The 72,089-nt window shown below is 40.1% G+C and overlaps 1 protein-coding gene across 1 annotated transcript; it reads right to left on the bottom strand.

The window, feature by feature from the left end:
- Window positions 1-26,859: 26,859 nt before the first annotated feature.
- Window positions 26,860-50,951, bottom strand: LOC108501797 (hormonally up-regulated neu tumor-associated kinase-like). Its single transcript, XM_017824036.1, has 9 exons — window positions 50,823-50,951; window positions 49,582-49,874; window positions 45,126-45,181; window positions 43,848-43,986; window positions 39,013-39,140; window positions 36,726-36,861; window positions 35,492-35,669; window positions 28,604-28,823; window positions 26,860-27,605 (listed from the first exon to the last, which is right to left on the bottom strand). The coding sequence occupies exons 1-9, from the start codon at window positions 50,949-50,951 to the stop codon at window positions 26,860-26,862; spliced, it is 2,025 nt and encodes a 674-aa protein (XP_017679525.1).
- Window positions 50,952-72,089: the final 21,138 nt, after the last annotated feature.

The following is a 72,089-nucleotide window of genomic DNA, read 5'->3' as shown; positions in this document are numbered from 1 at the left end:
TATAGGATTAAGCACTGCAGATGACAATGGCTCAAGGAGTGAGATGAAGGGTGACTCTTGTCCAGAACTGCCCTGAAGTACTCGACTGGCCAAAAAGAAAATTTTTTGTACTTTTGGTAACAAATAGCATTGCCAGTCTCAGGCATTCCAAAATCATGAATCAGGCCTGACAAATCACAAGACTAAGAAGAAAAGGAGCATTTTTAGGAACAGTACACATTTTAAGATATTTGTACCCTGTTTATTTAGTTTTTACTGTACATTGCAACATATTTTCAAAGTATTCTTCCACATCCTTGAGGATTAACAGATACTCTTAAAAACTGAGATTTTCACCAGGTAACATGACTTGAAGAGCTTGAGTTTTGTGAAAACCACTGGCTATCAGAAACTTGGATAATGCATTCAAAAGGGTTAGTAACAAAGAGTAACAGAATGGGGAAATGAAGCAGAAAGGCTTCAAAAAGATTAAACTGCCTATCTGAGTGAGTTGACTAGCACTGTTACTGAAATTAAAGTGAGGCTGACCAGATGAGAAGAGACTGTAAAGATTTTATTGATTAACCTTGTGCAGGGAACACACATCTCATTTTTCCTGGTAAAACAGAACAGACTCCAAAGAGTAAAATGTGGTGATTTAGAGAACGCTCAAAGGAGAAGCAATGACAGGATTTATGGCATTCCTAAAAACACATAAAATAACTAAAATGTGGGAATGTTGTCCATGTCACTTACACAATCCTTGCATTCTGATGGTATTATATAAAGATCTTATAGGGCAGAAGCACAAAGCCCCCGGATCCCACTAAGATATGTTGTTTTCTGTTTCCAGAATTATCAAACTCAGCAATAATTTTTTACAGGCAGCTGGGAAGAACAATGAAGAGCTGTATAAGAACAAAATTATCTATTTTGATGACAATTACTACCCTGAAGTTCAGAAAATTTGGAGACACGTTGGAACTAAACAAAACCAGCTTAGGAAAAGGAATAAGGTCCTTCATTTCATAATCATCACAGCTAAGATGGATATTATTATATAAGAACAAAAGGTCCCAGGGAAGCATTGCCAATGCTTGACAGTTCAGGCATTGTGATCCTTCAAAGAGAAGCAGCAGAAGGATAAAACAACCAGTCTGCAGTAATTAGAGAAAGACCTAAATGGCAAATTCACCTAGATTTTGTTAATAGGCAGGAGGGCTGACATACATCGGCACCCCAGAAAGGGCAGCAGAGAGAAAGAAGTGAAATACAAAGTCCGGATGCTCTACTGTGTCCAAGGAGCAAAAGGGACGCCCAGGGGAGGAAGTGTAAAGCTGCCTTTTTCTGAATTGCAGTGATCCTGCATCCAGACCCTTGGAGTAACTTCCAGCAAACTTAAGGCTGTTTGGAGTAATGTATTATCTGGCGATGGACTCAAGGGGCCAATAAAACAGCTGGGAATCAGCTTAGAGAAATACTATCTCCTGTGGATGCAGAAAGAAGAAGGAGGGGAAATTCTGAACCTAAATCTCTCATGTTCTAGTAAGCATAAGAACACCTCTTCAGCTCTGTGAATCTCTTGCAGACTGGATATGTCAGGCTTAAGAGCAAAATCTTTGGGCTGTGAAGCCATACCATCAAAATTGGCAACAAGCTTTATAAACACCACGTTCCACAATGTGCTACCATGGTAGGTTTAATAATCAAATGTCAAAGATGGATAATATGGATACTAGGAAGGGAAATAAATTATGAGTGAGAGGTATTAAAAAAACAAGTCTGTACACTTGGTAGAATTTGCGAGGAAATACTCATAGAAGATGGGGTAAGTAGGCAGAGGAAAATACAGACTGCCTAAGTCAACTCTATCCATTTCAGAGTTACTTTGTTCCTTGTTTTCTAGTTCTTATTCTGAAAAGTAAAGAAGCAAAAATTAGCAAAAAAAAAAGGTAAAATATATTGCGGCTTTCTGAGCTGTTTCTTTTTCCTTCATATTCTTTTAATGGGAAGCAAAAGTTGTCTGGGGAATCTTCTGGAAGGCAATTCTTTGTCTACTTAAGTTGTTAAAAATAGTAGTTGTAGCTCTCAACCTACTGATCCTTGAAGCCACATAACTTTTCTGCTTAAATCAATTTGAATTCATGGATTACTGGTTTAAGTGATTTTTTTTATCCTAGTCTAATGTTTTCACCAGGTCAGAATGACTTTATACCCAGCAAAAATGTAATTATAGCTGTATTCTTTATTACACTGTGCAATATTACTATTATTATTGGATATTATTCACACAGAAACAACTTAAAGGACTGAACATCACAGAGCATCTACAGTATTAGTTGCCACTATCTTCTCTGAGAGTGGACTCCTAAAACTCAGATGCCAGAAAGGGGAGAAACACACGAAATTTAGTCAACAGGTTGTGGTCTCAAACTTCTGAACCTCCTCGACTGTGCTGTAAATAGTTACTGTGGTATGAACACCAAATTAGCTATGCACTAAGTTCAAGACACAGCTAAGCAGCCATAGGGACTTAAGGGCTGAATAGATTCTGCTTTTTTCAAATATAGCTAATGCAAGCATCACATCTGCTGGTGGTTAAAGAGTCCTCAGTGTGGCTGGGAGACAATGTATTGTAAATTGTATGAGCAAATTATTGTTGGCTCTGTCTGTTACTATGACAGTAATGGTGTGTAAAATATGAAGCTACAGCCAAGGTCAGGATGGACAGTATCTCAGTGACTAAGATACTAAGGTATGACTTTCAGTGTTATTCTGGCCAAGTACAAATTTATTCTATGTTGTTTAATGTGGCACAGCTTAAGTCTGTGAAAGGAGAATATAGAACTATGCTGGCTTTAATTCTCAGTTGACTTATTTGAAGATAATAATAGATACAAGAAATGCTGTATAGATAGCTATTTCATGTGGAATATTTATCCCTGCTCTGTATAGCCATGTCATAACAGTGCAAAAAGTACAGAGGCATTCTGCTAATGTGAATTTAACAGATGACATAACTTATTGGTGCAAAGATTTGTTTGTATCTGAATTGTCAGAAATATGAGATCATCCTCCTTTCTTGTTTAGCCTGACCTTTTCCTCTAGAAAATATTTTAACCATAATTTCCATTACAGTCCTCCTTTAGGCATGTACAAAAAGGAATATTTTAAGAAAACGACACTTTCATCCCCCTCTCCAAATTTTATACACTACCTATCCTGATATTCCACATCAAATGGAAAAAGTAAATAAAGAAAAGAGAACTAGGTAAGCTGGCAACTAGTTGTGAACGGTGTAATAAATAATAGTATTAGCACTCCAGCTGAAAATCATCAGGCATACTTGACCTAACTTGCTCCATATATTATTTACCTTATTTTGGAAGACATGCTCATTTGCTTTTAATTTCACTGCCACAGCCTAGCAGTTGTTTTGGTTTATTTTCAGCTGTAATATGTTTAGAAACACATCCAAAGGTGACAGAGCAGAAGGGTGAAAGCTCAAACAACTTGATCACAAGTTGCTGAATCTTGTCTTTGAATTATAGAATGATGATGTAAAACAGTCTATCACTGACCTTTTCTTGGGCTAACCTGAATAACCAAGCTAGGCCACAAAACTGCAAACTTTGCAGTATGATAGTGGGAATCACTACCTGGTTCTTGCAAGTAGTTTTACAGTAATTCATTTTGCAGGTAGAGTAGCACAGTGACACTGTTGAGAAGCTGCACTCTTAGTTTAGCAATGCATATTTTTAGAAACACAGAAGTGCCAACTGAGATTGTTCTCTACACATATTTTCTGGCACCAGATACAAAAGGATAAGAAGTGCTGGAACACTGGAGAGCTGGCTGGCCCAACAAAATGTGATGTTACTGTTTTCTTTATGTGTGGGTGAGGTTGAGCTCTTTCCTCATATCATTGTCCACCTTGCTGACTTTTCTCGGTCTAGAGTTCTGCTTAGTAACTGGTCTTCCAGTGGTCTTGCTCTCTTGTGCATGTCTTTGAAGTGTTTGAATCTCTAGATGTGTGCTGCCAGGCTCAGATCTCTGAAAGGAGGGCTAGTAATGCTAGAGGACTCTGTGGTATATGTTGTCCTCCATTGGCTTTTTTAGCCTCTGAGCTCCTTCTCAGATAGAGTCAGCCTGCTCCATTCCTAATTAAATGCTGAAGGCCTACACAAGTCCAGCCTTGCCTCTCATACGTTGGACTGCTTGTCCAGACTCCTTCTTCCTTAATGGTCTCAATTTCTTCTTTTCTCATTTGTGACTTCAGGCTTGCATGGAAATTCATCACGATCCCTTTGTTTGTGCACTTCCTGCCCATCTTCCTACTTTGTGCTACCTTCTTCTGATTGCTCCTTCTCTTTAGCCCCTTGCCCCCACAATTCTATTGATCTCCAGTGGATGAACACCTGTTCTTCTGAGATGCCAAGACAGGATGTTGTAAAAAGCTTTTAGTTCCTTCCTATTCCTCTCATGCACTGCCACCTGTAGTTCCTCTGGGCTAAAGTTGTGAGGAGCAGGCAATGCTGTGGAAAACATCTTGGCAGACAACTACAATATATCTAAAAGGGGTTAATTAGACAGCTCATCAGCACAGTTCATACAGTGCAGTGGTCAAAATTTGCAAGCGAAACCCTTAGTTTCTCTGTTCTTCCTACCTATTTTATCAGGGTACGTGACCTGCGTTACTTGGGGATCCTCAGATTTGGTGGTGCTCCTCTGATGGATGCATTGGAGTCAGTCAACCCAGGAAGTGTGTCCAAGACACATCCAGCACAAAACAGTACTAGAGTGATCAGGACTAAAAAACCCAGAAATCAGCACAACTTTACAAATATGCTGTTATTCTCTGTTAGGGAAAGGAAAACCTAGGTAATTTCTTCCCTCCTAAGAGTACTGAAGGAGAAGGATCACCAACTTGAGGTAATAAGAGGCAGTTTCCAATCTTCCTTTTGAAGCTGGACTGCTCTGTAAAAATAAATGCAAATTTTACAGACCTTGATGGGTGACTTTCTATCCAAATAAGTGAGTGTTACTTGGGGGAGAGCAGAGCTGAGCTCTAATCAATTCTATTAGGGCTCTACACTATTTTAACCAAAATTAAAATCCCAAATGGATAGAGTATAAGACAGTTCTCTGTAGTATTCAACGTTGGCTTCCCAGTATGGTCCCAGTTCTCAATCTAATCTTCACCTGCATGATAGCCCTGTGCAAAGTGTAGAGAGCACTGGCGGCTATTCAGTGTTTTGGATTTGAGACTGATGGCCATGCAGTGTATAAGACAGTCATTGAGTGGCTTGTTATCATTTACCTGAGTCCCTCTGTGGATCAAGCTCTGGGTGTCTTATTAAAACAATAAGTAAAGACATAGAGAGGGAGGCAGTCCATCCGCAGTCCTCAGAAAGAATTTTGTTCCTAGCAGTGGTCCCAGCTTCTCTCCTGAAGTGTAAGGTGCCCTTCTCTTCACCCTTGTAGCTTTGCCCAGTCTGCAGCTTCTACTCTTTGCTTTTATTTTACTCAAATGTTCTCAGTTGCCAGCTGGTTTTCCCATCCTGGTGACTGGATCATAAGGCAGACTAGAGCTGCTTGTGACATACTGAGTAGTATCTCAAAAGGTGGTAAATAAAGGCTTGTTTATTCAAAGGAAATGAAATACATAGTAACAAATAAAATTAATTGATTTTAACTTAAGAAAATAAGTCTAGTGAGATTTATCTGAAGAGTAGATTTTTTTTAATGTTTATTTTTTTAAAAAGTGTGTGGATGCCAAAGTTCCAGGTATTTTTTTAGAATACGTTCATGAATTCTTCAGATGCGACTTTGAAGCTTTTCCCAACCTTTTGAAAGTAATAAAACTGGGTGGGTTCAGTGCCTCAGATGGAATCTCCTAGATGTAAAAGCCATCTACTAAGGTGTTTCATATTTTCTAAAAGCCAAAATCGTGCAAACTGCAGCCCAAACTACGAGGTGCTTGTTAAGCGTAGGCAGAAAACAGTGTCAAATGTTCTTTAGGCTGCCTTTCATAATCACTTGTTGGCTCCACTCCTGCCGGACCTCCTACAAGGAGGTCTTGGCCATGTTCTAAAATAATACATTTATCCATAAGCAGCAAAGGCTACAGCTGCAGCCTGGTGTTTGTGTGAGATTTAAACACCAATGGAAAGGTCTTTTAACTTCTCTGAATTCCTCATTAAAATGCTGGTGTGATTTTCTGCAGCCACCTCAGCTGAGAGTAGCAGTCCAACAAAGAAGCACTGGAAGAGACTGGTGTTGTATAATACCTTTTGAAATGTGGCAAACTGGGGAGTAAATTTGGATCTCCCATCAAGAAAAATCGGAGCAGGAAAAGCATTTTCACCACTAGCAGCTGTGGGTAGAGATTCTGTGGAGACAGCTCTCCAGCAGGGAGTTGGTGGTGAGAAGTTCAAGCAAACACTGCAGTCTTAAAATGCTGCATGTCTTTGTGGGTTCTGTTGGCTTCTTAAAAAAAAAAAAAAAAAAAAGAAGTTTCTCAATTGCAATAGCTTCCCTAGCTGCCTTTGCCCACTGTTCAGATTCCTGGGACTGCAGATAAGATAGTATAGGAGCATCAGGACTGTATATCTATGGGTATGATTATGAACAGGTTTATTTGTCCAAGGAATAATGAAAACCAATGGCCTGAAACTGAAGCCAGACAAAGTCACATTGGAAATAAGACAAAAGTTTTCAAGTTTGTAACAGGGAAAAGATTAGCCTTTGGAAAACACCACTGTGGGGAATGTTAGGATCTTCATCTCTGGACATCTTCAAAATCAAACTGCCCCCCCAGTGCTAGATCTGTGTGCTGCACTCGTAGGAGTCAGGTGTAGATACCTTAGCCAATTCCAACCTGCTGGGTCCAGCACAGGAGTAACTGCATGTGATTTAAAGACCCATGAAGTCAGACTGCGTGATCCAGTTCTAGCGCAGCCTCCTCATTTTTGGAATATGAGAAACTTTGTGAGGAAAAAAACTGAATACCCTGAAATTCATCCCAGCTTGAAATTGACAGGCTCAGCTCTATTACATCTGCTTCCTTTTACTGGATGTGCAATGACATAGTTAAGAGGTATTGTAAATAGTTTTACTTCAGGTCTTCTAAGCTGTGTGAGCTTCTGAAAGCAGTTTCTCAAGGCTAGTGTGTACCTGAATTATAGATGTTTTCTGAGACAAATATAGTCGATTTTATCATATTTTTATCACTTGTGCTAGACCTTATCTGGTCCTTGTGAAGTGAAAGTTCATCAACTAAATGAAGAATGCCTGAACCTTTCTTGGATGCATGATGTAGGACTGTGTGACACAGGGAAACTGAAATGGATGGACCATCTGCTGAGTATTAGGATGAAAATTTCTGTCAGACTGACAGTTAATATTTGTTACTCACCTATGACCAGAAACATTTTACGTTTAGAAAATACCATCTGTTTTCAAAAGCTTAAAATAAAAAAATCAGAGTTTGGCATTCTTACAATGATTATTCTGACACAAGTCCATGATGGCACTGATTGGGCCAGAATCGGATGCAGCACGAGTGACAGCTGTAAAATTAAGTCCCTCAGAGAAATTTCAAAGAAACTAGAATTAGAAATCTTTTTTTCCTAACATCCCTTGAAGAGAAATATGTGCCTGGATCTCTGTCTTGGAGGTGAAGTTCAAAAGTGTGCTTGGTTTTATTTTTTTCAGAATATCTAGGATTCTGCTGTTGCTTTAAAAATGGAAGTCACAGTCATCATTGCATGAATTTGTGATGGGTTTTTGTTTAAAAATCTATATTAAATTTTTTTTTTTGCACTTCAAAATCCCTCAAACTCTGTAGACTTTTGCACAAATTTCCTTAGCTATAGAAAGCTTTTTTTAAAGGATTAAGTAATTTGATGTTCTCCTGACTTTGAAAAGGCCACAAGATTTAAGTGTTTATTCTAAGAGCAAAAATAATAATTTTTTTTATTGAATTAGGAAAAGAAATCAATTTGTGGCTAAGATGAATGATCCTGTTAACAGGATGATCCTGAAATGATCCTGAAAACTTTGTACTGCTTGTGAAATGCTTTTTTTTTTTGTGGAGGAGAGAGTTAAAATGCATCAGTGCTTGAGAAAAAAAGCATCACACATGGCAAATTATCACTGTATGGTAAATAACCAAAAGGGAAGAGATCTGCAAGACTGCACCCAGAATTTTATTGACCTTTATGTATTTCTATCCCAGAAGAAGTTGAATCTGGATGGGAAACTGTGGTGGGACACCTATGTGAAGGAGTAACCAGTGGTGCGGATCCAGTAGATGCACCGGTCGGTAGGGAAGGACAATCCAACTGTGCAGCTGAGAACATTACCCAAGGAATATTTGAAAAACAAAGGTTGTCATCAAAGTGTAACGCTAAAAGGCACTGTAGTAGGAGTCTAAGAGCAGGTATAGAGTAGAAGGAGTGTAAGTGTGGTGTGCATCTGAATTTCTGCTCACATAATCAGGTTCCATCTTCTTGTTCAGGATCAGTATTGTAAAATATTCATCACATCCTGGCCTAAAATACTGTGAAGAGCTTCTTTGCTTTGCTGAACATTTATGACAGTTTGTCCTAGAGGCTGAGCACATTTCAGTAGTGGATGAAGATGTCCCTGTATATATTGGCCAAATATTAGCTGAAGTTTGTAAAAAACTTTAGAATCCTTTGGGGCATAAGGCCGTGTACTGTAAGGCCATTATCATGTTTGCTAAGAAAGCTAGACTTGCTGCCAAAAATGAAAAAACATCCTTTAAACTTTGAAAGACTATAACTAGACTCTTAACTAAAATAGGGCAAGAACAAAGTAAAATGGGACTAACCAGTAATTTCTGTGTTGCCTTTGCACTGCCTCTTCCCCCTGTAGGTAGTGTTGATCCTATTCCTTTTCACCTTCTTCCTCTGGGTTCTCCAAAGTCCATGGCTATAATCACGGGGTGGACTTGGCAGCAGTGTGTAGGACCTGGAATGTGTTTTTCCAGCAGCCGTGTCTGGCTTTGTGGCTGCCTTCTTTGGCTGACGCCACGGCTGGCTCTCTGCTGGCAGACACATCTTCTTGCGGGCTGTTTTGGGTTCACAGGGCTGTCAGCTCACTTTATGTTCTGCCCGGGATGCTGTTTTCCTTGAGTCACACTTCTTTTCTATTTTTTTTTTGGAGGACTGTGTTTGTGGACACACTTTCTACTATGAAAACACATGATACAGCAAAAATCTTTCCATATTTCAGTGTTCCTGTAATTGTTTCCCTGGGAACCAAGTGTAAATGTGCACATTCACTCAGTAAAGTAACTGCGACTGTAGACGTGGTCATTTCCAAATTAGGCTGCTTGGCTTGGGACCTTCTGTGGCAATTTCTGCCACTGGTATTCTGGTGAATGCTGATTTCCATAACAAAAAGTGACCTACAGTGCCCCTCACTGAAATAAGACCTCAGTCTGCAAAGGTATTTAGTTGACTAACCATTTTGTATATGCTACATTTCCACTGACTCCTATTAAACCCACTAACTGCTTTTAAGGATGTGGGCATTAAACCTTGCAGACAGCCAGAGCCAGCAGGTCATGTTGGTCATACCAGCTTGGCAGGATGAATTCTCTCTCACAGTCTTCTTGAATTTCCACTTGTTCGCTCATTTACTGACTAACTGCTCTTCTGAAGTTTTGGTAGTTTTCTGCAAGTAGTTTCACTAGGGGATGAGATAATAAATTGAAAGACACTCATTGGATTTTGATGAGAGCTCTGCATAGGTTTTTTTAGCTTTTCCTGATATTTGGAATATATTTTCAGTGCTGCTGGATGAGAAGCTGGACATGAGCTGGCAATGTGCAGTTGCAGCTCAGAAAGCCAACTGCATCCTGGCTGCATCAAAAGAAGTGTGACCAGCAGGTTGAGGGAGGTGATTCTCCACCTCTACTCTGCCCTTGTGGGACCTCATCTGGAGTACTGAATTCATCTCTGGGGCTCTCAACATAAGAAGGCTGTGGACTTGATAGAGTGGATCCAGAGGAGGGCCATGAAGATGGTCAGAGGGCTGGAGCATCACTTCTATGAAGACAGACTAAGAGAGTTGGGGTTGTCCAGCCTGAACAAACGAAGACTCTGGAGAGACCTTAAAGCACCTTCCAGTACCTGAAGGGTGCATACAAGGGAGCTGGAGAGGGATTTTTTACAAAGACCCGTGGTCATAGGACAAGGAGGAATTTCTTAAAACTGAATGAGGGTCAATTTAGACTAGATATGAGGAAGATATTTTTTGCAATGAGGGTGGTGATGCACTGGAACAGGTTGCCTAGAGAGGTGGTAGATACCCTGTCCCTGAAAACATTCAAGGCCAGGTCGGATGGGGCTCTGAGCAACCTAATCTGGTGAAAGTCATCCCTGCTTATTGCAGGAGGGTTGGACTAGATGACCTTCAGAAGTCCCTTCCAACCCAAACTGTTCTGTGATTCTATGTTTCTCATGTTCTTTATTTGGCTGAGTTTGAGTCTAATTATTTCCAAAGCAGATTTTTTTTGAGGGGAATTTTCCCTGGAATTCATCTTGAGTACATTTTTATCTTTTACACTTTCTAATCCACCTCTAAAACACAGAAGCTAGACTAAGAGGGAATTAGTAAATAATGATGTGGCTTTGTGCAAGAGCAGTGGGAATATCAAGTTCCTCTTTTGCAAAAAAATGGGAATTCCTACTTTTTGACAAGGAACAAACTTTTCTTATTATAATAGCAAGGCTGTGCAGCAAAGGGGAAGTACAAAATAACATTTTCTGAAGCTGCAGAGAAAAGTGAGAATCCTTGGATTCTGGATTACAAATGCAGAAGATAGTGGTTTTCTGTTAGCAATTCCAACTTGGCTTCCTAAACAATTGTTTAGGAGCAATTTTGTTTGGTTTTTTTGTTTCTTTTAAATGTGCAGTGCTATGGGTTTTATTGTTTTGAAAAATATCTGACAGAAAATACATTCAGGAAGTGTTTATGAGTAAAGTTTATGTGAGGGTAGTATTGTGTTTGCTCTAACATTTTAGACAAGTAAGGTTAATTGAGGTAAATGGCTATTTCAATTGCATGAGTGACCACTTGTCTTTTGATTTATTGCATGAGTGATTAATTGCATGAGTGACCACTTGTCTTTTGATTTATAAAGATCATAAAGGAAGAAATTATCAACCAATAATAGCTGTTAAGCTCTCTTGTCAGGCAGCCGCAGATAGATATATAATTTTTCTTTCAATGATTCATCCAGTTTAGTCTTGAAGTTACTAGGAACGATAAGATTCCTTCTGCTTTTCTTCCGATAATTATATCTAGGTAATAAAGCTCACTGTAAATAATCTACCGTGGTATATTTTTTTCTGTATTTTTAGTTACACCTTCTTTTTCCAGCCTGGTTATTTATTCCCTTCCTTGGTGTTTACACTCTACAGATACTTGAAGTGTATAACATATGGCTTTTGGACATTGTTCAGACAATCAAACATCATTCCTTTAATGTCTCCTCATAAATCAAACCCTCCAGCTGTTCAGTTTTTTTTCTGTATTTTTTCCACATACCCATCGTTCTGTTGTCTTTTTCTGGTATTAAAGTACTCAGAACTGTGCAGAAATTCCTGCCTATAATCCATCCCCCCGGAGGGGGGCTGAGTCATTTACTATTCAGTCACTGATACAGTATCAGTGACCACATACACACCTAGCCCTGAATTCCAGTTTGGGTTGCTTTCTCACTTCTGATGATTTGGTGCTTTGTAGAATGTCTTTAATTATGGTTAAATAAGATCAACATTTTGGACTGTTTTAAAGCTTGAATTAATAAATTTATAATATTTAAAAATTCTAGAAGAGATGCTGTAAATTAACGATCACAGATTTGCATAACGACCAACAGCAAACAAGGACTAAATGTGATACTGTGATGTCAGAGAAGGAGATGTACATGGAACAAATGTTTTGACACGGCATATAGGAAGGAGTTGTAGTATTCACATGCACTAAAGGATAATCAGTAGTATTATTGAATCAGAAAAATAAGTTAGGAAGGATATAAGACATTACCCAGTCCATTATCCTGCTTAGAGGTAGGATGCAGTACAATTCTTGCTCCTGATGAGTTTATCTTTCCTGTTATTATGTATGTCCACCAAAAAGGCTGTAATTGCTACAGAAAATCTATTCCAGTACTTACAAAGCAATCCCACTAGAAGGTTCTTTCTATTTTTCAACCTTCATAATTTTGATGTTTGATTAAAAGTTGCCTTTTTGCTACTTGAAACAATAAAATTGATGAAATAGGGGGCTGGGACCTGGGTCTACCTGTTCCTTGCAACAACAACAAAAAATTATGAAAGAAATATCATTACTGTGTTGACTGTAATTATTAATCTAGCTCTCTAGTCACAAACTATTTGAGTAGCCATAATCAGTGCTCTTGAGAATGACTGTCTGGGAGGGAGATGTTGACAAGAAGAAGTACTATTAATTCAACAAGAAAGGCTTTTTCCATGCCAGAGATCCAGCTGCTGGTAAAGCTGATTGCAGTAGTGTTGTGCTGATTTGTAGTAGCTGAAGGTCTGTGATCTGTGTAGACTGAGTTTGTTTGAAAGACACAGAACGTTGGTACAATTTTCACCCCAAGTCCTTGCATGTGTACCCAAAGTTTCCTCTGAACTAACCAAATTTCACTTCTAAAATACTATCAATTAAAAACTCTCCTAACAGATAAAAGTATCAGGGCAAGATGCAAAGCCTGCAAAACTGCCCTGAAATACTGTAAGAAGTTATTTATTTTAAAGTTATGTTTAGAACACTTAATTATTTGGGGGTCTGTGGTGCAAGTACATTGCAAGTGATTTGTGGATTTATTGATACTTCAGTCCAACATTCTAGCTATTGTCAGGAAATGCAGGGAGACATCAAGGAGAAAATGCTACCCAAGTCCACAAAGTGTTTAGTGGTCTGGGAAATGAGCCATATAAGATATTCAAAGGAAAATATAGCACATCTTTTAAAAGTCTCCAAAGTATTCCAGTTCCCATGTAAGTATTAGCATTTACTGAAAATGCAGTACAGACGTACACTTTTCTTATCTACACATTTCTTATCCAAAATCTGACTCATTCAATGAATAAGTAGACAGTTTTAAAAGTAGGTACTCAATTTCTCAATTTTGAGGCATGCTTACTGTAGAAATCAGATGTTCAGACATGACATACCTTCAGCCCTTTGCTGCTAATAAATGAACTAATCATAATATCCTCTGTGTGGATGAGCCTGGAAATTTTTTTTTCCCAGATTATGTACCCAGAAAACATGTAAGAAATGCTTCATGCCTCAGAGAAGGGTGGAATAGGTAAGAGAAGTTCTCTGGAATTTGCCCCTATCAAGTGCGAATAGGGCCATCAAATACATCAAGAGTGTGAGCCAACATCCTGCCTGATGTCCATCTTAAAAATAACAACAAAGGAAATCCAATAAAATGGCACCATCCCACAACTCCATACCACACCATCACAACACACTGCCACATAGCCTTGTAATTAAAATACACACCTTTATAGTCTACTTCAATCACACAGACCGAGTCTCTCCTACAGCTCTCTCCTAGTCAGCCTCACTGCAGGATTTTTTGGGGAAAAGGATACTGATGTATAACAGACCTAAAAAGCAGTAAAGTTAGACTCTGGGGAACAAAGTGAGGAAAGAAGACTTCAGGATCAAGATTATCTTACTTAAAATGTCCTGTATCTAATATAATCCTTTCTTACTTAAATTGGGATCCAGTCATGTTAGTGATGGAATTCCTGGTTTTTTATGATGATGCTTAAAACTGTATAGAAGATTATTTTATACTACACAAATGTTTGAAACACACAATTAAGGATGCATGTTTCTGTATATTGTGGATTGTATATGTACGTATTAAGTACATAATTATCTATGCTATTTTTCAAATATATTTCTGCTTTTGGTAAGCCCATGCCACCATTGAATTATGCTCTCTAGTGAAATACAGGAGATAGGAAAGAAACCAAGAGTTAAAGCATCTCCTTCTAATAAAGGATAACTGTAATGTTACAAGGATAACTGTATCTAGCAGTATCTACCTTACTAAACACTAATGCTCTACTAGCATTTAATGTGCTACAGTACCTCTATTTTACTGAAGTTTTCAATTCTAAAAGTGATATTTTTCTTTGTGATTGACCCCATCTAAATGTGGGTAGTCTATGTCTATGCTAGTCAGCTTCATCTCCATTTATATGCAATGGAAAGAAATGGGCATCCCCAGGGAGAAATTGCACCTGTGCCTGTCTTTTCCTAAAACAGAACCACAGAATCATGCAGTTTAGAAGCAAACTCTGGAGCTTATCTAGTTCAGTTTCTGGCTCAAAGACAGACCAGTTGCTCATGGCTGTTTTTGAAAATATTCTGGGAAACTTTTTCCAGTGTTAGATCAGCCTAGTGGTAAAAAGTTTTCTCATTTTATGCAATCAGAATTTCTGTTAAATCTGAGCTCCAAATGGCATCTCTTGCATTTTATTTTATGCCCGTGCACCTCTGAGAAGAGGCTCCGTCTTTCATATTCCCTTTCATGAGGTAATTACAGGCAACAGTAAGGTCTCCCCGAGGCTTCTGTTCCAAAGACTGAACAAACCCAGTTCATGCAGACTCTTCTTGTGCATCCTGTGAGTTGGTCTCCTGCCCATCCTGGTGGCCTTCCAGTGGGCTCACTTCAGCACGTCCATGTCTTTGTCATACTGAATGGCCTAAAACTAGGTGCACTACTCCAGATGCAGCCTCACAAGGGCTAAATAGAGGCAAAGAAACACTTTGCTCGACCTGCAGAAACAGTATTGACACAGTTCAGTTGGCCCTCTTTGCTACAAGGGCACACTACCGACTTACCTTCAGTGTGTAGTCCATCAGGATGCCCTGGTCCTTTTCTCCTAAGCTGTTTTCCAGATGCTTGAGCCCCAGCCCTCATTGCTGCATGGAGATATTCCCTCACAGATCCAGGATTTTGTATTTGCCTTAGCACTTGTAGGTTTCCTATCAGACCATTTCTTCAGCTTGTCCAGGTCCCTCTGAAGAGCAGCTTGTGCTCCTGCATATTGACTGCTCCCCCCAAGTCTGGTATCACCCGAGAAGAGGCTGAGTGTCTCCAGGGACTAGTAATATTGAACAGTATCAGCCTTGCTGAGGTCAAGATGTACAATTTTTGTTCTTCTGGTGTCCATGGAGCTGGTCAGTTCATCACAGAAATCAGTGGGATTGGTCAGGATTGATTTGCTCTTTCTAGAACCCCATCACCTTCTTGCCTTTCATGTGATCAGCAATGGCTTCCCAGGGGATTTGCTCCATAATCTGCGCAGGGGCTGAGGTGAGGCCAACTGACCTAAGTCATCCTGCCTGCCCTTTCTGAAGATGGGTGTGATGCTGACGTTTTCTCAGTCATCAGGAACATCCCCTGACTGCAGTGACCTTTCGAAGATGATGGCTCTTTTAGCAGTGATGTCAACCAGCTCCCTCAGCACACTCAGATGTAGCTGATCTGTTCCCATGGTTTGCATGTGCTCAGTTTGCTTTTGCTGTCCCTGACACTGCCTTCCTCTCCTGCAGATACCATGTCATTCCATAGACTCTGCCTTCAGGGGCTGCAATACCCGAGGACACAGCTGCCTAGTGAAAACTGAGAGGAAAAAAAAGAGATGGAGTACCTCTGCCTTTTCCATGCCTATTGTCATTCATGCACATTAATCTTCTGCCCACTGGACATATTTCTCTTCAGTAAATATAAAGACAGAGAAGGCTGATTAACTTAGTCTTCATTAATTTTCAAAAGTCTAGAAAACAATGACTTCAATCACATTTCAGCTCCAAATAAACCTTTGTTTTGTGACTGACTGTTGCCATTACCAACCTGCACTGGGCTGGTGGCATGTTTGCAGTGGTTGATAGCTGTCTTCAGCAGCCTGGCAGGCTAGGGCCACCACATTGCCCAAGAAGCAAGGGCTTTGATCAACATCAAAATCAGGGTTTCCAGGGTTTCTTTGTTGTGTTCTGACTTGTATAATGGTTTTAATTACTTGAAGAGTGATTCATGGCAGAGGAATACAGCTCCATCATCAATGTGGTCTCAAGCAGTTACTGAGCTTGTGATGATGTGGATCACCAGAAGTCTTCCAGCTCTTTGGAGGTTCCTGCTGGTGTGCAAAGGACAATGTGCTTGGCTTACTTGTCACATACAGCAGTTTTGTACAGTTGGACTTCTGACATGAAATGGTATTAAGTCAAATAAAAATGTCAAAGATTACACTTCTCTTCTGAACTAGCACTAAAAAAAGGTGGTACAGAAGATGCCTGCAAAGTATTCAGAAGTACTTGAGGTAAGAGAAGTCATTCTTCTGCTGTTGTTTTGCAATGATTTTCTTTTGGGGGCAGTTTTATTCAGAGGAGTAAAGACAGATGTTATCTTTATTGGTTCCTCCAATACTCAATGCCTCTTGAATGTTGGGCTGTGCTTTTGGATGCCTGATTTAGCTCATGTTTTAGACGTCAAGGTTATGGTAAAAATCAAAACACGTGAATCAACCTGAGAAGAGCAAACAAGGCAGTTTCAACCTTCAAACTCCTAAAGAGAATGCCCTAAATAATGTTTGAGGGGTGCAGAGGGGGGGTGTCATGATATTAGTGAGTGAAATGAGAAGTAGTATTTATAAGAATGTAAAAATAAATTGGTGAAAAAGAAGAAATAGTTTATCTCATCAGCCTCTCTGCCAGTGCAGTCCTTCCTATAATATCCGTTGTAATAACTGTCCCAGGAGCTGCTTGTCTGCCAAAAGAGCGGTGTTTCCATGGAGTACGCAACACGCTGAGGGTCTGCACGGCTTCCAGCAAGGGTGAGGAACAGATTCCAGGTGGCTTTAATGCCTTTTCAATCCAAGTCTAAAGCCTACAGTTAGCCCTAGACAACAGTTAATTAAGACCTTCCTGTGCTTAAAGGTCCTGATTCTCTATAGCAGACAGTGCCAGATTACCAAGGCAAAAATTATTTTATAGATATTTAGGCTGCTGTAAAGCTATTATAAATTAATCTTGGCTACTTGTGAGCCTGAAGAGTACATTTGGCAGCAGGAGGAACATGGTATCAATACTACACCCTCCAGCTGAAGAAGGGAAGGTGGCATGCAGCCACTATTTCTGCTTTGAATTACCCTGTATTTCCCTTGATGGAGAATCATCGGGAGAGCAAGACTGCTGGGTCTCTGGCTCTTTTGCACCGCTGAAGTGGCAAAAAGCAGCTGAGGTAAACCTGAGAATTGAAGCTGCACACCGCATTTAATTTAACATTCTAATATATTTTCTTCCTTTTTCTGAGCTCTATGGCAATTGGCAAAACTTTTGATTGGCTTTAATTGCACAGTATGTTAAATCATAACTAAGCACTCATCAATATATTAATTACCCACAGCTTTCAGAAGACACTTATCGACGTTGAATAATTACATAGACGTGCATCTTTCGTAAAATGGTTAATCTTCAATGAGCTAATTTTTTACAATCATTCTGTAATTATTTAAAACTAACTATATTTAGATTTGGTAGCATAAATCATAAAATACCAAATTGCTATTTAAAACAATATTTTAAAAGTCTAAGCTGTGAAAGTTAATCCTACAGAAATATGTCTTCAATAATCAACTAGTATTTTTTAAAAAATGCAATTAGAATCTTATTAAGTCTAAATTAAAAGCTTATATGAAAAACAATTTAAAAATAGATATTGAAACCTAAGAATTTACACTCTTCAGTGTTTGGTCCTATAACAGTGCAGACTTAAGAATTTAATAATTTTTTCCAGGTGGACAAAAACAAAAAGGGTTTAAATTTGTAGCTAGTTTCAGATTTTAAAGTAAACAGGCTATTTAAATGGAAGGGCATGGTTTGCCGTGTTGTACTCATATGGGAACATTTAATTTTAAACACATCATAAAAATAAGGAGATTAACATTTTAAAGAAACTTTGTGCCATTTGAAGAGAGATTTCATTTTTATTTCAGATACTGAACTGAACTTGCTTTTTCCAACATGTAAATTCTGAGTCCACAATAGGCACAGGGAAGCAAAAGCAAGGATATGGTGGGCAGGCATTCATTTTCACAAGATGAATTAAAGAGAAAAAATCTGTAGAGATCATATGGTACAAGGGCAACAAAGTATAGTGAAGTGTGCTCAGTCATGGGAGTGACATTGAGCTCAATGCAATTGGTTAAGCCTAAAGCCATGGTTTGCTCTCCTTGTTTTTGTAGAAGGGTAAAAATCCCAGCTCTCAGTTATTAGTAAGCAAATTTTTGCTCGGTACTTCCCAACTGGGCTATTATGAGATTCTTCTCTTACCATACTGCATAATATACTTATACATTGAAATTTGTGCTTGGCATTTCTTGTATTGTATCCACAGGACAAAAGCAGATTTAGACATAGAAGCAGAGAGACTCCTACAGAGAAAGCAGCAAGAAAGGGTAGAGTATGGATTCTTTCTGCTGTTGCATAGGGATGTGTAATACATGATCTGTAATTGCAGGCTGTGCCTTTTGAGCTCAGATGTTCAATAATTGATAGTTTCACATACTGGTATCTATCAGGATAACATAATAGCCATATGACAACCATGATTTTACTGACTTTCAGTCACTGCTAAGTATATTTCAGGCTTTCTGGGAAATTTTGCCATCTTTACTATGTATTTAATGAGCACAGAAGTCTATCAAATGTCCATTGTTCTCAAAGGATTGCCTTTGGGAACTCAAGGGATGCTTGCTTGCTTTTTTTTGTGGAAGACAGATAATTAACTTATTGGAAGAAAATCAGGCACATTGGAGCAGGGTATCCTTAGAGTGTTTCCAACAGTTTGGGGTGGTTTTTCAGAAACATAAATTATCATCTCAGCAGCAGGATTGGGTCATTCACTCCTGATGAAAATAGTGAAGGGACTGGAACATGGTTTTCTTTCTCTAGAAGTTTTGTAATAACAAGACCGTATCATCAGCTCTGTGACTTGTCTGTCTCACTGGACGTCTGAGGAAAAGGGTGGTCTTGCAGTAATAAAAGGCAGGCATTATGGACAAACACAATGTGTCATTTGATCTTTCATATCCATCATATAACAGCATATCCTCTGCAGCTCTCTACGTTACCCTAAGTGTGAAGGCCTGTAAATGTATGTGGCTGATATGTCAATCATCATGGGGAGTTATTTTTTGGTTTAGTTGCAAAACAAATCCTCAGCTATTAAAGCATATGGAAAGTAGCAAGTAGAAATGCCTAGAAAGAGGAGAATCTCCGTGACTTGGGAATTAGTGGTCTTGCAAGGAAAGGGTGTAGGCTGGCCAAGAGTGGATGTCTGGCAGATGTACTGGCTGTGTTCTGTGAAAGAGACCTCTCTGTAGTTTGAAATACTGCCATACCCACAGGGGTTTGTACACAGAACTTCACTGGAAAGACACTCCGAAGGTCTGAATTAAGGGGCTCCTTCTTTGCTAGAGAGCACTTGCTTTTCATTCTGGTCCCATTGAAGTGTACTGTAGAAACTGCTGATGTGAGTTAAGTATTTATTAGCATAGAAAAGACTTGTGTAACATAGTCCCTCATGCTTTTCATTGCCTGCTTGAGCTGTTACGGTGGATGGGATTGATACTTAAATCCTTCTTTTGTCTAAATAGAGGAACACTTTCTGCTTTACAGAGGACTTACTTTCTATTAAAGGATTTTAAAAAAGTGCCTTTCAGTCTTCTTTCTGGACACAGAAGGCTGTTACAGTTACTAAATACAGATGTCCCAAGTAAAATATCTGCCTGCTTAGCAGGAGCTTATTAGGTTTAAGGATCCTCTCTTCTGCCTTTCTGAGCCTTTGATATATGCTCCAGATAAAGACTTAAAACTCTACTATTTTGCTCCTGTAGAGGTCAAGAAAGAGTCCTGCCATCTCTAACGTTCATGAGATGAGATGAACGTTCGGTTCTTATTCCTCAGTCTTTGAGAGGAAAATCAAAGCCCAAAACATTGGATCAAGTTATCCTTTTATCAGTGCAGTTGGGCAACCTTTGAAGAGTCTGTTCGAGGACCTCCAAGTTGAATTTGCTTTCCCTCTTTTTCAGACATTCATAATCTCCAGTGACTACAAAAGAGTCAGGCCAACCAGCTTAGACAGAGATGTCTGCTTTGTTTAACATTGGGTAAGCAATCCAGCTGCAGGACCCTCTTGCTTCTCAAAATCTCAACCTGAGTATGCCTCATGGTGTTTAGTTCTATTTGTTCCCGTTGCCCCTCTACCCACTCTCCTGAGTAGTGGTAGACATGTTAAATTCCATGAGAGCACCAGTCTGTTATACACGCATAACAGACAGGAGCCCAAATACTACAGTCAGGAGAATAGTGCATGATTCTCATTCCTGAATGTTTTATGCCAGAAGTCCTAGCAGAAATCTCAAATATTTATTCTTAAGAAGACAGTGTTACTTAAGTTCACTACCTTACATTTTTTGTAGTATCTATCTATATAATCTGTAACCCAAAATAATGACCAGAACTAAAAGCGGTGAAAGAGAAAAAGGTATATATAGTTCATTATCATCATGTGTTATAGGTTATAAATTCAATAGGGGAATTTTTCTTCCCCTGCTCTACTGTAAGAAAACGGAGTGAGTGGGGGGAAGGGGGTCAATTAGCCTTACAAAAGAATCTAGCTGGCCAGACCGCATTCCTAACAGATGGCCCATCAGAGGCTGGGGGGGAGAGGAGAGGAGTTTTGGGAGGGGGGGACTGGCTCTTCTCAGAGGGGAGAGTTCAGACTGTGAAGTTCTCTCTCTGGGACGGGGACAGGGTCTGTGTCTTGGCATTTTTGGAGAAAAGGCTTGGAAGCCGGTCTTTCTGGCTTTTCATCCTGGTGAGGCCTGACCACCAGCTTCGATCGGCTCACATGCTGCCTCTTGACTCCAGCCGGGACCTACTGGGTTTTTTCATCGGAGAGTTGTGTGCTCGCTGGGAGAGAAGGGAGGAGCCTTGGAACACCGTCATCTGAGAACAACAGTGAATCCCGTGGGGGTGGACTGCCTTCCCTTCTGCCCTTCTTCCACTGGGGGAAGGGTCTCCATTTTTTTTTCAGCTTCTCCCGCGATCTGAGACACCCCAGACCCCCTCCCTGTGTGGTGACCGCCAGAGCCCGACAGCGCCCCCTGCAGGCCATGACAGAGCACTGCAGGCTCTGCACCTCCGGCGATCCAACAGCGCCCCCTGCCGACCGTGATTGGAACTGCTCTAAGGACAGAGAAGTGTTCAGACTTTTTTTTCTTTTGTTTGAAGGGGACTTCTGGGTACAGGACTATTGTCTAGTTTTTATTTTTTTGTGTGTGTTCTGTTACTGTTCTTGCCAACATACATATATCTTCTAATAGAGGGTTGTTATTTCTTCTGTTTTTCCCACACTTCCTCGATTAAAGCCCACTTAGTTTTGAATTTACAATTGCTGAGAGAGAGGAGTTTGGTTTGTCTCATGACTCATCCTCTTTAGCAAACATTCCAGTCTCTTTAAACTGAGACATCATGATAGTGAAAGATTTTAATTTCAGTTAGACGGGTAAGGCAAATGCATGTTACATATAGGAAGCATAAAAATTTTAAGTACTGCTTTATAGAAAGAAATATGTGTTTTATATATTTCTCAGACTCACTGTCAGTTTGGTAAATCTTGATTTCTTTTAAAATGGGTTTTACATGATGAATATCTTCTGACTTTCTTAAACCTTTCACATACCCTGTGATTAGAGCACAGGGAAGTCAAAGGAGTGGATTTCCTTGGGCTGCAGATAGGGTGTTGTAGCTTTAACACTGTGTTTAGCTGGAATGAGCAAAATGCTCCTGTTTGGCCTTTCTGATCGTCTTGCTGGCACAGACAACTGGTGAACATGAGATGCTTTTTCTCTTTTTGCGACCTTCTGATTTGTGGAGTTTTGCTGTTCATAAACTGTGATATGAGAGGGCTGTGAGAGAATGGGTCAGTCACTTCATTCTCTCTTCAGTGTTTTATCTAGGGTGAATGGATCTGTACGACAAAGGCTATCTAATGTCAGAACTTCTGAATTATTCAGGGATTTTCAAAGGCTAAGTGGATATTCCTTTACCGGCTGAATTATTAATCTTGCTCATTTATGTCTTCAAAGAATGATGAAATTAAAAGTGGAGTATGAAAGGAGTGACTTTTTTCATATTTTTTCCAACTGTAGGTTTGATTCTGCTTCCTGATAGCTCTTTTTAAGTGTATATTAATTCTTCATCCTCAGAATTTCCTGTAGTTTGAAATTCTTTTGCTGTCACGAAAACAGTTGTGATTTGAAAAACAGAACAGCGTTGAAACCAGTAATACATAAAGCATTTGCACTTATTAATATGACTCAGAAACAGGATAGAAATAAAAGGTGCCATTTCCTATGTGTAAATGGAAAATTTATGAAATCAAGGGCTGGAAATCTCTTGTGATTGCATTGACAGACCATGAAAATAGCAGGATCTACTTGTAGACTGACTTGAAGGATGTAAAGATCCAGTATCAGTCCCAGCAGACCCTCTATGTGAAGTTAGTTTGTGCAAGGAACTGCTGTAGATGTAACAAAATAGCTAAATGCTCCTTCGGAAACTGTGTCTTTGGGAACCTATTGTTATCTTGAAAGGGCCAGGCAGGGCAGAAAGAGGTATATTCCCTTGCTTTTTTAGTAAACCACTCTTAGAAATAAGAAACCTGTATTGAGTTTGCGTGGTAGCTTCTGTGAGAAGTTGCCAGAAACTTTCCCCTATGTCTGATAGAGCCAATGCCAGCTGGCTACAAGAGACCTGCCGCTGGTCAAGGTCAAGCCCATCAGCAGTGGTGGTAGTGCCTTCAGGATAACAGATTTAAGAAGGAGAAAAAAAATCCTGTTCTACAATCTGCATCTGGGAGAAAGGAGAGAGTATGTGAGAGAAATAGCTCTGTAGACACCCAGGTCAGTGAAGAAGAAGGGGAGGTCATTCTCCAGGTGCGGGAGCAGAGATATCCCTGCAGCCCCTGGTGCAGACCATGGTGAGGCAGCTGTGACCCTGAAGCTCAAGATGGTCCACAGTGGAGCAGAGATCCACCTGCAGCCTGTGGAGGACCCCACACCACATCAGGTGGATGCCTGAAGGAGGCTGTGACCCCATGTGAAGCCCACACTGGAGCAGGCTCCTGGCAGGATCTGTGGACCCATGGAGACAGAAGCCCATGAAGGAACAAGTTTGCCGGTAGGATTTGTGACCCCATGGGGGACCCACACTGGAAAAGCCTGTTTCTGAAGGACTGTACCCCATGGAAGGAATCCATGCTGGAACAGTTCATGAAGAACTGTAGCTCATTGGAAGGACTTATGTTGGAGAAAATTGTGGAGGACTGTCTCCTGTGGGAAGAACCCCACACTGGCGCAGTGAAAGAGCATGAGCAATCACCCCTCTGTGGAGGAAAGAACAGCAGAGAGAGCATGTGGTGAACTGACCACAACCTGTCCTCCTGCACCACTGTGGGGTAGGAGGTAGAAAAAGTCAGGAGTGAAAATGAGCCCAGGAAGAAGGGAGTAGTGGCAAGAAGGTGTTTTAAGATGTAGTTTTATTTCTCATCACCCTACTCTAATTTGATTAGGAATAAATTAAACTAAGTTCCCTAAGATGAGTCTGTTTTGCCCATGATGGTAACTGGTGAGTGATCTCTCCTTGCCCTTATCTCAACCCACAAGCCTTTCATTGTGTTTTCTCTACCCTGCCCAGTTGAGGAGGGGGAGTGGTAGGGTAGCTTTGGTGGCACCTGCCATTCAGCCAGGGTTGCCCCACCACAAAACTGTATTACCTTGGAGACGGAAAGAAAAGGCAGGTGTCAGGGACCCTGCCAAAACCTGATGTTTTCTCTGACCACTGGTAAGTATCTAAATCCTTGGAAAACCACAGTTCTTTCTGCCACAGCTAGAGAAGAAATTGGGTTGGAGATAGCTGAGGCCATGGGAGAATGAAGGCATGACAATACAGAGCTCCTCCAGTAAAAGCTGCCTCTTCTGCACTTGGGTCATGGTGCACTGCCACTTAACACTAATCTCTCTGGGTTTTGTTTTAGCGGGATATGGCTATTCTCCTGCATCTATCATCTGCTTGGAACCCACAGGCATGCCTGGACAAGGCTGGTCCAGAAGAAGCTGAAGGAGAAGCATAAGCTCCTCTTGTTCTTCTCTCTGAGGGCTTGTGGAGGAGCTGGAAGATAGTGGCAGAGCTCTTTGGAAAGTGGAGTTTCAACATAGTGAAAAAAGTGAGACCATTTTGATGTTATTGTCATTTGGAATTAGAGTATAAACGAAATATTAAAAAGTGTCAAGGAAAGACTTTTTTCTCAGAAAATAAATGATGTGGATGAAAAACCGTCTGGCAGCTGGCCACAAGTAGTGTTTCCCAGGACTTATCATCAGGGCCAGACTTGTTTAATATCTTTATCAATGATTTGGACAAGGGTTTTAGGATGGATATTATGAAAAATTTCTTCACTGAAAGGGTTGTCAAACGCTGGAACAGGCTGACCAGGGAAGTGGTGGTGTTGCTATCCCCAGAAGTATTTAAAAGGTGTGTAGATGTGGCACTTTGGGACGTGGTTTAGTGGTGGACTGGACACTGCTAAGTTAGCAGTTGGACTTGATAATCACAAAGGTCTTTTCCAACCTGAATGATTCTATCATTTTATGATTCTATAATATATGTTCAGAATGGAGCATTCCAGTATTGTGAAAGGAAACAGTGAATTGAAGTGTCAACTTACTGAATGGTCTGAAACCATTTGTTTCAAACAGTTTCAAATGGTACGTGCCAAGAAATGTTTTTTAAGGGCAATTCAAAGATTTAAATATTTTAAAGACATAAAAATGTCCTAAATTCTAAGGAAATCAGATTTTCTGAGAAAAACATTATCTGAAAATCACTCAACTACCTGCACATTCTGAATTGCATGATGCCAGCATTATAAGTACAGAAAACAGCCCCTGGGCTGCTCACTAGCTCGGGTGTGCATAAGGGATACTGCTGAGTTTGAGCTTCCTTGCCACCTGCCACTGTCCAGAGACCAGTGGTCCTCCTTTCCCTTCTGGGTAGAGGGTTACAGATGCCACACTTGTATCCACCTCTCAGCCACATGCTGCTGAATTGTTCTGGGATCACCAAGCATTTTTAGCAGTAGGTTTCTTTCCAGTCTGGATCATTCTGATTATAAAGATTTTGGAGTGACTACTTGCACTGTTATGGCTCTGACCTTAAGCTTTGGAGAAAAGCAGGGGAAGAGGCACCTAGCTCAGGTGCAATCCCAGGTGGCACATCCAATTTGCAGTCACACGCTCACAGGACTAAGTTATACAGGATTTTTTTTCAGTGGTGAAGCTGTTATAATAAATTCCTGCCTACACATCCCATCCTTCCTCTCCAGCTCTTCATCTGCAGCTGCAGACTTGCCCTGTAAGCCTGGTCAGCAAAGATGTACTGAGTTAAAAACAGCTCTGTTATTCAAAGGTTGTTTCAGGTCTGGCTGAGACCAGGGCTCCATAATAACTGTTTCAGTCCAGCTGGGAGACAGTGGCATGTCTGGATTGGTGTACACTGCCCTCACTGAGGTGCACAGAACTTTTTGCAGGACTGTGTGGACTGTGAAGAGCTCCCATGGATGTGGTCCCAGCACAGTAGGGGAAGGCGAGACAGAGTAAAACAGGACAACAGGTTTGGTCCTGCTCAGTGTGACCAAATGCTTACCATGGAGCTTGTCAGATAAAAGCCTTGAGTTTACCTCATATGATTATGCCTTCTGCTGCAAGTCTTTATTGTTGCTGGTTTTGTATATTTATCTTGTATTACTTAGAAATCCTTTGTGCATCTTTTACGGGGAGCTTATGGAACAGCAAATATGAAGATTCCCATTGTATTCTCATCTCCGTTGGTGTCAGTCAAGTTCAAATCTCTTGAACTTAAGGGATTTAAACTGATATAAAACTTGTTTGAGGATAGAAATAGGCTCAAAGCTTAGAACAACTAAAATCTAACTGAGGAGCATAATACATTGAAACTGAAAGCAAATGCATGCTTTCAATAGTCAGGGACAAACGTTGCAAAGGTAGAGAGTTGCAAATAGGCAATACTAATTAAGTTGTTAAATTTGCAAAGAAAATGTATTGATTTGTTCCTTTCAGGGAAGTTAGGTTGTATGGTCTCCATTAACTGGAATACACATAGCTAAAACTAATAAGTTCAAACCACTACACAAGTAAAGAAACAAATAATCAATGCCATGACTGTTTTGTATACCACGGTAATTTGCCCAAAATTGTTTATTCCATCATTGTTGCTGCTTGTTTACCTTCTGCATTATGTTCATAGCTTAATGAAAATTGCTTACCCAGGTTTATTTTCCTAATGAAATGGATAAGTACAAGTGACACAAGTTTGGGACAATATATGTGTTGATACCAAATATTTAATCTTCTGCCCTCAATGTCCACTTTTGTGCCTAAATATACGTGGTGTTGTTCTATTACAGTAGCATCTGTTTTTCTGTATCTTCAGTGTGCTCCATAAAATTTGTAGCCCAATGTTTGGTCAATATCAGAGATATACAGCTTTAGTTATGTCATCCTTTTGTGTTTTAAGGAGTCTCATATTAAGATTGGATTAATCTCTTCTGCCTTCCTTTTTCTTGCTCTCTGTTTTTGTGCATCTTTGTTTCTTACTGGCCACCTCACCCTATTTTCTTCTGATGCTCTGTGGGTGCTTTATTTATGCAAAATTTAATCTTAGAATCTCAGCTTTCTTCCCCAGCCTGGTTTGGTATGGTGGACATAAAACTGGAAGATTTAGATCTGTAGTTGTAGGTGTGTGTCTGAGCTGAATAAAGTTTTTCTTAGTTTTCTTGTTGAAAAAATGAGTTGGGTTGTCTTTAAGCTGCCTCATACTTCTTATGGTAAACATTTGCTGCTGGGACATAGGGAAGGCTGATGGTTTTGAACCATTGACTACAACCAGAGGGCAGATGTTTGTATGTTCCTGTGATGAGCCCAGCAAGGAAATCTTTCTAGGCAGGGTTTCTCTCAGGGCAGCTTGTCGCAGCCTGGGGAAAGGTGGCAACGGCAGAGAGTCAATCATGAGGTCAGTGACATCTTTATTAAGTTGCCTCTGTGTTGGGGTGTAAATATTTTCATCTACCGCCTTTAGGTCTTTAAATCTCATGTCCTGACAAGGTAAAGGTCTTCTGGTAATAATTCTGTTTTCCATCAGGGACCGTGGAGGCATTTTGCTTGTACTTGTCATTGCTTGAACATCTGAAAAGGAAGATTGCTTATTTGTTGGTGTAGATGGCGATTTCTCATGAAGACATCCTATTTCAGCCTCTGTCAAGTCTTCAAAATTATTATGATTCTTCTGAGAGTCCAAAAGTGGCTTATAAATGGGCTCACGTGGCATACTTTTGCTTGATGACTTAGGAGGCCCAAGATGGACCAACACTTTGCCTGCAAACTTGGAAACTGAGTAGAATATAGGACAAATCAGATCAGCTTCTGCTGGAATGATATTTTCAAGAAAATAACATAATATCAAATCAGTATCATCCTATAATAAAGTCAGTATTTGTAAAGGCTTAAATAAAAATGGATCTTGACATAGAATGAAATTTTGCACCAATGATTTAAAGCAAATGGTGATCTGGAGGTAGTCAATTGTCACTTTTAGATTAGCATCTCAGCATAAATTTGTCTGGCTTAATTTTAGTGACTACTATAGAATCAAAGAATCATATAAAATTCGAGTTGGAAGGGACCTTACAGATCATCTCATTCCAATCCCCCTGAAGGGATACCTTTCTCTAGACCAGACTGCTCAGGGCCCCATCCAGCCTGGCCTTGAATACTTGCAGGGATGGGGCATCCACAACTTTTCTGGGCAATTATCCATTTATGCTTGTGGGGATATTTATCACATTAGTTTAACCATGTGAATAGTTAAACCGTGGGGGTGCAATAACTGGAGCAGAAATAATTCAGGTCTGGAGTTTAATTATTCAGTACTCTGCATCTTCTGTATTTTTGAGACTATGGAAAACGATGCTAACCCATTATTGAATATAGTGAAATTGTGACACTTGCATGATGCTCAAGTTCATTCTGGTAATGTAAATAAATGCCTTTTTTTCCTCATAAATACCTATTCTTAGAAGTACCTTAGCAGTCCTTATGGGTGACCCATAGAGAGAATAACAATGACATGGAACATTGTCAATTATTTGTAATTAGTAATTGCTGAGTATGCATGGGATTAGGTGTCACCTGTTAATTTCTTCACCTGGTCAAAATTATATCTATCACCAGACTTAAGCCTGGGAACAATTGCTCAAAATACTTGTAATTTCAAAACAAAATGCAAAGATATTTCTAGCATTTTCAGGAATTGTGTTCCCTTTTTTTCCTTAGACAAATACCCTTTTACTATTTCGGACTAAGAGGGCGAGACTTATTTCAGAACATACCTTTTGACAAATTTTCTTGGTTTTCCAATGTAATTGCAATCTCCTCTTCTTGAATAACATCTGGCATTGCCAGGGTTAGCAAAGAAGGAAATGCCTTATTGCCGTAATTCCTGAGGTTTTCCAGAGAGTCCATTTCATCCTTCTGGAAAATCTTAATTTCTGACTCCTTATTCAACTGTTTATCAAGATTAATACTGTGTTTTTCGATTTCATTTTCCCTCTGTAAAATGATCAGACGCTGTTTGATTAGTAAGGGACAAAAAAGCTCCTTAAACTTTAAAAAAACACACAGTATAATATGTACAATGGGAAATCCTGTTTTTACACAAGCCTTAGTTACACACATTGACATTTCATCTGAGCAGACCTCATGCCAGAGGTTCTTTCTGAAACTCAGTTGTACATAGGCTGTTAGACCCTTCCTTTTACCACACAGACCACAGGGAGAAAGTTTTCATGAAAATCCACTGGAAACCAGAATGCTATCTTTGGAGAGCCCATAGCACTTCCTTATGGGTTATGGCTTATGGCTCACAGAGTCTGCTAACAGATGTGTAAAGGAGACCAAGGTACCACAGAGCTCGTGCTGCAAAACAAAAACATTACAGGATGCTGTGAGCCACTCCTGATCCAGGAGGAAGATTGTCGTGGGACTCTTGCTGTTTGCTGTGAGGGCAAGTAGTCAGCGCAAGAGTAGACCAGATCTGGGAAGGTTTTGCAGTGGAATGGCAGCAGGAAGACCTCCATGGAGCTGTGGTAAGAGGACTGTTCATCCCAGCAAGAAAATGGGCTCCAGGACCCACTCCCTGCTGCAGTGGTGTTATCCTCACTCCTACAAGCAACATCTATGCACATGAGGATATGTTCTCATATGTAAGTCACTTGCCTGTCCCATGATCCAAGTTTTCAGAGTCCTCACTGTGGCAGCCTCATACAAACCAAGTTTCAGGTATCAAAATCTTGTGAAAATGCAAGGGCTGCACAGTGAAATAAATCCCTTCCTACAGAACTAATTTCTGTGATGATTGTGCTGTGCGCTGCTTCTGTCATAGACCATATTCTCTCAGACCTGGCACTCCTGAAAATGACATTTCTGAGATATAGAATCAGAGAATATTCTGAGTTGGAAGGGACACACAAGGACAACCAAGTCCAGCGCTTAAGTGAGTGGACCATACGGGGATCAGACACACAACCTTGGTGTTATTAGCACCGTGTTCTAATGTAGTTTCTGAAACCAAGACAACTATCCACATGGATATTCCAGTTCAATATCAAGCTTTTTTATGCTGCTCTCCATATCATCTTTGACAGACTCACTTTATCATTATGCTACCACTTCAAGAACTATCAGTAGTGAATTTCAGTCTTTTCACCACCATAATACAAATCTTTTGTTTCCAGAATTAGAGAAGTAATTTGTTTTACTATAGTATGTTTATCTTCCATAGTTTTCTTCTATTCTTTGCATTGAAAAGTACTCCCCTTGTGAAAAATATGTTTTTAATCTAACATGCTGTTATAAAGAGTGGATGTAATTTGTGGAGAAAAGGTACTTTTGATAGCTTACATGTATTTTGTGAGTTAGCAAAAATACTTGGAAAAATTTGGAGGGCCCCAAACCTCAAACTTCTGGGATCACCCCATCCTTCCTACATATTTGCAGCACCCAATCACAATTAAGGAAATCATTGTAGAAGTATTTATAAAAAGAAACACAATATGTTTAAGTTGACAACATATTGTTAAAACCACACTAGATCAATTGCGAATTTGAGATGTCATAAGTATTTTAGGCTATGCAATCAAATAGTCTCCCAGGATTTTACACAGTGCTAGTTAAGAAACCAAATTTTCATCTTACATTTTGCAAGCTGTCACCTTATATACAGTATATCAGAAAACTTGCCATGACTGGTTTTACTGCCAGACCTCTTAAGAGCTAATTGGTTAAGCACCTGGGCAGGAAGTTTTTGGCAGAAATGCTATTTTCTGCAAGGACTAGCTATAAAGTTCTGGATGGCAAATTGTGATCATTAAGGCTCCCTCTTCTACAACAGAACACATAAAATGTAAATACATTGCTTGGAGAAATTACGATGCATAAAAGGACGGGCTGTGTTTTAAGTTTATCCAGTGACTTATGGCTCAAATTTGAACATGGAAAGGATCTTATGCTTTTTTCAGAGTGAAGCTTTCAGCAGACTTCTCTAATTCCACACAAAAAAATGAGACACATCTGTTTGCATCCACTAAAACTATTATTTGAATGTACAAATGTTAAGTATACAAAGAGATGTTGCAAATATAGTGACTCACACCGGTTTATCAAGCACAGGGATTTTGTACTTGAAAAGTAATTTCCACAAACTTTTTTTTCAGTTGTAGATTGGAAGTTGTGCTGAAAATTTGTCCCCAGGAAATTGTATGTTTCTTGGTATTGTGTGAAAAATCATAGCATATTCAGCTGCCTGGAATGAGTTTAATGCAGTGGTTTGTGAAAATGCGTTTGAATTCCAAACAATGTTTTGGGCTGATTTTGTTGGTGGAATTTTTTATTGCTTGTTATTCATAAGCATTGTTATGAATGCAATTACTTTTCCATTTGTGTTGATATCTGATATGTTTGGTTCTTTTTGGACAGAATATTCAGAAGAGCCAGATGCCAACTTTCTCTACAATTCACTGAGAGGAGAGGAGGTTTCTAATTTGCTCAAAAATACTGGAGTATTCTTTTACCATAAATTTGCTCCTTTATAAATATTAGCTCTCTGTAAATACATCTTTTCATACACAGACAGGAATATACAATAGTCTTTGTGGTCCTAGACAGAAATAATGTAAATTAATGACAATTTGTTTTCAGGTTACTTCATTTTACTTGTGACTGTTAGTTGTTACTTATCTATTTCCATAATTTAGATTTAAATTTGAACTCATTTAGATGCAAATGCTAATTTTTGTGCTTTAATTTTATACACACAAATTGTCTTGTTGAACTCAGTGAAACTACCCATATCCTTAAAGTTAAAGCAGATGCATAGATTTGCAAGATCTGGAGAGCTGAAAGGAAATTATGTGATTTAAAGACGGATCACACACTGCTAGTAATAAATAGCAAATAGTTGGCTTTATACAGAACAGAGAGAACATCTATCTATGCATTTTGAAATATCCTTGGCATAATTTGTAATACAAATATCAAATGCCCATGCTGTTGTAATTAAGCTCCAGTAACATCAGGCTCTCAAAAAGAAGAATAAAAAGTGGGAAATTTCCCCCTCACACTCAGTTAACAATCTTCATGCTTCTTCCTCAGTTTCAACTCTGTGACCGGGTGGTCGGGGAAGTGCATTACAGCCTGCCAAAGAGGTGGTTGAATTCGGCCTCTTTTAGACCAAAGCAGAGAATCCTTCCCTCAAGATAATCCCCTGCCAGTTGCCTCCTCCGAGAGCTGCGCCAGAGCAGTGTGGGCTAGTCTCCAAGGGAGCTAGGGGCTGCTCTTGGCTCTGCCTCTGCCCAAAAACGTCATGCCACCCGTGTGGGGATCCGTCTTGGGATCCAAGAGATGCATTCTTCTCTTTTCCCTATATACTTTGCATACGCTTAAGGCTAAGTTTTGCCATTGTGCAAGTATGTGCATAAAGTAGCTTTAGCTGAAGAACAGGCCAGAGGACACTGGAAAAATAAGAGCATTGATTAAGTAAGAATACCCAACTTGATTTCTTAGCGAGTCTTCCTCTCTTTCTCCCCTGTTTTTGCCCAAACCCCAGCCTTGCTGGGGAATATGAAAATTATTGGATGTTAGAGAAACTGGCATAATGTGGTAGCAATGATAGTCATGATTTAAAAGAGCTCCTTGGGAGGTTAATTGTGCAAAAGGCTTGAATAAGAAGTGATCAAGATGTGATCTTTATTAACTACAAATATTTGCACAGCCTAACTACTAGCAAGGGAGAAATACTGATTTTCATAACAGAGAAGAATGTAAGAGGAAGTAGAGAGACAAAAATAAGAAACAAATGATGTAGAGTGGTTATCTGGGGCAACAACTGAGTTTACAAACACTCTTTGATAACAGAATTATCTCAATTGTACTACTAGCAGGCTTTGTGTTTATGAGTTTAAAGGTAGCATTTACAAACTTTGTGCTGACAAATACGAGGAAACAAACTTTTAATGACATGGAAAAAGATGGTATGAATTGGCCTGTTCTAATTCCCTAATTCCTACGTCTTAGGAAAAGATATTGGAAGGAATTACTTGTGGTAGAAACCACTCCGGCAAATTTAGGCATCTAGGTTGTGCCTATATTTCAAGTTCTCAGCAAAGATGCCGCCATAAAAGTGAGTCATTTCCCCATGAGACCATTAAAGGGAGATTCTGTCTGCAAATTTAAGAACTCCTCACATTGAGCATGTGAAGATTTGTACATCAGCATTTTTTTGTGGCGCAGAAGAAAGAACTACACAGCTGGGAGCTATGCGGAAAGGGACACAGGGAAGCTGTAGAAATGGGAAATTGTGATATGATACAATTGAACAGACTCCCAGTTCATATACTAGACGTGTCCTGCTAGGTTTAGTTCAACAAGGGGAACTGCAAGTCCTGGTCCTGGAAGAGAACAACCCCAGGCACCAGAATATGCTGGGGCCACTTAGCTGGAAATCAGTTTGGAGGTCCTGGTGAACACTAAGTTGACCATGAGCCAGCAATGTGTCCCTGCTGCAGAGAAGGCTGGTGGTACCCTGGGCTGCATCAGGAGTGTTGCCAGCAGGTCAAGGGAAGTGATGCTGCCCCTCTGCTCAGCCTTGCTGAGGCCACGCTTGGAGTACTGCGTCCTAGATCAGGATTCCTCAGGACAAGAGAGACATGGACGTATTGGAGAGACTCCAGTAAAGGGCTACATATAAGATTAAGCAACTGGAATGTCTCTCCTATGAGGTAAGGCTGAGAAAGCTGGAGCTCTTCAGCCTGGAGACTCAGAGATATCTCATCAATATATACAAATTTCTGAAAGGAGGGTTCAAAGAGGAAGGAACCAGGCTCTTTTCAGTGGTTGCAAGTGACAGGACCAGAAGAAATGGGCAAAAACTGAAACACAAGAGGTTCCCTGTGAATATCAAGAAATACTTTTTCACTGTGAGGGTGACCAAGCACTGTCACAGGTTTCCCAGGAATGTTGTGGAGTGTTCATCCTGGGAGACAAAAGCTGTCTGGACAAGGTCCTGGGCAACTGTCTCTAGCTGGCCCTGCTTGAGCAGGAGGGTTGGGTCAGATGACCTCCAGAGATCCCTGTCAAACTCAGCCAGTCTGTGATCCCACGATTCTGTGAAAGTCACCACTGTTTTGAGCTGGGAGCTAGTCAGGTTATTTTGGGTCAGTATTGGTTTGGATTTAAAACTTCAACTGGAAAATATCAACACAGAGGAAGAAAATGTCCATCATTCCTTTGTTAAAATTCCCCTCTTTTGCACCCTACCTGGCAAGTATATTTACTAGGACTTCAAAATAATAATCAGTAGTATTAATAACTTACAATTAGAGCTATTTTTGGTGCCTGTGCTTGAATTCAGCTTGACTCTCTGCCTTAAGAGGGCATTTTGGATGCCAGGAGTGGCAAGAAGTAACACAGACTCTTAATCAGCTTGCAACTTTATCTGCAAGATCACTTCCCTTTTCCAGCTGGTTAGGATGCTGAAAGAGGTCATACAGGACATGAAACACTACCACTTGCCTGGAAGGCTAGATCTTTACTGGCTGTAAATCAGCTTGATATCCAGAGGTATAAGAAAGCTGGTCAATAGCCTTCACAATATGGGTCTTTTTGAGTCACTTATGATTTAGCAGATCCTACTTAAAATTGTAATATGAATAAACTCACATATGTGAAGAAAAGCCTCCTCTCCCTGATCATACACACACACACGCCCCAACTCATATTTTTGAGTAATGGTTCTGCCTGCAGACACTGCACAGACTGTTGCGACGTCGGGGTTGTGTGCTGGGATGGAGATCTGGATCTGCTCAAGCTCATCTGAATAATTTCTAGAGGAGTCAACTGGACCTTCTCAAAATACAGCTTCTCCAGGGCAAAGGTTTTGAATGGGAGGCTAATCGCTGATGTGTGTTGTTTTGTAGCTGAAACTTTTCCCATTGCACTTCTGTGTTAGAAGCTGGAATTTGGCTTCCTGTCTGCCCAGTTTCTGCCTGAAGCAAAATTTTTATGGCTGGGCTGTGAACCCCTTAGTGGAGATGGTTGTAAAAGAAAAGCTTACAGCCTTTTTGACTAATTGTGTCCTTATGAATGATTACCATAATTTTTTGAATTTATTTTTAAAATTTTTGTCACCTCTGATCTCACTCCATGTCCCTAAGTGAGTTGGAGCTGGGGTGTGAGCATAAGATACAGTGCTAAAAATACAAAAAAAAAAAAGATGCTGGGAAAAGATTTTACAGCTTTAACAGTTTCCCACTCCCCAGGCTTTAGATTAGGTCCTCACAGACCAGTTAGAAAGGGAAGGGATGGCGAGGTCACTAAGATGCTAATGAACCTTTTCCCAATGGAAAAGTAATCTTATATGTAAGACAAAATAATTCTCAATCCCCTTACAACTAGCAGGTCATTTTTAAAATTCATTAGTTATAAAATAGTATATATTTATCTCTGGTAATAAAAAAAAATCTCATAGATTAATCACTTCTGAGAATGCCAGAATGTAGTTTTTGTGAGACTGCACTCAAATCTGCAATTTCACAACTATTTTTGATGACTTTTCCCCCATTCCATGGACAAGTACCTTTTTTACATGTGCTATTTGGCTACTGTATTGTTCCTCATAAAAATCAAGGGAACACTTTATGCCTCTCATGACCATTATATCTTACCTGAGCGTTTTTGAGGTCTTTCTGGTACCTGAGCAGTTTCTTCAGCAATAAGCAATAAGAAGCCATGGCAGAAGAGGGTCTGTTATTTATTAAAATGTTGATAACTTCTGAAGGACTGAATTCCATAAACTCCGTCATGTAGTTTAAAATAACAGAGTTCAGGTCACTGGGGCAAAGTCTGAAAAATTAGGAAAAAGTATTTAAGTACAAATGACGCATCCAGGTACAATGTCAGAATTTACAGTAAATGGACAATACACTTCTTGTGATGTAGCTGGAGTAAGCTAAGTTGATTGTACAGGCAAACTATGACACACAGTTGTGCAATGATCCTCTTGTCTGGCTATGCTAACTTCATTTCTGGGCTGAGGCTCTGTTACTGCATCATTAAATGTTCTGTTGTTGATTTAATTGATTACTCTGAAAGAACGTCCACCAGGATTAAGCCTGAAAAATTTTCTCCTTTTAATCAAGTGTGTATATTTCAGTTCTCAGCACAGTAGCCTGAAATGGATTAACAGAGACATAGTGTGTGTGCATGGACATAAGAAGACAGGAAAAGTGCCAAAGACAGGAAAATCTTGAAGGACAAAAAAAGAATTAAGAAAGTACAGTGGGATTTTAATTTTTATATAAATCAGATTGCGAAATAAAACATGTTTTGTTACAATGATAATTGCTTTACTCACAGGCTTCTGTGAGTAGTAAAGTCTAGTAAAGGCACTGTAGAAATATGTCAGTCTTGGATTCTGAGACTCCTAATCTTAAAACCATAAAACCATAAAGTGCCTTGCTAAGAAAAATTGGAGGCTATTTAAAGCCAGTTACAAAGATGGATGAGAATAAAAATTATTAGAATAACAGGAACTTCCGTGTAATATAAAAATGTTGTTCCCTCAGGTGGGCATGTGAGACCTAGTTTTGTAGGAAAGGATTAGAAGCACACTGTCTGGAAATTAGTGGCAGCTGTGAGGTATGTTGAGAAAAAAAATTACTGATGCAATGGATATAAGCAATTCTATAAGGATGTTTCTTCTTACACAAAATTTATCCATGGTTAGAAAAGTTGATGTGACATTTTCTGAAACAAAATTCTGTCACTTTGGAACAGCCCATAGTAGATAACAAAAATATCCTAAAACAAACAAGCAAACAAACAAATCTTAAACACACTTCCCTCCCAAATCCCCAGTCCTGAAATCCCAAGCTAGAAGATAGATATCAAAATGGTTACCTGTTCTCATAGGGAGCAGTGTTTAGTATTTTCCTGGTGAAACCTTCATTCAACCATTTGTCTTTTATTGCTTCTTTGACTTCAGGCCTCTTAGCAGGGTCAGGCTCAAGTAAGGACTGCATGAAGTGTACAGCTCCTGTGCAGTATTACAATGCAATGGTCTGTTTTACTAGTAATAGTTGATTATCAGACCAGCACATATTTTTTCTGTTTCAGAAGTGTGGCACTTGCCCTGCTTCTCCACATCACAGAGCTTCAGATAAAATTCAGTCTCTAGGACTTTACTCTGAGTCTGCCGTGGTCCCATATAGTGACTCTGTCCCCTCAAGGTCACCTGAACAGGGTGGGCAGCAGGAGCCAAACCTTGCCAGGATGCATGCTAGGGACCTATGGATGCTGCTGTAGATACAGTACTGGACCTCATTTCCTAATTTTCTTGATTTACCCCAGTGAATGCAGCCTATGGCATCAGTAGTAATCTCAGTATTGTGCTCACTCAGCATTTGATGAAGGCTTTGGGAAGGGGTATTTCAGAGCTAGCTGAAGTTATTTAACCCAGGAGTTCTTTTCCTCACACAAAGAAGCCAATCGTATTGATAAAACTCTCTGTAACAAGGGAAGGAGATGGACCCCTGCGCTCAGCTGATGTGTTGTGCTTTGGCTTCCTGGAGCTGGGACAGAGAAAGCTCAAACATTCCTATATGTCAATCATTCAGTTCCAACACTGCATAAAGTCCCTCTCCTTTTTTTCTTCTTGGGAAAACTTTGCTGAATTCTTCTATATTCCTTGGGGATGTTTTGAACTGAACAAAGTGGCAAATGAGCATTAAACTGGGAACATACTGCTCCTTTCAATTGTAATCTCCATTGGAAGAACTTATATCTAAAGTAGGCAAAGCTAGTTCACTACTGCCCTCTCACTAAATTCCCAATGGGCAAGAGAACAATGGAGTTATCCACAATCTTCCACCAACTGTGTGGGCTTTGTAGAAAAGCAGAGATAATGCATTTATTAGTAGAAGCTATAACAATAACATAAATAATAAAAATTAGAAATATAATAATTGCAGCTATGGAGGGATTGTACAAGAATCAAGCTGCTATCTGGCAACTGATCTCCAGAGAAAGAAAATGAGAGACTAATGTACAAACATTCTTGACAGCTATGGTAGATATCCTAATACCACTTACTAGGGGAGAGAAAGAAATTGAATCATCACATTATCTTAATATTGTACTCCAGACTAGATCCAACTAGCTTAGTCTGGAACTGTCCGCTGCTCCCCAGTGCTTGGCTGCAGGCAGCCACTGAAGCTAATCTTGGTTCCTAGGCTCATTCTTGCCTAACTTCATAGCAATGCTGTTCAAAATGATGGGGAGATCTGAACTCTTGCCGGTAGATAGCTGTGCTAAACATATCTCGTTCTGCTCTGCTTTTTGACTTGGTCAGTGAAGCTGTATGATAACAGCTGTGAGAAGGTGCCTAAGCTTGTGGTGGTCGACAGAGGAGATGCTGCTCCAGGTGGAGAGAAAATAAGAATTAAAGCCAGAGGTGTATAGGAATCATTGTAAAGCAGCAGAATTTTGAGTTTTGAGGAAATAAATTTTGGATTGCTGACCGATAGTGCATACACACCAATGTGACTTCTAGGGTTTAGAGCCACGGATTGTAATTCAGACTAGAACTTTTGAGAACTGTCTTTCCCAGTTGTCCCAAAAGACTCCATTGACTGTACCTCATTAAAGATTGTCAGAAAAATTCATTGGAAAATGTTGTATTTCAGTTCTTTCTCATGAAAAATATGAACAGACTCTTCACAAAAATAATCCTCCCATTTCTTTAATAATCTCAATGTCATGGGATCTGTCAGTAGCCAAAAGATAAGGTCTTCAGGAAAAAAATATTTAAGGTTTTGATAACATTTCTGAGAAAAACAGGAAAGAATGCCTGACTATGACACATAGCATGGGACATACTAAACATGACAGTGTTCTCATTTACTGCACAATGGCTCCACTTATGTAAAAGCAATGTACATTTTATTCCCCCTGTAAATAAAACCCAAGAATAATGGTCTTTTGAAGATACAACAATGTTATTTTCCTACTAGCCTGAGATAAAGTGGTATTGCCTTAGGCTCAAAAAAGTTATTTCTAAATGCAAACAAAGCAACTGGAAAAAGTACCTGTTATTTTCCAGAAGATTGCATTATTGTTAAATTCACTTTATTGCATGGGTTAGAACATCTTTACATTGGTATTCTTTATAAAAATTGAAGTACTTTACCAGGGGAGATGTCTGACGGAATAGGGCTGATTTCTCCAGTTAATATCTTTTGATGTAGTTGCTTGATATTAAAAGGTTCCACAGTGAAGGGTAATGTGCCAGTTAGCATAGCAAACATGCTTACGCCTCTGTCAAAGACAAAAACAAGCATCAGAGCTCCATATAATGCTAATAAATATTTATTTAAAAATTCCACACACTTATGAGTCAGTTTTCAGAAATCTGCCTTCAGCATCAAGAATGAGGTTACAAATTACCTCTAAGCAGCAATTTGTACTGAATATACATCTAACGCCTTTTTTCTTTGTGTAAATGCCATTTTATCTTGAAAAGAATGTTGTGGGAACTGCGTATGAAATAGAGTGTACAGTGAGTGACTGGATAGCCTGCAGTGCTGAAAGTGGAAACCTGCTGTTTATTTTAAAAATAAGCTAATTGGAGTGACAGTGTAATGTACCCAGCCCATCAGAATAAAGCACTTTGGTTTGAAGGCTGAGTGACAACACAGAACTGGGACTGATGCAATAGATCTTGTTCCAAATAGTAATTCAGTTCTTCTTGCTTTGCTCAGATTGCTAAATTAGGTGTGACTTATGCCTAGAAGGCATTCGTGTGGTAACAGCTTGCTGTTGGCTAAAGACTTAAAACTTTAACTCTTGCGAAAGATTAACAGTCTGCTAGCAGCAATCAGCAAACTTTGTGAAGGTTTGCCATTCAGTTTGGGGAAGTACCAACATTTGGAAAACTTGCTTAGCTGTCCTGAGTTTGTGAAGAGGGAGGTTTCCTTGAACGCTCTTCATGGTATTTCCTTTCTCCAGCTGAACCACACCACCACAACAGCACTGTTCTTCATCGTAGAATGAACCATACAACGGCCTGGTTTGGAAGGGAGCTTAGAGATCATCTAATTCCAACCCCTCTGCTGTGGGCAGGGACACCTTTCACTAGACCAGATTGCTCAGAGCTCCTTTCAACCATCCTTTACCATTTCTCTACACAACTCAGCATAGATAGTAATTTTAGGAATTCAGGCAATTCTAATTTAATTGACCTGGTTGGTACATTAGTGGAGATGGCGACAATGTTATCTGTAAGACAAGTCTGTGGTGTGCTCAACTACAATCTGTTATTAATGTTTTCAAACAGTTGAAAAACCATGATAAGATGATGGCACCATTGAAAAACGAGAGACGATGGTGTCTTTTTCTAAAAGTTACATTGGATTACATTTAGACCACTGACCTATGGATAAACGCTTTTTATTAATCTTGACTAGGATTTATCTTGTCTCACTTTAACCATCTAAACCCTAGGTATCAATAGTTATCAGTGGAAAGAGACAGGCCTCTCCAAGAGACATTCATCATAACATTATTATACAGTTGTTTTAGGCTACAGTTAAGTGCCTCCGTGCACTGACTAATAGAACACTAACTACCTGGTATAACCCAATGCCTAGTTTTTAAATGGATAAATTTAGGAAAGATCAATCTCTTCTCGCTTTACCAAACCTTCTGATAAATCTAGTCCTTGAAAGTAAAGCTTTTTAAAACTTTTGGATGAATCCTTTGAGTAAAAAACCCCAGAGATATAAACAATGCTACAAGGAAATGACACTGAGTTGACTGAAGTAACAAGTATTTTTGTTCTATAATACATATTAGCATATGGATTAAATATAGCTGAAGTTGGAGAGAGAGAAGGCTCCCTGAATACCCTCTGATGAGAGGGAGTACCACGCAATACAAATGGCTGTATAATGTCATTACAAAGTTAAAAATGTTTTTCTTTGTAACACTACAAACATTACCATGCACTTTAAAGTGCGAATGATATACATGACTGTTGCCTTAAAATGGCAATAGTTCTTTTCATTAGCCTATTGGATGGGGAAAGCTCAAAGGTATGGGAATTTGGGGAATGGATGGAGCTGCTGTCCTAGAATCTGTTTTAAAATATTGCACACAATTGTAGCTAGTTAACAGCAACAGTAACAGGACACTTGGTGTTTAATTGTAGATGGAATCTGATGGTTAAACTTAAAAGTTTATTAGTTAAAACAAACTGCTTCTCCTCTGTCCTATGGAGCTGTCTGAACGTGGATTTGTTTGAATACAACAGCTGTTTCCTCAGTATAGCTGGTGCATGAAAGCTAATCACTTTCCAGTTCTCCAAAGAACCGTTAATATCTTCTGCATGAATGTCATGATTAGGCAAACAGGTACTGTTTAGGCAAACAGGCTGCTTACTCTTGCCTCTCCAGAGCCTGAGCTGTATTGCAGTTGAATCTGTTTGGTTTTGTGAGTGTGCTTTTGACTGACCACGGCTTTTTGGTTCCTGTTTTAATGACTCCTCGTCAGTTCTGCTGCATAAAGTCAGTATTTCTGTACTACACTATTTTGATTCTAGAGTCCAGCAAATCTGTAATCCTCTACTTATTTTGTTAAAACAGAAGTAATTTATCTTTCTAATTAATATATTAGTCCATCAGAATTCCCTTTCCCACTATGATAATGTGAACAATTCTGATTTAAATGGTAAATATATTTTATGCCTGAGGTGCAGAATCTGTCTGCGTTAAACACCAAGTGCCATACATAAGTTTTATAAAGCCCTCAAACTGTTATATGCTGTTTATTAACAGAGTGAGCTTAGTAGATGGTTCTAAGATTACTGCTTTGCCCTTACTCAGAAATCTGAAATGTGAATTCAGTATTATCCTATTCAAGTGCTGACAGCATCCTCTAGACCTGATTAATCTGTGTTATGCCTACATAAATTCAGAGTAGTACTCTTGAAAACCAGAATTACACAGAATTTATTTGGTAGCATGTATCCCTTCATCCTTAACTCTGTGTACCATTCATACCCAGTAAATTTAGAAGAAGTTGAGGTATAAGAATCATGGTTAGATCAAAACCCTAATATATAGTATGTCTACCAGAAGCAGGTCTTGAGAGGAATAATGTACGTTATATATCTATATGTATATAAATCCTTTTTCTCTTTTGAACATATAGGAAAACTAAGCTTCTGTTTCAGGCCCCTGAACCAGATGCCTATATGTAGGTACCAGCAGCCCTGCAGAGCAAACTAAAACATTTCGTCCTCTGTGAACACCCGGTTTGGTGAAAGCTTCTGAGAACTCCTCAAGGAGACTCTGTATTCTCACAGTTGGACAGGCAAGTGCAACGTTCCAGTTCAGAGCAGCTCTGTACATCCAGGCTTTCCTTTCCTTTTGGCACATGTCCTGAATGAAGTGGTTTAAATCAAATGCAGCACTGTGTGTTGAACAGAATCGCAGAATGGTTTGTGTTGGAAGGGACCGTAAAGATCATTGAGTTCCAACATTTCTGCCATAGTCAGGGTCACCTTTCACTAGACCAGGTTGCCCAAGGCCCCATCCAGCCTGGCCTTGAACACTTCCAGGGATTGGACATCCACAGCTTCTCTGGGCAACTAAAGAAGTAATGTTCCAGTAGCAGAACATTAAGATCCTTTAAAACAATATTTTTCTTGGGTAGGATGGGAGGTGGCACTTCTAAGGCAAAAAGTCATATTACGCTTAAAAGCCTTTTGAGCTATTTGAAATCCATGGGCTTTAACCATTAGCTTCAATGGCTGGATTTTTACTCTACCACTTATTAGTCAGGATACTGCAAGGAGTTATGGTTATAATTGCAAATAGGTGGGAGGAATCTGGATGAAGGTGCATTTGATCAGCCACTGATTTTTTTTAATCTTAATGCTCTAGGCAAAGATTTGGTTTAGTTTTTACATTACACATGCTCATCTTCTATGCCCTGAATCATACTTGCTAGAAATGGGCTTAAAAATGTGTCCTAGGTGGAACACTCAGACCTGGGCATACAGTTACTGTTAAAACAGCTGAAGTTGGTACCCTGGCACATATACATATATATACACACACATATAGATAAATATGAACTGCCTTTGGACAAATGATGACATGGACACAGAGAGTTGATCCGTGAAGATCAAAGGATACAAAAATCGACTTAATATACTATCATTTTGCCAGCTCCACCTAGAAAAAAAAAAAGTAAAAACCCCCATAACTTGGCTGCTAGAACTGTAAACTGCAAATACATTTGAAATGTCTGAGATCGTTTATGTGAAAGCTTACTCTTCTTATGGCACCTTCTGTATTCTTGCTTATTATAGGAGACATATTCTGTAGGTTTAATAAAAAAAGTAAATGGATTCCATTCAGGTTTATGCTACCTATGAAGGAAATAATTCTACCTTTTTATCATAATTTGGTATAAAAGGCCTAGCTAAGATATGGATGAAGGTCTCATAGCTCTGCTATAGACACATCCTTGGTTTGTGTGTCCCTGAAACTCAAATTTTCTGTATAGATTTCTTCTTTTGGCAAAAGATGCCTTAGACAGAAAATGCCCACTTGTCAGCCCAGGACTTTCAAGGTTTCTGATTTTGTCAGAAGTTACTCTGCTACCAGCTGAAACTATGTGCCAGAAGGACGGGAGGGTGGCAAGGTTCACCTGAAGGGGTTGGTACATACAAGTTCTTTCTCTGGCTTTTCAGTACAGGTTCCTATATGCAGACATCTGACCTTCTTCTGACTTCGCTTGACACAGGATTCCTCCAGAATAACGTGTATTGATCTTTCATTTTTTTCTCCAGTGTTTTGCAAATGCATGTACATTTCAAGATGCTCATGTTTATTTATATATCTTTGCTTTTGCCATTGATGCCCCAAAGCCAAGAGCCACGAACCCATTTACATCCGTCTTGCCTAAACAATTCAGTGCTGAGAGTGTTTTGATAAGTACATTTTTAGATCTACTTACATGGACCAGACATCCACTTTTGGACCGTATTTCCTATGAGCAAGGAGTTCTGGAGCAGCATAAGCTGGGCTTCCACACTGGGTATGTAACAGCTCCTGGGAGAGACCACTGAACTTTGCAGTATTGCTCAGTCCAAAATCTGACGGTCACAAAAGCAAAGGCAAAGAAGTTTTAGTCTCTTCTCAAATTACTTTCACTTTACCAATTATCTGAAGACAGGAGAAAGACAAAACCAGCAGCTAGTTGTAACATCTATTGATGTCTCAGCTGTAGATGCCAATTTGGGTTTGAATAAATGTGCTGTGAATTAGCAGAGGAATTACAGTGCAGTTACACAGCCATGGATCTGGTTTGGTTGATTTTGGTTTAACTGTTTTGGTTTGCCTCTGTTGACTGCATGCTAGTACAAAGCTACACAGTCACATTAGCACGGCTTAATGAGCCACGGCATTCAGCTCAGCTGGGTGTGCTTTAGCTCATGGTAGATGTGGGATAAAATGTGCTAACTTAAGCCTTTTTCTCTGTATATGTGCATGTGTGCAAGGGGGAGGGAAGAGAAAGGTGTGATTGTAAGGGACTGGCTGGCTATAAAACAGGGGTGAAGAGTTGGTGCCCTTTTTTCTCAGAGGTGCTAAGCTTTTAAAAGTTTGGGAAACACTGGGTTAAACATGTGACTTCTCTAAGTGTTAGCATCCCTTGTGGAGATTTTTCTGTGGGGTTTCCACAGAATAGAATTAGTTGTTTCTCTGAACTGTGTTAACTGCTTGGTGCAAATTCTCTCATTTTTATAAATGTTTGCTTCACAATCTTAGCAAGATTTCTGTTGGTGACCAAAACAGTATTTTTTTTTTTTAACATATACCAAATGATGAGGTCTCTAGCTGAAATAATGACTCAACATAAACTAATATGTTCATACCTGCATTTCAACTAGAAGATTTATTTCTTTGTCTACAAATCACTTGTGCTAGGAACAGCTTTCTACACATAAAAGCTGTAATTGTTTCTTGCTTGTCCAGAAATACACAAGGGAAAATAACAGGCAAAATTGTTTTCCTTCTTCTCTTAAAAATATATTTTGGTTAAAGCTCAGATAAACAAGTTGTTAAACTATACTTCATAACTTTTATCTATTCTAGAAGCTCAAATATGTTTACTGATTAATCACAAGCTCACTTATAAAACATGCTGTTTGAATTGTAACCAGATTGTCACTGAAAGACACACACGCACACACACAAAAGCAGAATACAAGCTTTGCTGATAGTGTGCACCTACCAATGATTTTGATGTTGTTGTTCTCATCAAGAAGAAAATTTTCAATTTTTAGGTCCCTGAGAAGACAGAAAACAAACTTTAAGATGCCTGATGTCCCAGCTAACCATTTGCAGATAGTTTTTAGCAAAGTTTAATTAAAATAATAACAATAGCTCTGCACAGCTCAGCCTACAATTGTAACAAGATCCTTATTCCTTCCTGAAGTTTTCAGTTGGGAAAATGGAAACTTTCTGTATTTCAGGGAATATTTTATGAGTATACACAAAAAGACTGTTAATTTTAGGAATTATCTGTTCTGCTAATTTATACATTTTTTAAAATGCATTTATTTCTTCTTTTGAGTAAAAAATTTGCACTTATTGGACTGGAGGTTTTTGGGCTTTGTTTGAAGTACTGAGCAATGCTGAACATTTCTGATTTCTTTGTGAGTAAATTGTGCCTGGGAAATAAGAGGGATGAGAAGGAAACTGGAAAGTGAGGTTTGCCTTGCTTGCAGAAGAGGGGAGGTGTACCAAAGCTGGTTCAGAGACAGACACCCTGAAAGTGGAGACGTCTCTGCAGTGATGTTTATGTTAACAGGGTCAACCAGTATCAGCCATCCACTCCCAGGAGGACATAATTCAGAGATGTAAGAAAAACTCTGTTAGCTGGCTCAGGTACTTAGTTGCTCGTTGTGGGAATATTTATATATTTATAAATTAAACCCCAAAGCCAGAATATTGCTCCACTCTGGGGAGTGTCTGAAATGGCAGCTGAAATCTTTTGCATCATGGATGAATCCTCAGCCAGTGTAATTTGGAGCCAGTGCAAGAGCCTGCAATGCTTTCCTGACTCCCATCAAAGCCTCCCGCATACCACTGGGGGCTTCCTTCATTTCTAGGGGAACTGGGGGGATAAAAATTTCAGAAGCATCTCCAGGGACATGGATTTCCCTCACACCTGCTCTGAAGTTGAGAAGTGCTTTTGTGAGACCAAAGACCTCAGAAAGCACAGGAGGACAAGCCAGAAAGCGAAATGGGAACAAGGAGGAAGGGCTGGGTGGACTGGTGCTGTATGAACAGCACTGCACTGCTGCAGGGTATGAAGCCTGGAGGTGTACCTGGTGATCATGATGGGTGATTTTATGGGAGCTTCCTTTTATCTCTGTGGCTCTGGATGGGACAGCATTGCACTCAAAACTGTCTGCTGCCCCAGGCTGAGCATGGGATGGGGATGGTTTTAATGATACCTTTTTAATACATTTCAATTTGAATAGCATGTTTACTGGAGTGGCAAATAAACCAGTACCTAAAAGCTGGGAGGTAGATTTAAGATAACTTTGTTCATAGTCTACAGGTGTTATAAGCCTGTGCACGCTGCAGTTTAAAACTAGCTGTGTTTCAGGCCACTGCAAATCTGACATTTCTATCAGATTTAGCACTCCACAGTGCACTCTGATGACTTTTACTACACTACAATTAAATAATGTTACATTGGATTGTTACAGTTGCCGTGGTATAGGCTGAGCTGAGTGCTCACACAGTTAATAAAAATGTGTGCTTTCTTGCCTGAAAAACCTGATAATGGCCACTATGAAAGTTTACATAGTGTCAGAAGTTATTTTTCACCAAAGATACATCTTGTTCTTTTTTTTTTTCCAAAGGAGACTTTCCGAGAAATGTTGTAAATTTAAGCAACACCATGATTTTTCATTTTCTCATTCCCATGGGGACTTCAGAGGGAGAGCCTAGAGGGCAGCTTGTGATGTTTCTCCTGGTCTTTGGTCCAATAGGGATTCAAAGGGATATATGACATATTTATACAGGAGAGTGGAAAAGAGCCAGGAAAAATTAGGAACTGTGCATACAAGCAAGTAAATGTCACCTATCAAGCACCAGATTTAGGAGTTGGTAGCTGACTGTATGCATGCACTAGCCCAACCCAGTTGCAAGGCAATGTGATTTAGCTTACACATCTTTATTCGAGGTTTTTAAGCTCAGAAGCATTACCTCACCACTTGGCCATGTCCAGAGCAGGCATAGGGATAGTGAGTAGAACTCAGTTGATGAATGTTAGCTTATGGACCTGTTGAACCAGATCTAGTGCCTGAGCCTTCTAATATCTGGCACACTAAAATGCTGTGTGCTGGGACAACTGGCAAGCACGTCAATGCTCTGTCTTCTGCACCATTTTTGCAACTGTGACATAAAATCAACTGTGATCTTGCATGGACAAGAAAAGTTACTATCTGTTCTGTGAAATGTAGACTCAAACTTAATTTAAGCTGTAAGGATTTGTTGGATCAGTGCTGATTTTAATGCTAAATTGGAAAAGTAAATCTCAAGAAACAAAATAGCTGTCTGAATACAGTGTAGAATTTATGTTGAGAGATATCAATTTGGACTAAAAATAGTCACAAATTTGGAGAGTTTTTCATCAAGTATATTATTAAGACAGTAGAAAATATTGTTTTTCTGAAGTCTATCCACAGGCTTCAAAATCAGGAATGCCCATAAGACGCTTTTGAGCAAAAGTACATTAAATAAGCATATTCCTAAGTGATGAGCTTGGGAATGTGACCAGACACCTCCACTCTAGTAAAATAAAGGGATCCCATGCATAGACCCAAATATTATCACACAATTATCCATCTCATGAACTCATACCTGGTGTGATTTTACCAGGATGCTCCCTGTGGATCAGCAGCTGTTCCCAACAGACAGCTTGGGAACCCTCCTCTACTTGTGTTAAAGGAATGTAAAGAGTTGAGCTTTGCTTCATGCTTAGATGAGAAAGTCAGATTGAATTTGTGAGGTAACTTTCCTATTTCTGTACTCATCTTTCTGGGAACACTGATGTCTTTTTTTCAGAAGAGGATACACCCACAATTATCCTTGTTGGTTTGACCTCTGCGGAGAGTTGTTATAAATCTCTGCAGCTGAACCTGAGCAGGGAAACTCTTCCAGATTTTCCCAATCTGCTTCTCATATGAGGTCAAGGCCACAGCTCTGAATCTCAAAGCCAGCAGCAGGTCATGAGTTGAGGTACTGCTGACTGAACCTACACCTATGACCAAGCAAGGTGGCTTGGCTCCTGCCAGACTATGCAACTCCATAAACCCCGTGACAAAATGCTTGAGAGCCAGGGATGAATTTTCCTTTGGTTAGGGCAGTTTGATAGTAAGTCAAGTCATCAGAGAAGCTCATGCCATTTTGTACATGGTTAATCTCAGGATGCAAAGTAAAATTTTTCTCTCTTGCAAAGCTTTTCCAGCAAAACATGACCAACAGGAAAAAAGAGAAGTAGGGCAAGAAGTCAGGCTACTCTCCAGCTCACTGTGAAGAGTTGTTTCCAAACAAAAAGAAAGGCAGAGAGCTTGAGAAATTAATGAGGAGTGTTGTCACGGGAAGGACATAAATGTTATGATCATGAGCACCGAGGAAATGCTGTAAAATAGATTAATCAGGCAACCAGCAAGGCAAGAGTGTCAGTCTGGACTAACAGGGTGAAGCCCCTTGGGTTTATTTTCTGGTGGGGTGTTTTTTTGTTTGTTTAAATTCTCCAGGTCCCATACTGTTCATTTCTTTCTTGTCTATTCCTTATTAATTAACAAATCCAATATAATGAAATGCTGGGTTACAAGCATTTCAAGTCACAATGTTGAGCCATCACATTCACAGCTTATTTGTTTCATGGTCGCTTTAATGATGCAGTCAACTGGATTACTTGTTAGGTCCTGGTGACTTTCTTGGTGAGTCCATTCACCATTTAAAGTTAAGGATCTGATTGACTGTGAATCATTAAGTAAAACAAAAAAACGTTGGGAAAACTGCTTCTAGCCTATTCTCCCACCTACAATGGAAGTATTATTCTACTGCTCTTGGCATATGTGCCACGATCTCTAGTAGGGGGGAATATCAGCTCCCCTTGTAAGGGTTGCTGAGATTCCTCTAGCAGTGGCTGAAGTCATGATCTGTCCTTGTAATGCAAAAGCCAATATGGAAGATCAGTGACCTGTCTCAGACCCAGACCTTCAGGACGTGTCCTTTCCACAAGTAGTGAGCAGTGATTCCTCAATTTTCAGTCCTGGGTGACGCATGGTTATTTCAACATGTTGTGGCTAACCAAAGGAAACCAATATTTATATGCCTAGCCACACTGAAATATTTGAATTAGATACACATTTGTCACCAGCTAATTCTTAGATAATAGTGGCAAAGTATTGATTTGTTGTGCTCATCAGCTCTTATCCCTGGACTTCGTTACTTTTCTCCCCCAGGAGTGCATAACAGCTTATAACAGTAATAACCACTACTGAGAATAAAATGCTTTATTAAAATGAGCTGAGAGAACCTATTCTTCTTAGCAATCCCTGTTTTTATAAGGGAAAAATAAAGAAATGTTCTTGTGAAGAAGAGCACCCTGTGCTCTTGCGCACTTTTTTTCCTTTCTGTTTGAAAGGGGAGAAACATCTTACCTGTGAACAATTCCCTGGCAATGCAGGTGCTCTACTGCAGATAGAATTTGCCAGATGTATCTCCTTACTTCCCATTCTGCCAGCCTCTTTTTGTCACAAATTCTGTCCAGGAGGTCACCACCAAGGCACAGTTCCATCACCATGTAATAGGAGTTGTCAGTCTCCAAGGTCTCATATAGCTGAACAACATTGGGGTGCTTAATCATCTGGTGTACCCGCGGCTCACGCTTCATGTTTTTTAAAACATAGGAATCCTGCTTGGCTTTCCTCTTGTCAATGACTTTTATGGCTACCTAAATGGCAGGATATTTGCAAATTAGCAACAAGCTTTGCAACCAAGATTAGTTTTCAAAAGGGTAGGGAGTAAGCTGACATGGGAGAAGCTGTTTTTAACATAGCGTTGATAATCAGTATCACAGAGGGAGACATTAGTGATGGAAGAATACAGTTTTTATTTCTCTTGAAGAACAAAACAGAAAGGCTGAACTCTGTCTTAACCATCCCTCTCATTACATTAATAAATATGCACATACAAAATATTCTGAAATGCAAAAGATCCCTACATGCTCAACTGCATCTGTAAAGTAGCACATCTACTTTCTAACGTGCTCCCCTGCAATTTAATCTAAAAGTCACTCAAGATGCTGGGTGTTATGGGGTGGGATTAGACTCTTTGCAGTTTGGGGAGCTAGTTGGACAGTGAAGCTATTGAAGCCACAAGAAAAGCAAAATTCAAAAAGTCACTTTATAGCAATGCACCTTTCCACACTTGTGTCTAATGGTACATTATTTTAGCCTGACTGAGCTAGAGATAACAGAGTTTATCTGTGTCCTGCCATATAAATGACTGCTATTGGAATGTCTAGCTTTTCACTAAGCGTTGTCCATAGTTTTAAAGGTCAGATCCACAACACTAATTACTCAATAAGGATTATTAGGGAAAGCAGATTTGAGATTTTATGCCATCATCCTTCTCTCTTCCTTCTCAGGAAGGTATCTTTGTTGCCTCTATTTTATAACTGTGAAAATAGTTGCACTCAATACATATTCACACATGTGACTGATTATACATGAGCAATAAACCCAGCTTATGTGGTTAATTTATGAGGATAAGGTTCACAGGATAATTCACTGAGTAGTCTGTGGTTTGCAGATTAAATAGTCTGAAATTTTCTGCCATAAATTAGTGTGAGGTTACTTGCTATTCCTAAGGGTGTGTTACGCTCTCATCATAAGCTTACCTTCTCCCCTGTGGGGATGTGCAGTCCCTCCATCACCTTGGCAAAGGAACCCTTGTTGATCATTTTGCCTACTAGGTAATTCCCAACTTGTTTGGAATGAGGGAAAGTCTTCCCAGTCTCTTGGGGCATCTTGTTAAAACAGGCAGGTATTTTTACATCCTTTTTCTCCCATTCTGGTAATATCCCATCCAAATTGCCAGTATTTGTCATTTTGTTATCCAAGCCTGCTTTTGTTGCTGTGGGCATCCCTGGAGAGACAGATTTGTATTGCTACTTTCCAAACGTAGCTTGTGATTCACAGCAGATCCAGGCATCAGGTCTCTACCATCCTGCTGATGACAGAGCAACTAATCCTTTCCCCCTGAGACTCTGGGTTTGTCACTGATCTCTAGTCTGGGCACACAGATCTGCTCAAGCAGAACCAAGTCGTAGATTATTAACCTAACCTGATATACGATGTCAGTTAATGCCCCAGACCTGCCAAGTCAGATGACACATAATCCCAGCATTAGCGTCTCTTCCTCCTCTAATAGTTCCCAAAACATATGTTCATTGTAAGTTGCACCAAACTAAACTGAGTCACAGTTTTCCTGGCATGTATATAGCTGGTGTGCAAGGACACAATTTTATTCTAAGAACACTGTGGTAACACAAATGCAAAGCTGAGGTATGTACCTGATGCTGTGCAAGAATTTATTTATTTGCTGTGTAAAACATAAAAATATATATGCACTTGTAGCACGTTTAAGTCCTGACCTGACTCCAGGTCTTACAGATGTCTTTTGCGTTTTGTGGGACACGATTCCTGTTTGTGCAGTAAGGACAGTGAGTGTGTGTGTGTGTGTGTGTGTGTGTGCACGCGTGCGCGTATGTGTGAGCTTTTTCCTCCATAAAACAAGGACTGTTAAAAAGAGGAAAATTTGAAAAAAAGAGGCCTTTTCTTTTCTACAGCTGTTATCTATCTTTATGTCTTCATTACCTGGGTTCTTTCCAAAGTCATGGAGAGAGAAAAGAGCTTTTCCAAAGAGCGCTTTCACATACCTGCAATTTGAGCTGGGAGTTGCCATCTCTCTCTAATGACTACAGTGAAAACTTTGGGACCAAAGCCCTTCCCAGAACTTAGTGCGATGACAAATCCTTTCTCCACCCTTCGTCACTTGGAGTTGAAAAATAAGTGGTACCCTGCTTGCCTGATTTGACTTCTGAGGCTCATGAAGGGCAAAAATTTCCCAGAATGAGTGAAAATTAGAAGGAATTAAAAAAAAAAAGTGGCTAAAATCCCAAATGGATTTACATTATGCTTTGCAGTTCAAACTCTCATGGGTGAATTCAGTGCATTGCCATCTGTATGCAGCTGCTTGCAGGCATAGAGCATCCACTAGCCTCTTAGTGTCTAAGTAAAAGATAAAGTCCCACAAAGCTGAGCAGGCTGTCACTTTGAGATATATCTGTTGCCCAGCTGGAATTGGAATTTGTTTGATAACTTAGGATGAAGCCTGAAACAAATGAGACATTTTTTTGAGGGAAGAACAAAGAAATTGTCCTTGATTTGTGCTTAATATTTGCTCTACTTCTTCTCTGTTTTCCTAAACCACTTTCCTCTAAAAACAGGAAAATAAAAGTGAGGCCAACCACTATATAGAACAGAAACACCATGTTTCTGGCACATTTCAGAAGAAAGGAAAAACCTCTTAAAAAATATAACAACATTTAAAACACGATAGCTAGCTAACTTAGCTATTGCTATTTTTGGGGAGAGTCCTAGCCTGACACCTTTAAGAATGTTGAAATCACAGAGCTTCCAGATACCTTCCAAAGTAACTTTTTTGGCACAGAGAAGGATTAAAAAAAGGAAGGCAGGACAAAAGGAACAAAAGAGGGTCCATCTCTGTGGAAGGGAGTCAATGACTAGTGATCACAAGCCAAGTGAAGCTGAAATGCTGGCTGAGAAGGGAGCAGCCCACTAGGTGCTAGAAGCATCTCTGCTCTATGATTAAGCTGTTACGTGATGTGCCGCATTGCAAAGTGAAAAAAGTGTAAGAAGAGACCAAATAGAATAGATCTCTGAGAGAAGAGAGGTGTCAGTGAGGAATAATCTTCAGAAGGGAAGAAGGGTTAGCGCCATAGAAGGAATGACCACCTTAATGTCTTAAAAACCAAACAGCCCTCCTTCCCAAATGAGCCTTGTGGAGTAACTACCTTGCATTCATTTGCAGGGTCATGTGGGAGGGGAGACAGTTCTGCTTCCTTGGGAAGTTAAAAAGAACCAACCAACCAAACACACAGATCTGAAAAAGGTATAGAGTTTTCCTATCAGCAAGTGAAAAAAAATAAATTTTGAATAAATTGGAGACTACTTCTATGTTTAAGAAGAAAAATTTTGCTTTATCACTCCATATTCTTACTATCCTTCTAGGGAAACTGAAGTGAAGACTGTTTCTCAAGATATCTGTGTTACTGATCCAGAAAAGAGTAGGCTGTGCGGGTGCAGGAGTTCACTTTATGCAAAGGTCAGGCTAGTTAAACAATCTCATTGGGTTCAGCAGAAATAAAACACCAGAAGCAGGAATTTGTCACTTTCACTTTCCAGCCACCATCTTAGATTTCCTTCTGCGAAGCAAAATCCTGCCTGTAGCTGTTTCCAAATCTCTTCTTGTTTTACATTAGAGATGAGGCAATGTGGTCCTAGTTTCTGGTTTTTTGCTATTGCAGGATGAAGCCTTGGTTTAATCAAAGGCTGTGGTTTACTTCTTGGAGGAATTCTTTTTGAAGTCCTAATTTATGCTCCTGTGAATACTGCCAGTTTTGTAAGATCTAGTGTGAGATTTTTCTAAAGGGCCAAAATGTCAGACTCCTAGAGCTGTGAATTCCCTCCAATTTGACTCAAGAGTTCCCCCAAAAGCTGGATTTCTGGGGTTGCAGACGATATGCTCTACCTAAAGACGTGCTTTACACAGGCACCGTGGACATGCCGACTTGGTGGAGTCTGTGTTGCTGTGTGGGAGCAACGCTGCAGTGGGCTGGGAGACAAGGCTTATTAGTCAGGGAACAGCATCCTGCTGGAGACAAGTCTGGTTAACTGGGAGGTAGAATCCTGCTCTCAGGACAAAAGTCATCATCTCCTTCTGGATCGACATTGTGAAGGTGGTGTACTGGCATGCACAAAACTAATGAGAACACCTCTTTTCCAAGAGTGGTGCTTTAATAGACACATATTCTTTGGTGCTTTGGCAATGCTCCCCACTTCCTTGACCTCTTTCCCACTAACTGCTGCTGTCTGCTGCTTGAGGTATTAGTGGTGCTGGCTTAGGTCCTGAGCTTGACCCACTGTGAGGGTCTTGAAAGTTGTGAACAGATCATATTTCCACACCACTTAGGTTACCTGGCTGTAGGATGTAGGCTCAGCAGCTCCTTCTAAGACTGAAAACTTTTCAAGTTTTGTGCTAAGAAGCAGGGATTTCCTTTTCAGAGAAGGAAATCCAAGACGGTGGCATCTAAATGTGGTGAATGGAGCAAATAAGGGGACAAAATTAGTTTGAAGACATGGTAGGAGGAATTTAATCTAAATAACAACCTCACAGTCTGTATCATAATAACTCTCAGATCCTGGAACCACTTCTGTCTGTGTTTTAAAATGTATGTAAGACATGCCCTTATTGCACTGTAACACCTGCCATATTGTAAGTTATTTCTGACTTCTTATGCACTTTTTGGCAGCCATGAAGTTTACTTTAAAAGTTACTGCATGTGCAAGTTCAGCAGCTTTTCTGCAAGATTTACTTTACTGGCACGTGTTAAGGAGTGAAGAAGGCATGCACTCAAGAGCAGGTTCAGAGTCTCCTCCCAGAATGAAGAAAATCAGGGATTGCTCTCTTTTGAGCATCCTAGTATTTCCTTAGTCAAAGAGGTGTCTGTTCTTCACCATCAAAAGATCAGTAGAATCAGAAACATATGGGCTGTTATTTTCTTTGCATCAATCTGGTCCAGCACTCATGTAAGTGAATGGGAATATTTCTTTTGTCTTCATAAGGGTTTGGATCAGGCTGTTAAAGGGTAAAAGACTTTATTCTCCATAATATAATAAATTTTAATTCATGTAAGTCTATTTCCAAGATGTCACTTGTGAACATATTTAACTCACAGAATCCATACAATCACTAAATTTACATCTGATTCTACACTGATTCCTTAGGGTAGCTATTAAATTTAAAGATGAATGGGTTTATTTTGGATAGTTTTTGTCTTCTGCCATGCAATATATGCTTACTAGATTTGCAAAAAGTTTCTCATGCATATTCACGTTTATTTTAATATAATTTTCCATTTCTAGGAAAGAAATATTGCACGCTTTTTTAATTGTCCATATGTACTCATACATTTTAGATGGAGGTTTTTTGTCAGGTCTATATTTTCTCCAAGTGAGGGTGTCTGTTTTTCAGACATATTGGCAACTTTGGTCTAATAATCCTTACTTGATTCTTTGAGATAACCTTCACAGTTTCATTCACGTTTCAGTGTAGCGTCAGGTTCTTGAACGTATACAAGAACGTCAAAATGAAGAAGCATCCTTAAGTCTTCAAGCAAGGCCAAAACTAGATACCTGGAGTCAAGCATGTCAGGTGAAGGCTTTGTGATACCTCTCAGAAACACATCCCAGCACCAACCACTTGCCACTCAAGGGCTTCATATGCCAAAGGTGGCTTCCGTTGACTATTTGCAACACTATTTACAATGGTATCTTTCAAACCCTGTGGATACCCACAGATTTTGTCTTTAAATCCCGGATATTCTTAAGTGTTATGCTATGATGAGAGGTACTAGTCCTTCATGTGTGTGTGGACCGGGAATGGCAGAAGTATCTCTGCAATCTACTATCAATTTGGCTTGAAGGAAACCATGACGGTAGAAGCAACAGTAAGTTCCCAAACCCAAATTATATTTGGTATCTACCACCAAAAATGCCCATAGGTTATGTTTATATTAATCTTTTGGAAAATGAACTGAGACATTCTGCTCTTTTCACAAAGGTATTAAGAATTTCTGGTCAGAGATGTGAGGTGAATTCAGATTGCTGATAGAAGTGAAGAGTTTCAAAGATCTTGCTGAAACCAGAGTTATTTTTTCTGTTATATCAATTTACTTTTTTTTCTCTTTAAAAATTGCTCTAAAGGACAAAATAACACTTTCAGCTTTATTCTTAAATCATAAACATCTAGTGCAGATTGTGAAGAGTTGGGTTTATTGAGGCTTTTTTGGTGACTGGGGAGAGATGCTCACCAAAGTAACTTCAAATACTACAGCATCTGGATTATTTTACTTGTTTATCTACAACCTGATGAAGGATTAAATTATTATGCTTTCAGAAATGGGGTATTGCTAGGGTTATTTAGTTACTTTTTGACCTCTGGCATTTCCAGTTGACTTTGTGGGATTGAGTTCAAGAATAAGACACCTTAACTTGATAATTTACAGTTAGATGTCCTCATGGGGGCCAGTAAAGGGGGTCAGTTGCCTAAATTTAGGCACCTAGTGGTGTTTGAATTGCCTGCAGGTATCCTGTAAGCTTTCAGATTCTGCTTAAGACAGACACAATTATCCGCAGGGTCCCATGTCATCTCTGCCAGCCCCGTGAGAGTGTCTTGGATACCATGGAGTGTCTCAAGTGACACTAGATGGCTACATTAGACAGTGAGACTAGTCTCTCAGTGATCAGATAAAGTTAAGACGAATCACTGCCTAGGCTTCTCCAGTGGTACTAGGGTCTCCATGGAGTACAGAGGGAACTCAGAGCTTCTTCTTGCTTGCAGGTATTTCCATGAAGGCATTTTGATCTCAGAGAGAAACCACTCCTCAGTGTGCTAAGCGTGTGTGTGAAGATGATTCTCTGCCCTTGATAACCTATTAATTTAAAAATTGTTTTTATCACTGCAGCATTGTGAGGTTTTACATGTAACATGATTCCCAGCAGTTTAATTGCTTCAGGAGATGAAGTTATATTGCTGGGGCTATTTACTGATTAGATAAAGTCAGATCTCATTTTTACCTTTCTTCATTAATGTCTTTTGGGAAAGGATAGTTGTGTTCTTGTTTTTGTGAGTTTGTCTTTATTGAACTCATGGGAAATCAACAGTATCAAACTGTAACTTAATGAACTGAACTTAGAATGAACTCCCATTTTTATCAGTTTTGTGTTGTTTGTTTCATATTTCCTTTGCTACTCTGAATATAAGAAAGTGATACTATTATTGTCTGGAGTTAGTTATAATCAACAATTTTTTCTCCCTTAAAACTCTCAGTAGAGGCCTAACACTGTCCTTGGTCAACTCAATGAATAACTATCATGGGCAATAAATAGTCCTGAAATCCCACTGAAGGTGGCTGGAGGTCATACCATTTCCTAATACACTTTAATGGGAACATATGTTGGACTTCCAATCAGTAATGATCACTGGAGACCAAGAGAAGGGTGGACAATTACAAAAAAATGGTTTCTTAGACATTTTACTTGTGTCCAGAGGTTTAATATACTGATGGTACCAAAGAGGCAAATTAGTTTGTATGATTGTGAGATTTCTTCTTAATTTCCTTGTCTTTCAGTCCTCACCATCCAGAGGTTTCAAACATGAACTACTATGCAAGAGTGGTGCCCTCTGCCCAGCTACCAAGATTACCAACGTATTGAACATGTAAAGGTCACAAATTGAACAAGATCAATGCATGCTTTTGTGATGTCAAGAATAGAGATAATTATATTGCAGTACCCATTTTCTTGGTTGTCCATCTGCTGCTGAAGTAATAGAGTTCTGTTTTGAACTGCATCTTCTGTTTGTTGTATTTTATTTTGCAAGAAATGTAATAAGGTGTTTAGAGGTTGCTTTTCTAAAGTGGCATTGTTTTGAGGCCACCTGGCCACCATGTGTGTGGTCATTGACCACAGGGAAAAATGATAGCTGAAGAGATCTTTGTCTTTGCAAGCTGCACAATTTCTGAGAGTGGGAATTCCCTGTTGCAATCTTGCAAATTGATAACCAGTGCTCTGGTGATAGCCAGACTTCTGAGTTGTATAATTTTTCAGCCAAGCTGGAGTCTAGTCACTTGTACCTGGTAGAAGTGAAAGAAGGTAAGAGAAAGGATGAATCCCTTGTTTTTACTGACACTCGGTTCTTGCAATGGGAAAAGAGTGTGCAACTTTTGTATTTTCTTCTTACTGAAGGGTTAATCAGTCTTGAGGAGCATAGCTCTTATTGCAACACCCATCCTTGCTCCCAGATGAGAAAAGGAGAGATGTCAATACTGTCTGGGTGATGTAAGGGAAAACATAATACCCCAAATGAGCAGCATGAGACTTTCATAGCATAAACTAAACTCTCTATGAAAGTTGTGGAGAACACAGCCTCAGTGGACATCTCCACCCTTTATCCTTGTATGTCTTTTTTACAGACTCCCTTGTACTGTGCTGTAACATTCATATGCATGGGTTTGTAATCTCTGAACAACACTAAAATAAATAAATGGGAAAATATTAACCCATTCTCTAAGTGTCTTTTCTAGGTTGTCCCCTTAACACCTTTCCATTAAATTGATTGTTTTTTGAATTTAAAAATAAGGATAAGGATTAAAGACCATGTTTCCATGCAAGTTATTTAATTTCTTTATTCACATGGACATCTACAGAGTTTGTACCAACAAACTGAGCAACAGGGATGAACTGAAGCGTACAGCCTATTAAGCAGCCCTTTTGACAAGCTGTCACATTCAAACTGACCTGGAATTTTTATACCATAACATTACACTGAGAACACGACAAGGGTGCCCATTTTCAGAAACACTTACAAGGAAAAAGAGGAGAGAAAACCTTTTTCTTCAGAAGAACCACTGCAGAATGCAGTTTGTACTGCCTTTGAATTCTTATTCCTCTGTGGATCAATAAATTAAGTATCACATCAATACCAGATAGTAAATGAATCTTTGCAAAGGAGAGCTCCCTACTGTGGGTTTCTGTCTTGCCATGAGAAGTGTTTGATCTCGATCTGCTGCCAGAAAAAAAAAGAGCTACTTCATCATCTTTGGGGATTTTTGATTTACTAGATAAAAGTTATGGGGTACCTGTTTCTCAGTCTTAACCTGAGACGGTATGTTTTTATTAATTTATTCCTTTGTTAGAAGGTCTGCTTTTTGGTGGAGAATAATAAACTGAGAAGTAAGTAGTTGGAGTGTTTGTAGTGACTGGTCTTTGAGAAGGTAGCGCTATGCTGGCAGGCAAAAGGCAAACAAGGGCAGAGGAATAGCTCCTGCAAGCCTTCCTTGTGCTAGCAGTGTTTGCCAGGGCCAGACTGGCAAATCAATACTGGACGCAGGATTTTGGAAAGGGTTAATACTCCTCATGCCTTATCGGATGGACCCTTCTGCATGGCCTCCAGGAGAGCGGGGAGCACTGATGGGTGTGCGGGGGTCTGACTGCTGGGCCATGGGCAGCAGGATCTCCTCTGTTAAACTGTAGTACAGAATGTTTTACACACAGCAAGGTAATTCCCCACCGATTTATGTTAGGAATACAGTCTGGAAAATATCTGGTGTGGATTAGGGGTGCCTAGGCTTTTGTGTATATGCATGTAGTTTTGCCTCCTGAAACACTTTTCCTCTGTGTATCTGGAGCTGTGTTGTATTCTCAGCCACTCTCTGGGAATAAATCCCATGGGTTTTCTTGGGGTCTGTGCCGCCACAAGAGGGAGTGCAGCGGCTGGGGAGGGCCCAGGGACACCACACTGCCTGACAGCTGAAGGCATCCCTTACAGGACACCCATCAGCATTGGCAGGGTTATTAAAAAGCAAAGGCCCACTTGAGAAGAGGATGAGGCAGGAATATGTTTTGCTTTTAGAGTGGAAAAGCATTTTGTCCCCTATTCACTCAGTCAAGGCCGAGGTAGTGGTGGGTTAAGCCCACAACTCCTTCTCGAAGGATAATTATGCATGCTATATTTGCTAGGCAAACATCATGTGCACGTAACACATGCAACAGTGCTGGTGAGTTGCTTGTAAATCAGATAATTAAAGATGTAGCTGACTGTAATGTCTTGAAGGAGGCTTAGCATTGGGCAATGACTTTTATTTACAATTTAACAGTTAAACATATTATACTGCATAAACCTTGAAATGGCTTGATTATAAAATGTGTTTTGGAAAGTCCATGTGCCTTCCCCACAGAGTGCTAAACCTGGTGAAAAATGGGTAGCATCAATAAACACCAAACCGTGTACCAATAAATGTGTTCCCTTCATTACTCAAAGAGCTCAGAGCTATGGAGGTATAAAAGACCCCATTCTCCCCTACAGGGGAATAACACATGTAGGGTAGAGGAAACTCAATGAATTTCAGCATGCAGTTTCCTGCTCATTTCCCCATGGGAGGGGGGTGGGTAAGGACTTAGGGCTTTCTTTCTCCATGGAAAAAAATAAATAGATGCCTCCCTAATTTACAGATGGAACATCTTCTCTAGTTCGTTGTTCTACAGACTGCTTTTGCTGTCATCATTTGGTGCCCCTCACAAATGCATTTTTTTAAATCATTGGGAAAATAATTTGTGTGTTCCAGTCCTGCCATTAGCACAAGAGGGATGGGAGCTGTGTGTCCGTGTAGCACTCCAGGCACCTTGACAGACCTTCACACCAGCACAGTGTTTGGCCCTAAACTTCAACCTTTGTGTTCTTGCAGTCCTAATAGGCAGTGTGAGATCTGCTATGTTTTTTAATAAATTAATATTGCAGTGTTGTTATAAAATTATGTGGGATGGTTTTAATGCTCCCTATATTATGTGTGCTTTATGTACACATATAAAAAATATGCAAAGACAGGGGTTATGTAATTTCTCCTAAATGTCTAAAGAAACCTGTTTGTCTGATGCAGGTGAGGTATAGTAGCATTTGTTGATTTATACCACTACAGCAGCATCTACCTTCTTTAGCCTATTAACTGAACTTGGGGACTGCCCCAGACCCAACCTTGTGCACATGAAGGTTTCTAATGGGAGGCAGATGCTGGCTCTGTGGGGGACATGGAAAAGACTGACAATCTGATCCATGATTTTCTCTCTGGTCTGAGGTATGTGTGTGCAGGGGGGCATGTTGGTTCACACTCTCTTCCTCCCTCTTGCACCCTACAAAAATGTATTCCTGACAGACCAGGGTAAAACTGGGGACATTGCAGTGACTGAGTTTCCAAATCTCATTTTTTTGCAGCAAGATTTCTTCCTTCATTTGGCCCACATCTCGGTTTGAGCCTAAGAGACATCTTTTCCCAGACTTTAAATCAGATCCAGAGATGGGTGTATACCTTGACTGTGTAAGTGTATTGACTGCTTCTAAGTATCTGCAAATTTATGACAACTTTAGTGCTTTTAGATTATTCCCTTTTTCTTAAGTGACTTTTTTAATCTGAAGCTTATCTTGAGTAAGGATTTTCCCATGCAGATTTACCTTTGATCTGGAAGAAAAGGTTGAATTTGCTTCAGAGTTTGTTTTTTTTTAAAAAAGCTTTCCCTTTTGCACCTGACTTTCTCAAACACAAATCCTAAACAAAGCATGAAGGCAGAAGTGCTCCCCACCATGCCTCTGTGCAGTCTCTCTAAAAAATCAAAGTGGGAGCTTCCCCAAACATGACAGTTGTTGCAGATGCATTGCCCCTGTGTGGCAGATGAGAGAATAAACAACATATGGAAGCAGCGAAGTGCTGCTCAATGCTGTACCAATGAGCACAGGATAAGAGCCCCTGTAAAATAAAATAGACTTTTTGCCCTAATCTCTTTTCAAGTGCCATAAAATTGCATTTATTTCAGGCATATTTCCTTAGCTCTTGTTTTCATTATGTTTTTCTTGAAGATTTAAGTTGATGTGTCCGAGCACAGACCCCATGCAATTCTTCAGACAATCAGAAAGATGCTTATCCTGAAAATTCACTTGAGCTGCTGAATTTCACGAGCTGGCTTTTCCCTTTCCACACTAAGGGTTGATTTCCCTGTAGCGTGGTGGCAGCCAGTGGCTCCTAGCTGTAGTTAATGTTTGCCCCCAAAATATAGCAGGAGATGTTTTGCAGACTCTCATGAGGCTTCTGCCCTGAGTGCCCTACCCAGGCCAGGAGGCTGCTCGGTCGAGAGCATGCTGTGGTGGCTGGTTTATCCAGGCAGGGGAGACCCTCTCCTGTAAGCACTTCAACACAAGTGTGTCATCTTTGGGAAAGGTGCTTTTGTTGCTAAGTATCTGACAAAGTTCTAAGAGCTGATAATTTTGGACTCTTAACATACTCTGTCAGTGAAAGCACAAGTTTTGTAGTGGGGATATTTAGTTGTTATTTTCCCTTGTTATAGACAGCAGTAAAAGTTATAATAACTTTGTTCTTTTGTTTTCCCCACTTGCAGAAATCCTTATTACCTAAACATCACCTCTGACCTTCTTTTATATTTTCAGTATGCATTTTATTAAATTCTTTTTCATATGGGACATTTAGGCATCTGCCACTTGGTATAAAGCGAATAAAGTTTGCACTTCTGATGCAAAGACAGTTTATAAAAAAAAGGTAAAGAAAAAGTTATGGAGATGTGTGAATTAAATCTGTGCATAAAGAGTCAGAGTTTCTTCAGGCTCACTGCTGCAACAAACTTACTGCACTTAATGGAATTCAGCTAGGGAAAGTGGAGTGCATCCTTATCCAACCCCCTGCATGCACTTTATGCAGAGACGATAAATTTCAATCAATTGCCTGAGGAATTTATTTTCACAGCACCTCTTTACTTCCCAGGCTAAGAAACAAAGCATCCGGCCCTTCCCTGCCAGTAACGCTGGAGGTTTTGCATTTATTATGCATTTGGTGAAACAGTATGCGACAGTGAAAATTTACTAGATGTTGCAGAAAGAAGCAAGGGAAATTTAAAGCACAGCCTAGAAATAAAAAATGAGCACTGTTTGCATGAACTTTTATTGATTTCTGACAGCCATGTTATTTTCAGGAACAACAGAAGGGAAAAGAATTTCAGTCATTGAATGGATGAGTGATATACTACCCTCTCCCATTTAAATTGTCTTATATATTTATTTTTTTGTGCTGGTGTATGCATGTGCAGAAGAGTGTCTACCTAATTGGCCTCAAGAGGGGATTAAACTAAATAAAATCACAGCCCACAGGGGGCCTCTAAATATGGAATTTTAATTTGAAAATTTTTGTGGGTTCTAGTGTAATTCAAGCTTTTCAAGCTTTATTAGTGCACAGTCATTTGTGCAGCTTGCAAAGCTCCCATCTCTGTGAGTTTGATATGCCTGCCCCTGCTCAAGGAGAAGACAGAGAGCTCTCTTCAGCTGTGAAACACTCTCAGTGACATAACAAAAGCCCTACTATAAATAAAACACATGTTCATAACAGCGACAGAAGGCGGCAGAAACAGGCAATGTGCATCCAGGCAGTGACACCGCTTGAAAGTGGTACTAAACAGAGGTAGTGACAGTCAGGAAGCATCTCTGCTCTGCCTGCCTCAGAGGCACTGGGAGCAGATAGGAGTAAATACCAGTGATTTTACATATTCGCTTGTAGCAAAAGTCAAAATATGCAGCTTGATGTAACTAATTGCTGTGGAAGGAAAACGAACCAATAGTGCTCGTTGCTGTGAAACTGTTAATGGAGAACTTATGGAGAGAAAGTCCGAGTTCTCTCATCCAAATTGGAATGTGAAAGAAATCTGTTGGAAGGTGATGACAGAAATGAAGTAAAACAGTTGTTTCCTGATCCATGTGCCAGATGTGTCACATACTGTGATAAATAAGATCTGCATCTTACACTCCAGAAATTGGGGAATATTACAAGCGTTTATTATAGTGAGGTACAAAAAAATGTACTTGAAATGCTTTGTTTCTCCTGGCACCAAGCAGTGAGAAGTTATTGCACAATGCCTGGAGCTGCTAATTCTTTTGTTTAAGTTCAATCCAACACAGCCTATTAAAAGCTTAAATTCAATTTTATTGTTAAGGTATTTATTAACTGATTATGAAAAGACATTAAAGGGTTCTAATTAAACTACTAAATTGTTCATTACCTTGACGAATCCCCCATTTTCTGAGACTGACTTTCATAGCATAAAACATCAGGGTTTTAATTTAAAGAATGCCACTCACAGAAGAACCCCAGCTTTTGTTTCAGCTCTTGAGTCAGTCCCAGGCTGCCTTGCTGCTGTTCATAAGCCCAGAGCATCATGGCAGACAACCTAGTTCACTGGTGGCAGTCTTCTTGGGAAGACTGCTCTGTAGGTTTGTGGCATGTTGTCACACATTTGCAGAAATAGCTGCTTGTTGATGTTGGATAACCCAGTCTTATTATTCAGGAAAGAAGTCATTGACTTTTGGCCCATAAGCTTTTGAAAATGTGTGTTGTGAACAGCTTGATAGCCCTGCCAAGACTGAGGGCACATGCTTCTGGACAAAGCAGATTCTGAGAATAAGACACAGTTCCCCAAATTCAAAGCCTGGGAAGACAGAGGAAGAAGAGTGACTGGATCTCCCGCAGCAGGTCAGCACAGGACCTCAAAGAGTCTGCAGACCCCCCAAGTCAATGATTTTATATAGGCAACTGCCTTGTGCCTTCATCCAGACGGCTGATATTTGGGTGGAGTGAGATGCATGCAGGAGGCAGTCCAGGGGGTTGAGTCTCTTTGTGTTTTCCTTTTGGAAATTGCTCTGTTCATCAGAAGGATCGTGTGTCCAGCACCTGCACCAAGGATAAAGGGGAGATTGGGTTGTCTACTCAGAAGTCTTATGGCTCTCAGATGGCTCTGGCTGCCTGCATCCTCACAGAGCTCACCTGCAGAGCTGAAATACTCAGTGGCCTTCCACACAGACTCCATCAGGAGGCTTTTATTATTAGAACAAACAGAATGTACAGGTCTGGTTACCACAGATAGAGATGAAAGCTCGAACTCCCCGATAAGCATGATTTGGGTGAATCTCTGCAGTCCCAGGAACCTGATGATGAATAGCAATTCACTGAATATGTGAGCCGTCTTTAAAAAGGAAAACCAGTCTCATGGTTGCTATGCCCACAATGACCCAGGGGAGGGATAGGTCCCTTTACTGTGGTGCTGTGCCCAGCAGTTCAAGAAGCTTTCCCAGCCTGGTTGGGGCATTAGCCCATGGTGTGTTCACTCTGCGTGTTCACTCAGAGCTGCAGTGGGTGTCCCATCTGTCACCGCACTGTGACATGGGAACATTCTGATTAGGATTCATCTCACCTGACACTGAGCACCTAACGTAGGCTGCAGTGAACTCCACTCTCGAGTGCTTCCATCTCTCCTTTGCTGATGAAGGGATGATGCCTGTAAATTAAGCCCATCCTGGTTATCACTCATATGTTCCAGGTTTAGTTCAGAGACATTGACTTGAAATGCATTTCAAAGACAGAGATTTATGAAAATCTTGGTTTGGGAAGGTGTCAGTATCCTGTCTAGGCATGTAAGACCTATAGATGAGTCACAGCTGGGAATATTTCCAAAATCACATTCTCTCCCGATGTCCAGTTTCCCCATACAGAGCTCCTCAGAATAGTTTTTGAACTTTTCCTGTAAATTAGTCTGTCCCAAACTAATAATGTGACATCACCTATGGTCTTCATCAGTATCTCACTAGCCTTTACTCACATTTCAGAGAAAAAGACTTCTGTATCAGTTTTAAAATTCCTGGAAACATCTTTGTTCTTAGTCTACATCTTTGTTTCTGGATGAGTGTTTGCTCACCCCATGGTAAAATCCCAATTCAGAGCAGCACAGGTAGGTTTTACTTTGAGAGAGGTCTTTCACTTCTCCTGGGATTTGCCTTCATTGATCATATGCTCTCTTGCCTTCCCCTTCATTGAAGTTTCCCAGTGAGATACTGAATTTAGCAACCCCATTGGAAAAACCACCCTTTAGTTTTTGGCAGAGAAGCTGCAGCTGTAAGTGTTTATGGGAAATAAAGATATCTGATTAGGTTTTTTTAATGCACTGAGCTGCATACCCTCTGGTAACCTTATTATTTGTTATACTGTTGGAGGCTGTGGAAGAATGGAAAGACTGCAGTTTTTCAGTGGCACAGCTAGTGCTGGCTCACCTTCCAAAATACAGAGGTTCTGTTGCTGTTCAAAAATACTTTATTGAAGAAAGTGATACTGCTTTTGACAAAAACAGGCACAGCCTTACAGTAAGGGCTAGTTAGGCGCCTCAGCAAAATGTTATTGCCATCTGGAGCCATGTTTCCCCTTAAGGGATGCAATAGAAAAGACAATGGACAGTAGGCCACACTGACAGCTTTTGAGAGGAAATAAATGAAAGAAATAAAAATTACTATGCTTTTGTGAAGCTGACATGAAGATAGCTGACAAAGTTCAGTACTTTACGGCTTTGTAAATAGCAAAAATATCAGTTGTCCTGGCTTATCACGGAACGTGAAAATACCTATAATGCATGACAAGCATATGAAAAGAAAATATATGATGCTGCAGTGAATCGACAATGACAAATGTGGTGAATAATGCATGATGCATATTGCATAAGCCAGGGAGTGGTTTCCCCTGAGGCAGGGAATACTTTTGTGTTACTTCTTTATATAGTGAGTGATTTGCTTCTCCTAAATGGAGACTCCAGAACCTAAGACCTAACAAAAGTCCAGCCTGGTCACTTTGCCATCCTCAGAGGAAGCTAAATTCATTAGGTTCTTCCTTGTTTAGTCCGAAGGATCCTGGAGCAATGAATGCTAGTGGTCAGGAGTACCTGTTCTGGGAAGGGGATGTTCATCTGCCACTACAGACCCTCCCAGAAGTCTGTTGTGATCCAGAGGTGATTGGAGAGGAGCCTCAGCTCCATCTGGGGTCTTGGCAGAGTCCAAGCATGGAGATGCAGTGGCAGATGAAGGTAGCTTCATCTGCTCCCTGGGACAGAGACCAAAACCTGAAACTAGAACTCACTCAAGACAGATATCCAAAGGACTGGATAGACTGGATCCCTCTCAGTGTTACCAGTGACACTGTGATTCCAGTCTGGTTCATGGAGAATCTGTGCCACAGAAGTCATGGGCAACAACTTGAGATTGTTTACAACACCGTAGTTCTCAAAGTTTATGCTGTGGTTTTCTTGGTCTAGCACAGATAAGCATTGCCAAATAAACTACATTCCTGACTTTGGTTAGATAATCCAACTTTGCTCTTTCAATACAAATTCACTGTGAAAACAGCATGATTTGGCTTTTAGACAATGTCTGTATCTCAACAGCAGGTTTATACAGGAGCCTGGAACATCTCCCTCAAGTTGCTGTGTATTTGGGGCTGTTTTCACCTATGTCAGATAAATTGGAACAGCAAACTTTAGGGTCCAGAAAACTTGTAAGATCTCTTCAGAGATCTGTCCTTCACACAGAGTTGCATGTGGCTCAGTGCCCACACCGAGCAGCGTCTACAGCTGCAAGGGGTGTCCAGTGTGACACAGGGATGGACATGAGACTCCATCCAGTGTTTGGGGGACCTAGGGTAGCTTTTCCTCAGAGACCCTACCAACGTTTTTCAGTTCATATTTCACAATTTGTACTGCTCTTTGTGTTTAGAAAATAAAAGGTGGTCCTCTGTTTGCCAATAGAGCACTGAATATGGTTCAAGTGACCCCTCTGCGAGAGGAGGGCAGCGTGTGGTGCATGAAAAGCAGAGTGTCTCTAGTGCAGACCTGGCCCTGCCATCAGTCCAGCTGAAGAAAAGTGCGCTGGCAGTTCCCATCCATAGGTGTTACTGACTGACAGATAGCGATTGAGGCAGAAAAATGTCAAAGTGTTAGAAAAGTCAATATTATTAAGACCTTGCTCCCCTCGCTTCCCTGTTCCGAGTAGTTCCTTGAGTATGACCAATTACATTCTTTTTTTATGACCAGTCAGAAATGCAGTTTTTATTAGCTGGTTTGCTCAATGATTCAAATGTATAGACTTTATTTCAGTCTTATTTCAGTTTGAGGAAAGCATACAAGGATTTTTGCTGGCTTAAATTAGTGGAACTGCCCTTTTGGCTGAATGACAGGGCCCTCGCCTTGCAGAGCACAGCTCCAGCCCCGTCTCTGACTTTTCCCTGTAAATTAGTTTGTGAAGTGGTGTTTATTGCTACATTGGGAGGTTAAGACAGCCTAATTGCATGTTTGTACAGGAGAAAACATCACGCCAGAGCCTTAAGCAATTATTCTTCCCATGTCCTTTCACTGTTTAATCTTGACACTGTTCAGAGGGAAAAGGAGACAATTTGTCTTCACCCTACAGCCAATTAGCAGTAAAAGTGCAGAATGGCTAATGCAATATCCACTGAAGTGCCATCATCCATTCATCAAGATAAGATCCTGAAATAATATGCATCTAGAACCCCTTGTTGGGAATTATTCTGAGTCTAAGCCTGATAGCAGCCAGGGATATCTCCATGATTTATAACCAGCGTGTGGTTTCAACATCTGACAGTGCTCAGCACCTCTCCTCCTCCTTTTCCTCTCCAGTGGCCATCTTCTCCTTATGGAAAAGCTATTCTCCAGAGAATCAGTCTTTTTAACAGACCATTGCTCACTAAAATGTTTTGTCTTTCCTAAACAGCTAAGGTGAATCACAGGGAATTGCCTTTCTTTCCCAAGGAGGACATGCTAAATATAAGCCAGATGAGCAGTGTCTTCTCTGAGCTGACTAAAAAGCATGACACAGCAAAAGTAGTCCTCTGATATGAAAGCCACTGTGTTAGAAAGAAGAAATCTCTCTTTTGGACCATATCTCATTTATGAAAGTGGTAAATCTCTTAAAACAATTCAGGTCTTGTGCCCCACATTTACATGCTAGAAACCTACAGAGCCACAGTAAGACGCATGGTAAATGACTGACAACAGTGGAATTCTGGTCACGTACACGTTCTGGATGTCCAGGATTCAGTTTCCTTGAAAGTGTCTGCAGACAGGTTCTCTCGTTAGTTTTCTTTTTTGTTCACAAAATGCTTCCCTTAAAAGTGCTATGCAAAACCCACCATGATCTATCTTCCCTGGGGCCAGCTCAAGAGGGCCCCAACTATTTTTCACTGGATGTTTAAACATATGCAGTAAGAACAAGCTCATGCTCAAATTTGATTTCATTTGGCAGGGCATAAGTTTTCTGGGCTCCTGCCCAAGAGTGATCTAGTTCTATATGTTTTAAAAGGTTGAATTCAGCCCCTAACTGTTGGTAGAGGCAATTGCATTGCATCAGAAATGGGCGCAACCCCTAATTTTATTGATCACTAAATCTGTAGTGTGCTTCATCATCCTGACCCATTTTGGTGGAGTAAACAAAGCTTTCCCTCAAAGATGCTGAGTTTTGATACAGGAAAACTAGATATTTTCAAAGAGGTTTTACTCTCTGGATGGAACAGAAGGGAGACGCCAAGAACATTTTAATGAAATGCTCATTACAGAGAGGATCCAAGGGAAAAACACTGGCTGCCCTATTCCTTTCCAAATCAACAGACCTGAAGGCTTTTGAAGACTTCAGCATCCATCTAGCTATATATACATACACAAGATATTCTTAAGCTTCCAACAAAGGGTAAGGTGGAGGAGGACTAGTGGTTAGCAAGATGGGAACAGGATTCCATGTCAAACAGGCCTGGGAAACATGTTAGACTGTTGCAAAGCTTCAGTTCTGACCTTTCTTTGGGGAAAAAAAAAGTGCTTTATGTAAACCCCCTCAGATCTTTAGCTTCTCAGAGAAAATGTCTTTTGCCAAGTAACACAGTCACATTCCATACGTCTCTGCCAGAGGGTATGTCCCAGGCCCAATGTGCTAGTAAAATGGGGAGTGTAAATCTGGATAGGATGCTCACGCCAGCCTTACAGATGTGAGAAGACAGGAGACAGGTTTTAAAAGCTTCACTGCCTTAAAACGCACCTAAGACGGTGGTAGTGGGTGCTGCAGTGCATGTGGAAGCTCTGCTTCCCAGGTACCCCAGGGATGGGAGAAATGACATCACAATGATATCTTGCTCATCCTGAGCTTCCATAATGTGAATCACAGCAGCATCTGCTGCAGGGAAGCATTTCTGGAACAAAGGTGTTAAAAACATGACACTTTCCAACCATAGTCTGAGTGGGGAGTTTCAAGCAGTGGAGCACTGACACCATGTCCCCTGGGGCCTGAACCACTTCTCTTCTAGGTGTCTGACTGTCAAATGTGCTGCAGCACATGCTTTTCTTCTCTTTCATTTGCTTTATTGAGGATGGCATTGGTTACAGCTGTTTAAAAAATATCTGAGCAGGTTATTATGGGAAAGGACAGAAGAAGTTCTTGCTGCCCAAATGCAAAACTCAGATGGTTTTCTTTGCAAGGGTGAAGATCATTAGTGGTTTTTCTTCCTGGGCTGTTTCTGGGGAGGGGAGGCATCTTTGGTGTGAGAGAGCTAGCAGAATGGGCAGTTGGGGATTTTGAAGCACTGATTGCAGCTCTGGCACTGATTCCCTCTGAAACTGAGCTACAAATGTCAAATTGGAGTCTCTGAAAGGTCGATAATAATAAGTAATAGGGCTGGCCAGAAAACAAGAATTCTGTTTTGTGAAAAATGTTGCGGTTTCAAAATTTGTTTTCATTCCAGTGCAGAAAGAATATAAGACCTTTCTTCCTTTTTTTTTTCTTTTTCAAGGGAGAGGGGAAAAAATAAAACAATAGACAGATTAAAAAAAGACTTAATAGCCTAGTAGGTTAGGGCAATGGTTCAGACGAGGAACCTGACCTGATTTGTCCCCATCCAAGTTGAGGTGGGGGATCTTGGCTTTACAAAGTTGATTTTCCCACAGAGTAATTCTATCCCAATGAATAAAAGTATTCTTGACAACTTTTTCATTGAAACATTTGTGTTTCTTTAAAAAGTTTTAATGCTATTACTTTATTTTTCTTATTCAGAAAGGGGTTTGGAACATTTCTTGATCATTTCTAATAATCCCCTGCATATATATTTTTATTATTTACAGCAAATGCCAGATGTGGAGACAGTCCTTCATCTCTCAAACACTATCCAACTGCTTGCTGAAATTGGGGGAGGTACAGAATGGCAACACATCTGAATATTTTGCTATTTACATAAGGTTGTTAAAAATTCTGATTGTGTATCTTGTTCTGCAACTTTAGGCAGACATGTTAGAAATACGGGTCTTAGCATCTCTGATTTTGGCTCTGCCACCTCTGAAATGTTGATGATAATATTAGGATCTTTTCTCAGCTGACACAGATGTTGATAAGTTTGATTAATATCTGCACAGCTCCTTGAATATGATGGTTTTAACTGCAGTTTTGAATGACCCCCCATGAATACCTTGTGGATGAGACAGTCAGAGGTGTAACCAAAGATACAGATATGGTGCAGCATACCAGAATAGCACTCCAGACTATCCAAGCCAAACAAAGATCTGGTTGACAGGCCAGCTAATGGCTGTTCTCAGTTTTGGACATGGCACAACAACATGAGGTCATTTTTAAATAAACAAGTTTTTGTTTACCCAAATGTTTCATGTGAAAGCTTTGGAGGGTTCTCCTAGGTAAAGTGAGCCAGTATAAAGTACAATGGGGATGAGGTACAGCTGTAGCTACTATGCTTGTGATAGCTAATATCCAGTGCTTAAGTGGTACTATAGTAGACAAGATTGCAGTTGGAGGGATTTAACACAAGAAAAAGACTTCTTTGCAAAAGGCTGCAGACACTAGACTGACAGGTGGAGCCTCTGAACTTTTAAAGTTATTTCAAAATTCAACTGGGTCTTTCCAAAGCAAAATACAATTTCTGTAGACAAAGTAGATTTAGCACCTATTCTTGCATAGCTGTGAGTCTCCTTAGCTACCACTGAAACCAATTCAATATAAAAATACAATAGTAGAGTCCTAGTATATGATAGTTCTGTGCTGATCAATTCTCAGTTCAGAATCTTTTAGCCAAGCAGAAAAAAGTACCCCTCAATTGACAGGCCTGTCAATTCCCTTTCTATCCTTTTGTTATCTGCTTACATCAAGCCATGGTGAATCTTTTTCAGCTGAGCTGGCTGGAGCGTGATTTTAAGGGCTTTGTGAAGGAATACAGAGAGCCTTAGGGAACTAGGGAGTGACTATTTCCCCCTCTGCATAGGTGACATCTCTGGCAAGTCCAATAACATTCAGCGGCAGCAGCAGCAACAATAAAAACGAATTGTGAGATGTCACCTTGTATTTTTGTAATATAGCTAACTCACTAGAGACTCGACTT

The sequence above is a fragment of the Lepidothrix coronata genome, unplaced genomic scaffold, assembly GCF_001604755.1.
Source record: "Lepidothrix coronata isolate B3197 unplaced genomic scaffold, Lepidothrix_coronata-1.0 Scaffold4, whole genome shotgun sequence".
Classification (NCBI taxonomy): Eukaryota; Metazoa; Chordata; class Aves; order Passeriformes; family Pipridae; genus Lepidothrix; species Lepidothrix coronata.
The sequence above is the reverse complement of the archived record's forward strand: the minus strand, read 5'-3'. Positions and strand labels throughout refer to the sequence as shown.

Bases quoted from the DNA above. Each gene is read 5' to 3' on its own strand.
- LOC108501797 (XM_017824036.1), bottom strand. From the start codon at position 50,951: ATGCCCCAAGAGACTGGGAAGACTTTCCCTCATTCCAAACAAGTTGGG. The intron at 45,182-49,581 runs GTAAGATGTTTC...CTGTCTTCTCAG, and splicing joins TGCCAGGGAATTGTTCACAG to GGACCTAAAAATTGAAAATT. The intron at 43,987-45,125 runs GTAGGTGCACAC...TGTGACCGTCAG, and splicing joins CAACAACATCAAAATCATTG to ATTTTGGACTGAGCAATACT.